The following is a 61497-nucleotide window of genomic DNA, read 5'->3' on the forward strand; positions in this document are numbered from 1 at the left end:
AACTTTAACCTCTATGTACATTTTTATTTATTTATTTAATCTCTCATACTCTCGTGTTAGGTATTTTATTTAATACTCTAGAGGGACATGTGGGGGTCGAAGTTAAAGTTTGAACGATAATGAGCGAGTAATTGGGGATCGCAGTTGCATTTGTCGCTAGTAAGATTGTGCAGGTTTATTAGACTCACAGTTGATACGACTACTTTTCTGCAATGCTAGCAATACTAATGAGGTTACTAATATATACTACTTAGAGAACATGTGCAGTGATGGTGGCATACCCATCAGGCACGGTAGTAAGGAAGTTATTGATTTCTTTATAATATAGTTGTCAAACTATTGTTATTCATATATGTTTTATTTGTGCCCCTCTTATGCATATCGTTTATTTTTGGTATATAGGTGTGCAATGTGGGTGTGAACTAGTGTTTGAGACTAACAAATACGTTATTTGCAAACTTGGTTATTGTGAGTATGTTTGTAAAGCTACGAAAGGACGTTACAAGCACCTAAGTACACAAGTGATATGAGAAGTTTTATTAAATACTACTCTTTTTCTTGACTTATAACGTTTGAAACTTATTACATGTGTGTACCCTAAACTATTAGCTTTGATTGTGTCAATATGAATTGTGGTAATCATATGTTTTTTGTTCTCACACGCTATAGTGATGTTAGTGAGACTAATATTTCTAATGTCTTAAGCCAAGATGAAGGTTCGAGGTCAATTATATGGTACTTGATGACTTGGTAAGGCAAACGAGTTGATATGCACATTTAATCTTATTCTCATTGCATGAAGAATGTTTGGTAATTTTTAATTACCTAATATATACTTGTTGTAGTTCTTGAATACTATATTATTGATAGTTTTGAGAAAGTACTCTCAAAATATTATGCTAATGAGTTTGTAAGTACAATGCGGTGATCACTTACTCTTGACTTGATGTTGCTTTGCAGTTGGGACGATCACACCATTACTGGTAAATATATTTTTCACTAGTTGGTAATGTAATGAAAAGATGCAAATCATAAATATGTTGCACTTTACACTATGAAGTTGATTTCATAGGATTGGATCTCAAGTGTCAAGAGAACAAGCTTTTTAAAATTGGTTAAGTCGTTGAAGTATTTAAGCAAGCTTCTAAATATCGAGATGGCAAGTTTAACAAGACTATGTTTGGTAATGGTTTTTATGTCATAAGCATGATTCTCTTGGATATGTGATCGTTTATGTTTATGTGGATGATATGATATTTTTTGACGCTAACTTGGATTGAGTAAATGAGATAAAAGAATTTCTACATTCAGATTTTTGAAATGAAACATGGATGAGGCAAATGTGATTTTGGGTGTAAATTATAATAACTCCAAATGCCATTTGTCTTAGTCTGTCTCACTAAGATGAAAAGTTGTTTAAAACGTTTTTCTCATTTAATGTCGATCAAGTTAGGACTATTTTTGGGTTCAAACATCCATATAAAGATAAATAATGGTGATCTAGTTTGTTAATATGAATATGTTAAGAATTTTGGTAGTGTTATATTTCATATGAACTACACTACGCTTGACATTGATTATTCTATGAGTGGATTGAGCAGGTACAATCATAGCCCAAGTAATTATTTTTGGGTTGCTATAAGGTGATTGTTTCGGTACCATGTGGGTACCATGGAATGGAGTTTGCACTACTTCAAATTTTCAGGAGTGTTGGAGGGATCATGTGATGCCTATTTGGTATCTGACAATTATAAAGTTCACTCCAATAGTTGTTATGTCTTCACCCTATGGGGTGGAGCTGTATCTTGGAAATCTTGCAAGCAATCTTGTACTAACTGCTATGACTAATAATGTAACACCCCGACCTCTAAATCACTTATTAAAGAATACTTAGCAGCGGAATTAACCTAATTCGGTCGGGACATTACTGCCGTAACTCCCTCTTGGGAATTACAAGGCAACCATCATATTAAATACTATTAAACTCCACAATTAGCATAATAATCCATTTTAATTCCTTAATAAAAGTACGTAACTTAATCAAGAATATTTACTTAAACTTGTACAACTTAACATTAACTTAGGTGAACTTTGTAATAGTGAAATCCTCGCCACTACTTGTTTCCGTGGTCCCCAGCAGTACCTAAAACGGAAAACAAAACGGTGAGCCGAAGTAACGAGTTACCCTAGCATCATAACATCATTTCAATTCATTTTATTTAATAAACAGGGAGAATAGAATATAGTAAAACATTTAATAAATCATCATTTCAGAAGCATCATCATTTCAGAAACATAATTTTAGAAACGTCATTTCAGAAACATCATTTCAGGAACATCATTTCAGGAACATTATTTCAGGAACACCATTTCATTAATCTTTTTCCTTTTAACAGTATTATTCAGGTCGTCAGGACTTTACAGGAAACATGGTAGGACGTCTCCTACGAACTGGGGAAACCAGTGCTTCATAACAGGGGGAGCCAGTGCTCCATAACAGGGGAAGCCAGTGCTTCTTATCAGGGGGAACCTTGGTTCCATATCAGGGGAAGCTAGTGCTTCTTATCAGGGGGAATCTTGGTTCCATATCAGGGGAAGCCAGTGCTTCTTATCAGGGGGAACCTTGGTTCCATATCAGGGGAAGCCAGTGCTTCTTATCAGGGGGAGCCTGGGCTCCATAACAGGGGAACTTGACCAGTTCTTACACTTTCAATTATCATGTTTACATTTCTTTTGCGGGAACATTAATCAGGAAGAATCTCATTCATTCAGGATATTTCAGTAAAACCATTAAATCTCGTTATTTCATAAAATCAATTCTTTCAGGAATAATAATTCATTAAATCAATACTTTGCATAAAAGCTGCATTATCATAAAACAATTCATTTAAATCATACTTGTAATCCCGCAAATCATAAAATATCATTATAAAATATCAATCATTCATAACATCATTCATAAATACATTTCGAATGGATTGCGGGTACTAGCAATAACCGTTACCTCAACCGTAGTTTTTTATACTTCATGTCTGATGGATCGTCCTTCCTGAGCTCCAAGTCCGATTTCTTTCAGAATATTAAATTATTGAATTAGTACTACAACGGTAAATAATCTAAAATTGATATTTTATAAATAATAAATTTTATAAGTAATGAATTTATAGTTAAAGAATTTTAATAAAAAGTATAATTCCGAAATTTAATGAAAATATTATTATTAAACGAAAATTTATATATATATATATATATATATATATATATATATATATATATATATATATATATATATATATATATATTTATATTTCTTAAAACCGGTTTTCATGAAAATATTATCTAAACTCCATTTTTATAAATAAAACCAGTAACTTATTTTAGGAAAATCAATAATTAAACCTGAAAATAATAAATAATTTATTAGTAAATAATCATAATTATATCATAAAAAAAATTATTAAAACATGGAGATTAATAAGTTATAAAATCTGAAATAGCAAACTAGTTTCTTACCAAAAGCCCAAATTAGAGTGGCCCAATTAAAATATGGGTTTGGTTAAAGCAATAAAACAAAGTCTGTATTTGGTTTTTGGTTTCTGGAAGTCGACCAAAAGAGAGAGAGGAGGGTGAGAAACAGGGGAAGCACGAAGAAACAGGGGAAAGCAGGGCACGAGGGAGGAGGAAAGGACGGCGGCGACTGGGTGGACCGGAGCTGCCGGATTTCGCCGGCTAGGTCGACGGTATTGGGGGGGGTTCGCGGCGGCAGAGCCACGAGGAAGGTGAGGGAGGTCGAACGGAAAAGAAGGGGAGGGGTATTTCTGGTCGAGCCCGGGGCGGCGCAGCAGCCTCACGCCGGGGATTGTGAGGTGGAGGTAGGTTTAGAAGGTGATGCGGTGGCCGGAGTGTGGTGATTGCGGTTTGGTGGTGCGGCAGAAGGGGAGATGAGGGAAGGCAGGGGAGTGCGGCCCGGTTCTGGTCGAAGGAAATGGAGGGGGTTGCGGTGGTGGTGGTCGACTGAAACAGCCGGAGGTAAAGTGGGTGGTGGAAGTGGTGGTTTACGGTGGTGGTCAAGGTGGTCACGGTGGTGGTTGATGGTGGTGGGAGATGGTTCAAATCAAAAAAAAACAGAGAGGAATGAAATTGAAATTTCATTTTGTTTTTGGTTGGATTTTAGTTGAAATTGTGTCTGATTTGTAGAGTCAAGTAGAGTGAATGAGAAGGAAAATGGCTTGGAGATCAAGGCATGAATCAAGACTGAATTGAGGGAAGGAGAGGAACGAATAGTTTTCTTCATTCTTGCTTTGTGCGTGGAGAGTAAAGAGAAGAAGAAAAATGGCATTTTGGCTTTGTAAGGGCATTTTTGTAATTTCAATTACTTAGGCAAGAATTCAGAAAATTGATCTCTATTTTTAGGAAATTAATTGGAATAGAAAAGTTTAATTAAAACTAAGTTTCGAAATAATCTTTTATAAAAAAAAATCGTTAACGAAAATAAATTAAGTTTTTTGAATAAAATGAGAACGTTTCGAAATTATTAAAAATCCGAAATAAATCAAGGAATAATTTAGATTTTTAAAAAGTAGCTTAAGCTCGTAAATTTGAAATTAAATCATAGAATCTGAAAAATAATAAATCGTGTAATAATATTAAAATTTCAAGCGAAATAAAACTTCGCTAATTAAAATAAAGTTCAAAATAATAACTAAAACGATTTTAGGCTAAATAAAAATAATTAAGCATGATTAATCAAATTTAAAAACTTCGGGGTATTACAAATAAAGAATATGAATTTACTGTTCTTGAATTTCCAGGTTGTGAGGGAAAATGGTTGAGGAATGTGCTTACAGATATTCCATTGTGGGGGAAGCCAACCCCTTCTGTGGCAATTAACCATGCCTGCAATGGAAAGAAAGACACATCGTTTGAGGCATAAGGTCGTCAAAGAAATGTTGTCAAATAGAGTGATATCACTAGACTATGGAAAGTCTGAAATGAATAAAGCGGATCCATAAACGAAAGGCCTGTAATGAAAACTAGTTTTGGAAACATTGGAAGGGATGGGCTTAAGGCCCATTGGATGAATTGTAAAGTAATGAACTCCTACTCTCATAGTTCAAAGGACGACATTATGACTTAATAAGGGAGCACAAAATTTTTATTTTTGTCCATCCCCTAGATGTTATCATGTGCTTGCTACAATCGGAAAGAGGTTGAGCATACGGCTCTTAATGAACCTATATCCATATTTTTGGTGGTGTGAATGTAGCTCACACTTGATGGGATTCACCTACGTAGGTGTGGAAGTGTGGCCTCTTCCTATGAGGATTGCGGAGCTATTCTCTAGAGCACCTATGAGCATATCCAGGTCGGACGTATGGCCAGTATAAGGCGTCACTTTTATTCGCGAAGTCAGAATATCATACATATTCAGTTGTGTGCTTGGAGTGACGGGTTTCTAACTCCATATCAAGTTCAATACGAAAGTCACTTGGTAGGAAAGAAATCATAGCTTAAATGTCACTAAGTGTTAATTCAAGTCGAAAGACATTGACCCCTATTCAATTGTTTTGTTTTGCCCAAAATCAATACCCTTCTCTTCTTTCTTTCTTTTTCACATCTTCGAACCTGTGGAGGATTGTTGGAAATTCTTGTTGGGAAATGCAAAAGAAAAGAGTGTAAATATGTGAATAGTGTTTATTTTGTCTCACATTGAAAGAATTCCTCATTTCCTCCTATATATTGGGTCGTGAGTATAACTCTTGTTTGAGAAAGCATGAGAGTGGGATAGGTGGACACATAACACACAATTGCGCGCGCCGACCGTCCGGATTGGGCTCGGGCCTTGCGATGCGCGGGTGGGTTTTGTGGGCCTTACTCATTCTTTTTGGTCAAGGTTTTTGTTTAGTTGAAACCTTGTTACGGGAATCTGTAATTGATTATGTAACCGTTGGTTTAATTAAACTTAATGGCGGACGTTACATCTTCATTATGTTTATGCTCGTTTTTTTTGGCATTCCCGGAGATTGATTATATCTCTTCCTCATACGTTCAAGACACCTTATTATACACAGTTCCAGAAAAATATAAAACACATTATTTCTATCTCAAATTGCTCTCGGTTTTGGGCAAATGTCCTGACTTCATTCGGGTTTGTGAGTGCACACAAATTCGGAGCTGTGTTAATCTTGGAAGGTGACCGCTTTTGATCTACTGCACCAGGAGATAGTACGGAATCTTCTTTTAGGACAGTGATATCCACGGCGCAACAATTGTTCAACATACCACCCTACTCCCTAAAAAAACATTAAAAGATTCAAAGTTTGACACACATTCCACTACCTATATATATTAAAAAAAAAACTCACTTTCAACTACTGTCTAATTAAATAATAAGTCAATTATGCATTAAACAGTGAGGCAATCAAACCGTTTAGAATATTACGAAACGTAGAGTGATTAACAATATATACTCGTAAACTCCGTATATACTATCGTAACATACATAAATGGTAACCAAATAGGTGAAATTTGGATGGGATGAATTATAAGTAAATGAGTGAGATTTGGGTCCGAATATAGAAGTATAAAAGCATGAAGTCGGCAGGTGGTGTAACAATGTTAGAGCATCGATCAGGAGACAGAACATCCTCGGATATCCCACACGTGTCCAACTGAGTTACACAGAAAACGTCAAAATATGACGTGCGAAAAACTCAGCTCCAATACTACGTGTCACTCATTCCACGCCACTTAGCAAAGTCCACTCAGCGACATGTACATTTAAAAACACCAAACCCACTTATGTAAGTCTACGAATAATTACGAACCAAACCCAATAAATATTTGGTAAGTCCATATAATCTCTTACATGCAAAAAAAAAAAAAAAAAAAACTATAGCTCAAAATGACAACCATGGTAAGATCAATCGACCCGTTGGTGGTCGGACGGGTAATCGGAGATGTGCTCGACATGTTTGTTCCGATGGTCGATTTTCGGGTTCAGTATGGTACTAAACACATTTTTAATGGTTGCGAAATCAAACCTTCACTTGCTACTGATAGACCTCTTGTTCATATTTCGGGTCTTCCTTCCACGGACAATCTTTATACCATTGTATGTACAATATATCATCCATGCATGCATGTATATATCTTTTATTAATGTTTTTGTTTTTACGTGTTCTTTATACCATATACTCGAGAGCATTGGTTCAGCCACTGGGTGTTAACGAGACGAGTCTGCTCGCGAACTATTAGATGCTCGGATCGAGATTTTATCATCAAATATTTAATTATAAGGAAAAATATTTATCTAATTAAGTTTAATTATACAAAAAAATATTTTATAAAAAATACATTACTAATAAATGTATTAAAGAGCTCTAATACATTTATTAGTAGTGTATTTTTTATAAAATATTTTTTGTATAATTAAACTTGATTAGATAAATATTTCTCCTTATAATTAAATATTTGATGATCAATCTCGAACGAGGATATTGAGCTGAGATCGGTTTTAATATTTCATGCTCGATCTCGAACTCAATTTCCCAGGCTAGACGAGTTTGAGTCGAGCCTAAAAAAGGCTCAGTCTCGGCTCGACTCATTAACCCTCCGGGTTCAGGAAATCAGGATCATGCAATAATTAACTGGCCAGTCCATTTGCAACTACTTTATGATCAAATAAAATGCATGGACATTTTTATGTGCAATATATCCGTTTTGATATGATTTGAATTTGTTTTGTGTAGATCATGATAGATCCGGATGCTCCAAGTCCTAGTGAGCCCAAGATGAAAGAATGGCTTCATTGGTTAGACACATGCATGTTTATTTAAGCATTTTAATTTAACAGTGTGTTATTTGTGGAGTACTTTGTTTATTTGTTGTTATATTTTTTTTTTTTATTTGAAGGGTATTTGTTGTTATATTATATTATTAATTAATTGTTAAAATTATTGATTTGAGGTTGTTTTTGACTAATTCATTAGGATTGTTGTTGATATTCCTCAAGGAATGGATGCTTCCAAAGGTTTGTCCTCTATAATTAAATTTATAAACTAAACCTTATAATAATAAATCTATAAACTAAAACTTTTACTAGTCTTACCTATAACTCATTAAGCAGCTAGACATACTTTCTTTTATATAACAAAGTTAAATTACACATATTACACATTTGATTTTGTTTGTCTTTTTTTGTGTGCAGTAAATTTACTAATTCCTCTGTTCCTTTTTGTTACTTGACCGTATATTTTTTAATGTACAACTTAAACTATTAATATCTTTAATTTTTTTATAACTTTGACTATTACTATCTTTAATTTTTATTAGTTAAAATTATACGAGTAGATTTCCTTAATTGTAAGGATAAATTGTTTTTAATTTATCATCCATAAAAATCAAAAAATTATTTTAACCACCTAAAAAATAAAGCTTGTATTTACCATAAAAAATATTAAAACTTATTATTTACCACCTAAGATGAAAAAATAGATCAAACCAACGTGGGATCTACTAATCTAAAAATGGAACAAAGTAAAGTATAAAAAAAATTATAAAACAGACTAAAAGAGAAAGTGAATGATTTTGGTATAAGATTACCAATTGTGTGGTATGAAATGCATGCAGGAAGAGAGTTGGTAGAGTACATGGGCCCGAAACCGCCAACCGGAATACACCGGTATGTATTTGTGTTGTTCAGACAGAAAGGAGCAATCGCAAAGCAGTGGCAACTGCCAAGTGCACGTAACAACTTCAGCACCCGGAGTTTTGCTGCGTATAACGGGCTTGGTTTACCGGTTGCTGCCGTTTATTTCAACTCCCAGAAAGAGGCTGCCAATAAAAAACTTAGGACTTGATTCTGCGTTTTGCTAGGGATAATTATGTAATTGTAGTATGTGAGCGGTGTGAATATTATTGTTTTTAGTTTGCTTTTATTTCCTGTCTGTGTTTAAAGTCTTTCTCAATTATTGCAATACACGAAGTAATAATTAGTAGTGTTACTGTGTTAGTGTGATGTATAATATGGTTTTGTACCACGCACGCTGCACGTACGTAATTAAGTAAATTGTAGATATATTGTGGTAGTGGTTGTAACCGAATATCAGCGATGATAGTTTTGTGTACAGATCCTCTGTCTCACTTTTGTATAATTTTGTATTCGTTTTTAACTTCATAAGTTGTAAAAATATTAATGTAAAGGGAAAAGCTTGACCTTTGTTTATTGATAATTGACATTATATATAATACAATGAATACGAATATGCCTATTGCCAGTATCCTTAGAGAATTAGGAATTAGTATTTTACCTAAACTTGAATATTGCACATAATAGGAATTGAATACGAGATATAGTCCAAGACTTAATAATATATGGGCTTTAGAATTATTGTCAAATTCTAATTCCGTAACACCTCTTCAAGTTGGAGCATGGTGTGGATTATGAATGCCCAACTTGGATAACAAGTAATCAAACTGCCGCTTTCCTAGGGCCTTAGTGAAGATGTCTGCCAGTTGAGATGTAGTCGTGACATAAGATGGTGCAATAATCCCTTCTGTAACAAAAACGGGATTTTTCGCGATATGTAAGGCTGACTGACTATCGCAGAAAAGTGGAATAGCCTTAGGATGATGAACTCCGATCCTCAAGAGTAGCCCCTGAGAGCTGCCATATAACGATATTCGGCTTCTGCGGACGAACGAGAGACTGTATGTTGTTTCTTTGTTTTCCATGAAATGGAAGATTGACCTAAGAAAACAAGCCAACCAGATAAGGAACGATGAGTAACAGGGCAAGCTGCCAGTCTGAATCACACTAACCTTGAAGACGGAGCTCATTATCCGCACGAAGCAGAATGCCTTGACCCGGAGTGCCTTTGAGATAGCGAACAACCCGAAGAGCTGCTTCCCAATGGGCGGCCCGGGGTTCCTGTAAAAATTGTGACAGAACATGCACAGAGTAAGCCAGATCAGGGCGCGTAACGGCCAAATAAACTAGACGCCCTACGAGACGACGATAAGCTTCGAGATTCGTGAGAATTGGGCCATCATCAAGGCCCAGACGATGGTTTTTCTCAATTGGGAACCCACTAGGTATAGCTCCGAACCCACTAGGTTTAGCTCCAGACAGTCCTGCTTCAGTTATAATATCCAGAGTATATTTGCGTTGGCACAAAAATAAGCCTGTTGCGCTACGGGCCACCTCAATGCCAAGAAAGTACCGCAATAAGCCCAAATTTTTCATTTTGAAACAGTCACTCATATATGCTTTGAAAGTAGCAATTGCAGCGAAAGTATTCCATGAAATAATAAGATCATCAACATAAACCGATACATTTATTTGGGTTGTACCGTGCGTGTACGTAAATAAAGAGTAATCGGAATATGACTGGTTGAAGCCAAATGTCTTAAGGGCATGAACCAATTTTACAAACCAACACCGAGGAGCCTGTTTTAATCCATACAACGATTTGCGAAGAAGACATACCATTTTTGGATTAGAGCACTCGAACCCAGGGGGTAATGTCATATATATCTCTTCTTCAAGGTCACCATGGAGAAAAGCGTTGTGAACATCCATTTGATGAAGTTTCCAATTTTTAGAGGCAGCTATAGCAAGAAAGGCACGAACAGTAGTTATTTTAGCAACTGGAGCAAATGTTTCATTATAATCAATACCTTCCTTTTGATGATTTCCCAGAACAACCAATCTAGACTTGAGACGTTCAATATCACCACTGGAGAGAAATTTGGTTCTGTATACCCATTGGCTTCCCAAAGCACGTTTTCCTGGAAGAAGTTCCTCTAGAGTCCAAGTCCCATTATCCTCCAAGGCTCGAATTTCTTCCTGCATTGATTTCTTCCACCCATAATCCCTCATTGTTTCTCTGTAAGACTTAGGATCTTTTCCAGAAATAATAGCTGCGAGAAACTTACAATAATTTACAGAGAAATTGCTACAATTAATGTAATGTGTTATAGGATAAGGAGTACCTGAGGAGTGAAGCAGAGACGAAAAAGACGGAGATGGACCTTCAGCAATTGTTGTGTGAGTGACATAATCTTTTAACCAAGAGGGTGGTGCCTTGTCCCGCAGGCCGCGGCCCAAATCAGAAGTGATGCTAATAGGAACAGACGTGGGTATGGATTGGTCAGTAATTGGTTCAGTTGGAGTGTTTTGAGAATTTTGGGTTGTTGGGTGAATTTGGGCTTGGTGATTTTGGGGTTCTGGAGATGATGTGGTTGTAGTTGGAGTATGGGTTGTAGTTGGAGTGTGGGTTGCTGTAGGAGACAAAGGTTCATTTGGTGAGGCTAATGATGAAGAAGATTGCTCATGGGAATTGAGTGGACGTGGGTACTCGTGTTGGTCCACGGGAGGCAAGTGGGACGTGTCATTGGGCCTTTGTGTAATGGGCTCTTCATTGGAAGGAATATAATGATTAAAATCGAAATCAATATCATTTTCATTAACATAAGGCACAATTGCACTTGGGTCAATGTTAACGTCCTCCGGGTCAACAAATGGGAAAATGTCCTCAAAAAACTTCACATCACGGGATACTAGAAATTCCTTTCTGTCAAGATCGTAGACCAACCAACCCTTCTTGCCAAATGGGTACCCCACAAAAATACATTTTCTACTCCTACTTTGAAATTTGTCCCCTTTAGTTTTTTGATTGTGAACGAAACATAAACACCCAAAAGTACGGATAGTATTATAAGAAGGTGGGACACCATACAAGATTTCATAAGGGGTTTTATTGTTCAACAAAGGTGAGGGAGTTCGATTAATTAAATGTGCGGAAGCGAGAACACACTCCCCCCAAAAATAAATAGGTAAATTTTCTTGAAATCTTAATACCCGGGCAACATTTAGGATGTGTTTATGCTTTCTCTCAATCCGACCATTTTGTTGTGGAGTTCCGACACATGAGGAGAAAAAGAAAATGCCAGAAGCAGAAAAATACTCACGCAAACAATTAAATTCCGGCCGTTATCACTTTGCACAATTTTAATGGTTTGAGAAAATTGGCAATCAATCATGGCAATAAAATTCATAAAAATGCGAAAAACTTCTGTTTTATCATCCAACAAATAAACCCAAACGGATCTAGAAAAGTCATCAACTATAGTTAAAAAATAGCGAGCACCACAAGAAGAAGAATGTCTATATGATCCCCATAAATCACAACGAATTTTCTAAAAAATGCGAGTAGCTTTATTTTCACTAATAGGAAATCTGTCCCTAGGATGCTTTGCACGAAAAAAAACTTCGCAAGCTTTATTTAAACTACCCTTAATGTCAATAATGGGAGAAAGTAACTTTACTACTTTTTCTGAGGGGTGCCCCATCCTGTTATGCCACAAATCCAATGTCGATGTGGCTCCATTCACCAAAATATGTTGCACCGAGTCAGCTTCTCCATCTCGTCTAACTCCCGTTCCAATCACCTCCCCCGTTTGGTCCTGTATAGCACACATAGAGGAATTAAATTTAACAATACTCTGTAAATCATCATTTAATTGAGAAACCAAAAGTAAATTGCAACTAAATTGGGGGACATAAAGAACATTTTTGAGAACAATATTCTTTGATAATCGGACCGAGCCTCCGTGAGTGGCATTCTCCTTTTTGCCGTTAGGAAGTCCAACGGGGCAATCGTAAATATCTGAAATATCAAATAATAAATTTTTATCACCTGTAACATGATGGGTTGCTCTAGTGTCAATTATCCAAAATTTGGTATTAAACTTACCATTAAGTCAGTTTTCCGGAACAGAAGTGCTGTCAAACAAGCCTGCAATGGCCTTCCATTGATCTGGAGTAAATAGAGTTTGGGCCTAGTCCAATTGTGTGGCCTGATCAGAATAATTGGGTGTGGCCTGCTGAACCTGTTGTGTGCCTGCAATGTATTAGCGCTGATTGGGCCTGGGCCGCGAGATGCAGGCCGACTGCTACGTCCACTACCTCCACGCAATCGTGAATTGCTCCTGCCTCCACGCCCACGTGATGGGCCAGAATGCTTGGGCTCATCAGGCCAACCCAATATTTCATAGCAGTTTTCACTTGCATGACTTGACTTTTTGCAATGAATACAAGGATTTAAGGCCCAACAAGTTGTAATATCATGGCCTTGTTTTTGACATGTTGTGTAATAGGGAACCTCGTCAGTACTGGCTCGTTCCTTGAACTTGCTAGAAATTGCACGTACAGAGAAACCCGTAACCTCGGGTGGGTTGTCCTCCACCGTGGGTCTGGCTTGCCGGACACGTTCGTCTTGTGTGACCAATTGATATGCCCGGTCAAGAGAAGGCAAGGGATCTTGAGATAAAATATTAGTACGTTGTTGAGCATAATATGGAGTATACAACCCCATCAAAAATTCATGTAACTTGGTCGTTTCACGCCTTTGGACGTGTTGATCTGCAGTAGAACAATTTGAACAACATGCACAAGTAATAATAGGTTCAAGATTGCTTAAGTCCTCCCACAAAGCATTAAGTTTACCATAATATTGAGAGACCGTCATAGACTTTGTTTGTTCACAACGGGCAATTAAAGATTTTATTTGTTGAATTCTAGGACCATTAACCACAGAAAAGCGATGTTTAAGATGATCCCATAAGCGCTTAGGTTCTCTATATTTTGTTAATTGAGATTTTACCTCCGGATCAATAGTGTTGGTAATCCAAGATACGAGCATGGCGTTGATGGCAGTCCAATCCGATTGTGTGCATGGTGGAATTGGAGCTGTGATAGTACCGTCCAAGAACCCCGAATTTTCGCCGTGCTTCTAATGCGGTTTGAATATCGCTAGCCCGTTCATCATAATTATGATTACGGAGTCTGGTGGGGGTGATAAAATCACCCGGTCGATCTTGACTGCCTAGATAAAACGAGGAATCGGGTTCGATTTTCTTAGGTGGGGGAGGCGGTGTGGCTTCATCGCCTGCCATTGTGTTTGAAAATAAAAAAAGAGGGTTTATAGGAACCTTGCTCTTGATACCATGTAAAAATATTAATGTAAAGGGAAAAGCTTGACCTTTGTTTATTGATAATTGACGTTATATATAATACAATAAATACGGAATATGCCTATTGCCAGTATCCTTAGAGAATTAGGAATTAGTATTTTACCAAAACTTGAATAATACACATAATGGGAATACGAGATATAGTCTAAGACTTAATAATATATGGGCTTTAGAATTATTGTCAAATTCTAATTCCGTAACATAAGTGTATGAGTATGATGGTATGAATTCTGCAAAAGTTGTGTTACAACTTACAAGCCTGGAAACGGTATCCTTAAAATGCTTTGTACTTAGAACTGACTGCTGACCATGCTAAGTAAGATTAAGTTGGAACATATTCTATCCGTCTCATTTTACTTGTCTTATTTGATCAATTATTGTAATAGATTTTTTTATCATAACGGGTCAAGTGAAATGAGAAGGATCGAGAGAGTGATGTATTAGTTTAACTACTATTATGAGGAAGTTTCAAAAGGAAAAATTAAAAAATTAAAAGGAAAAAAAAAAGGAAAAATGCCTAAGAGCAACTCCAATAGTTGCATTTAGGGACTTGCTTGCAATTTCCAAAACTTTCAAGCAAGTAGCTAAACCATTGGAGCAATTTTGTTAAATTAGCTAGACAAAGCTAATTAGCTCTACCAAGCTAATTAGCTTGGAAAAAATAATAACTTTTTTTTTTCCTAATTATTAGGAACTAGCTTTTGGCCTGTTCTACGCACGGGATATATTTTAGGAAACTCAATTAAAAAAATGGTAAATTGACATACCAAAATGATAAAGGTATAAATAATGTATAATACTTCACTAAAAAATTTCACTAATAATTTTGATAGTACGTAGACATACTAAAATTTCCAAGATATATTGGGTGGAAGCATTACTTTTATGGAATATATTATGAGCTCCCCAAGACCACAAATACATTCTTAGTTTAGGAGTATACGGAATATCTTTTTATCCAAGTGGTTTTAAAAAAATGAGAATAAGAGAAATATGCTAGTACGGAGTAACTAAATTAAGCATATGTATTCTTTGAATTAAACCAAAGAAACCAACAAATCTTCAATATGCTAAGAAATTCACCATTGTTGTTTGTTGGATTAAAAACTATGTTTCAGTTGCCAAGTATACATGAAGTTTCGCACCCTATCCTTTGCATCACAATCAAGAAAAATACCCAAAAGGAAAATGACCTAAGAATTAAGAGTTGTAATCAAGAACGACACGTGATATGTCAAAATTCTGGAAAATATCAAAGACTAAACCATTTTTTTTAAACTCGAAATTATGCTTATAGAGTTGGGGTGTGGTAGTAGTAGATGCCATACAGATTTCAAAACAAAAATGCATCCATGTTTGTCGGTTTTAAGTCGTTTATAAAAGAACTTGAAATATGATGACGCTTGAGGCAAGTCAGGCAACGGGATGCAAAGAAGATGCACCGTTGATTTAAATGAGCTAAAAAAATGAATATAATGATAGATTTAACTAATACCAACCTCATTAGAAGAAATATTTTTCCAAAAAACAATGGGGTGGACATGAATTAGAAGTTCATAACATAATTTTAACTTCCACCCACCTATAGAAAAATAATAAAATTCTTCAAAATGAAGAAATTTAGCAAAATAAGTGAGGGAGGAATATTGGTCTATAAAAAATTGTAAACATGTAGGTTTAATAAATAGTCAAATTCATTAACCAGGGAATTATAACCATCTCAAACGTTTCTCATTCTTGATTCACCCTAACCGCCAATGTATTAATCAATGTCTCTAATTAAATTGTTCTAAACGGTGGTAAACTAAAATTGGAAAGGGAATGATGAAATGTTGAGGTGACTTATTATGTTTAAAATAAAGAATTGATTATGTATTCTTGGCCACATGTCTTCTAAGTGGTCATGATTATGTGTCCGCCACGTGTCTTCAAAATGGTGTTGCTTACGTGTCATAAAAAAGAAGTTGGTTTTCTTTTTTAAATACTAGGTATTGATGTAATTATGTAAACGTAAGAATAATTTATTTATTTTAGAAAAGAAGTTAAACAAAAATCAAGCTACTTGCTAACCATTGAAGCATGTTGTAGCTAGAAAACGTTATTGCTTGAAAAATTGATGCGGCATACAAAATTACAATGATATTAGCTAACCATTAAAGATAATCTAATTGTACCGGGCTTTGGAATGCCGTTACATTTTGCAGTCCAGATGGAACTGGGCCTCTTGTGTTTTCCTATGTAACTATATTTCACCTTTTGGGAGAAAATATCAATACTGTGGCCCGTGATAATTATTGTCCACAAGCATTGAGGATGACTTGAATTAGCACCCTCTTTTTAGGGCTATAAAATCTGATCATCTATCGATAACGGATTGTGTTTAATCAGTTTGGGTATAATAGGATAACGTTTTGTATAAGGTCATTGTCCATCGTGCCCATATCGATTGATTAAATAAACTTTCATTTCGGTTTTTGTCGAATATTGGTCAGATCAGGTCAGATTTTGAACTGGTTTGGACCACAACCGGAATCAAGAAATTTTTCGGACCGGAGAGCGAACTGAAACGGGTTTTTCCAGTCCGGTTCAAATTTAGACCGGATTGGACCGAAATTATTGAACATGCCTTTGTACAATTTTCGAGGTTATTTATTTCCAAACAAAATACATTTAGGAGATTTTTCAAACATTAATTCTTCAATTTTAAGGGATATAGAAAACTAAACAGTTGGAAAATAAAATAAAATAACACATGATTTTAATGCACTAAAGAAAATTAATGATTTATTTAATATAAACTTGGTCAACCAGTTCGGGCATGAAAATTTTGATTTTGGACCGGACCGGGGAAACCCAAAAACAAAAATTTAAATGAACGAAGACTTGACCAAATTAAATCAACTGATCGAGTTCGGTTTAGACTAAAATCGGTTCGATTCCGGTCTATTTTCTGGTCCGAACCGAATTTTAAACACTCCTAGATATAGTAACTCGGTGTACATATTGGCTATTGTTTTTCACCAGAGATAAGGTCCTTTGGTCCGAAGTTTATAAGTTGTGATTGATCTAATTTAATTAATGTACTAGTTTTTCTAAAATTTAACTGTTTTTGTACGTGGTTCTCCTTTCAATCTTTACGTTTTTCATATGTATTGGAAATATAATACGGAGTATATGTTTTCAAGGCAACACAACTAAGAAAATAAGAATAAGAAACTCTCCAAGGATATCTGAACAAAGATTTGGTGTGTCGTGGCTATTAGGAACCACTGACTTGAAAACGATAATTAAACGCAGGTGGGGAGCCAATTGTATTCGCTGATTCGTTCCCTGAGGTTCACACACTGCTCTCACACTAAGGCACTTTAGGGTGAGAGATTGGAGTCACATGAACTTATGCCCAAAAGAACCTCTCCCTAGCCATTTCGGTTTAAGAAGATGTGAAAGCGCGTTTCTCTGTATAAGAATTAGAACGGTTCATTCCGAGGTGTGAAGTGGAAGAGAAGGGATGTCATGATTGGGTTTTTGAATAAGACGACATTTTCATTCTTATTACTTTTTCCATATGAAAAAGTAATAAGAATGAGAGGTGTTAAGATTTTTATCATCCTGGCGTCGAGCTAATTTTCCGCAGGACCTCCCTTACAGTATAGTCGCCGCAGTAGAGTTTACCCACCAAGTTCGGGATGGATTGGTGTGATTAAATAATTCGATTGGGGTAGTTGCGGAACCATACCACATATTTCCCACAACAACAAAAGCTGCAAAAAAGACAACAACAATACTACTAGAAAGAACGGCTTCAATGTTACCCATACGTAATCCTTTGTATATATAGACGTTGAGGCGGAAGGACACTAAGATGGAATAGACCGGGTAATATACCTAATGTTCCTGCTGCAATATGATGAGAGGCTATTCCTCCTGGAACAAAAGGATTAAAACCTTCGAAGCCTAATGATGTAAGTTACAGGTTGTACTTTTCCTGTTAGTCCATAAGGATCGGATACCCATATTTCGGGCCCGTACAAGCCTTGCAAGCTGATCGATAATTAAATAAGAAATAGGGGTTAACAATAAATTTTGTTGGTACCAACAAAAAAAGGACTCCAATTCAATTGTTTACTTTTTTGAATTGAATTATTCTATTTCTATTAAATTTGAAATTGCAATCCGCCTATTTTCAAAATATCAAACAGATGACCAAAAATCCCGAGAAAGTATTTTATTTGCCTTCTTTTGCGAATTATTGGAATTCAAGTTATCTGAACTATAGATCTAAGAATGACGATACTTATAATTGTCATTCCAGGTATTATACTAACAATAGTTGGAATAATCACATTAATAATTGCATTGACAGTTATCTTCATTCTCAAATCCGTAGTGACAGTTCCATCCTAAGTGGTAATGACTGTTACATTTTGAGTTACATTTTTAATGAAAGTGGAAATAAGAGTGAAAGTTTCAGTAAAAGAAGTATCACGAATGACAGTAATTTAACTAGAAGAGAAAGTTCTCATAATCTTGATGTAACTACAAAATATAGAAATTTGTGGGTTCAATATTGTTATGCATTAAATTGCTGAAGTAAAAAATGGGTATTTGTGAACATTGTGGATATCATTTGAAAATAAGTAGTTCAGATAAAATTGAACTTCTAATTGATCCCTGTACTTGAAATCTAATGGATGACGATATGGTCTCTATGGATCCTATCGGATTTCATTTGGAGGAGGAAGCTATAAAGATCATATTGATTTGTATCAAATAAAGACGGGTTTACCTGAAGTTGTTCAAACCGGTATAGGTCAACTAAAAGGTATTCCTGTAGCAATTTGTAACACCCTAATAATTCCTTGCTTTTATAAAACCATTTTCCAACTTAAAATAAAGGAATTACTAAAGCATTACCGCCACCGTGATAACGGTTAAGGCTATTACCAGAATTACGCAGCGGAATTAAATGTCAACTAACTTTTAAAAACATAATTAATGAAATATTGAGGCCTCCTACAATTTGGAACCATAATGGCCCAAAACCCGAAGTATAAATAATTCAAACGTTTCAAACATAATTAAAGTAAAGTTAAATAGTTCAAAATACGAAAACATGCAACTCTCTCGATCATCCCAAGCCACATGATTCCGATCTACCAACCTGCTATTTTATTCTACTCCCCATCAATGCAAGTGCAAATGATAGATCATCATAGGGTCATTAAGGCAAAGGCCATGACCAAAACACACAAAGCACGTAGTCAGCAAAAGCTGAGTACTTACAAGCATAGAATGAATGAAACTAAAACATGCATCACTCACTAAGTACTAATCAACATGCAAAAGCCATATAATAATGAACAACCAATCATCATTACAGGACTCGACGCTTGACTCGACTCTTGACTCACAATTTAATTAGAATAAGCTTCGAACGGGCCAAAAGAATAATCCACAAAGGGAAAAAGGTGATGGGAGCCAACCATACACCAAATATATAATAATAAAATCGGGCCATACCGAGTGCCAGGCCATACCGACGGAATTCCTGCGCATATATAATATAAATGAAACAACGTCTTGTATCATTAGTAGGAGTACGAGCTTTCCGGCAAGACTCCCCCCATTGTTCATACTCAAGGTATATACGTTCCAAGAGTTTTGAAGCTTGTTCTGGTTGCACTTTACGTTTATTAATATTTTATTAAAGGCGAACTCAAGACTCGACAATGTACACACATACAATTAATAAACAACAACCAAAACAATCTTATTTTAATGCTTTAAGACTTGTGATCAACCAAGCAAGACACTTGTGATATTACTACCATGTTCCTCCTCACCAAAGTGAGATTCCACATCATGCACATTAACATGAGGGTTGTGCCCTTGCACGACAAATCCTAATTCATTTCATACATAATATTCCCAACTGAACCCTAAATGTGCGGTGGCTTACGTCAGCTAACCCTTCACATGTGGTAAAATAAATATAGTACAACGAAGTACGAATAATTGGCTCAAAGTATGCTAGACATCCCGTACAATAGCATACAAATAAATAATCCATCCCTTGCATGTGAAATAAACCATACATGCATAAATATTGAACAACATGATTGACAATGAAATCCATACTCATAATAATTTCAACATGCTTGTTCAACAATTAATCCAATAAATCCAACATCACAAATCACATGCTCGTACCAAAATAAACATGATTCCACATAATGTAATTCACATCATCAACAATCATGTAATGTCATTGACAAAAAGGTGTGATCGCCCTAAACTTGTACGTACCTTGAAACCTAAGCGTAGGGGCCACTTTGCAATAACGAGCACTCAACTAGAAATCACCTCCTATCATCAAAATAATGAAACTTAAATTATTTCCATGTTCATTAAATTTCCAGCAACTTTATAAAATTCAAAACCTCCTTTAAACTTTAGAATTCAATCGTTTTTCAATAATAAAAACGTCTCAATTTGCAAAATCAATCCCTAGTACGAAAACATACTTTTTCCGCCTTTAAAATCAAAAAAAATCGACACTTTAAACCTTTATTCAAATCTGAAAATATAATTGCTTATCATAATTAAAATTATCACCTAATTATGCTAATCAATTGACTCATTAGGTCTAGGTTAAAACCCTAACTTGAAAATCCCAATAACACTAGTTTATTATCATAAAAATCAATGCTTTATTCAATAAACAAATCTGAAAATTCATCCTTTAATAATTAAAACAAACCTAATGAATCACAACACGCAAATCCTCAAACCACGGTATTCATAACCGGTTCCCAGCATTTTAATTACTCAAAATAATATTAATATAATAATTTAAAATACGGAATTTAAATAGAATAGGTAAGGAAGAAGAGAATTATACCAATCCGGCCTATAGCACGGAACAATCACGAATTAATGTGATTGGGCGAAAAGAGATTGGAAAACGAACACGAACAACACACACACACACACACACACACACACACACACACACACGTCCGTGTGTGTGCGCGCAGCAAGGGGCGACGAGCAGCAACAGGCGCGAGTGAGAGGGGGCGCGCGCGCGCTGGGCGCGAAGGAGAGAGCGAGAGTGTGGGTGCAGCGCTGTGCGCGAGAGAACGAGCGAGAGAGAGCGAGGGTGTGGGTGTGCGATGCACACGAAGCAACAACACAGCAGCACAGCACCAGCAGCTATGCGCGCTGGCTGGGCGGGCTGCGAGAGAAAAGGGAGGGCGAGAGTGTGTGTGGGCGAGAGGCGGGCACGAGGGCACGAGGCCGTGCGGGCGTGCGGGTGCTGCACGAGGGCACGAAGCCTTGAGGGCGTGGGGGTGCCGAGCAAAGAGAGAGGAGGGGAGAGATGGAGTGAGGGGCAAGAAAAACAAAAGAGGGTTTATGAATTTTAGGGGCTCATTTAATGATGGGGGAGTCTTATTTATAAGCTCCCTAATCCCTTGATGGGTTAGGCTTAGGGGATTTGAGTTGGGCTTAGGAAATAAATAATTTGGGCTAGCTTAGGATTTAAATTAAACTCTTTTGATTGGGCTCGTTTAGTAAAACGAATTGGACTTTTTATTTAAAACCCGAAGCTTTAAAAATCATTTGCAACTCATTTAATTTCCCGACTCAAGAATTAAATTCGTTTCGTAATTAATTAAAATAATAAATATTCTAATTAATTAAAATACATTAAATAAAATGCATTTAAATATTATTTAAATGTTAATAAATCGTAAAATGCTTTATAAATATAATCAAATATACTTATAAATATTATAAAAATACGAGGTATTACAAATTGGGCTTATGGGTTTTCAGTTTATGGGAGGTAGTATGGGGTCTGTAGTAGGGGGGGAAATAACCCGATTAATTGAGCGTGAATATGCTTCCAATAAATCCATATCCCTTATTATATATAGTATGTGCTTCTAGAGGGGCACATATACAAGAAGGAAGCTTGAGCTTAATGCAAATGGCAAAAATCTCGTCTGTTTTATATGATTATCAATCAAATAAAAAGTTATTTTATGTATCAATCCTTACATCTCCTACTCTTGGTGGGGTGACAGCTAGCTTGGTAAGTTGGGGGATATCATTATTGCCGAATCTAACGCCTACATTGCATTTGCGGGTAAAAGGGTAATTGGACAAACATTGAATAAGACAGTACCTGAAGGTTCACAAGCAGCCAAATTTTATTCCATAAGGGTTTATTTGATACAATCGTACCGCGTAATATTTTAAAAGGTGTTCTAAGCGAGTTATTTGAGCTGCATGTTTTTTTTCCTTTGAATCAAAATAAAGGCGAGGATTAAGATCAATTTTCTTATTTGTCTCAAAAAGTCTTTGTTTTTATTGGAATCTAAAGTAAAAACCAGAAGAATGGGTTTTTTTGTTGGCGACATCCTAAGTTTGGAATAAAAAAAAACTTCAAAAAAAAGGTGAATTATTAGAAATATTTTTTATATTTCCGATTCCTAATTAGGAAAACTCGATCAATAAGATAAAAGAACGACTTGTTCTTTTTCCTTCTGTGAAATTAGTGAAATAAAAAATATTATGCCATTTTTCACAAATTGGACGAACATACGCTCTTATTTTCATATTTATTATTCCTTAGTTTTCATTTTAAATCTATTTCTTGGGAGTAAAAAGCCATCTCCTGTTTTTGAATTGTCGAAACAAGAGCTTTATGTAAGAGTCGATGCCCCAAATGGAGAATTAGGAATATTTTTAATAAGAAATCGGACTGTTTTTCCTTGGAGATGGAAAATTCGCCCCCCGGGTTTTATCAATTTGCAAATTCTTCCTCAATTAGTTAAAAAAAAAAATTGGTTGATATTATGATAATACTATGTAGCATAGATATCATTACGGGAGAAGTTGATCGTTGAAATGATAATTGATACAATGACAACAAAAGTACAAGCTATCAATTCTTTTTCCAAATTGGAATCCTTAAAAGAGGTTTATGAGACTATATGGATGTTTTTCCATATCTTGATTTGAATTAGTAAGAAAGCTTAGGGAAAAGTATCAATCCAATAAATTATGAAATGATACTATATTTTCAACATTTCATGAGAACTGAATAAATAGTGAGCAACAACCAAGATTGTAACAACTAGAATATCAAGGGATTGAGAGTTTCAATGCCTTCATTGAACAGATAGAATTAAGTCAAGAATATAAAGTGATGTAACCTCCAAAAAGCAACATCAAGAGGCACCTAAATACTGCTAAAAAAAATCAGATTTTATGCTCATAACCATTAAAAGAGTTGTTACATGAACTGAAGGGAAAAAAAACAAATTACATCAAGGGGATTTCAGAAGACAAAATAGTTTAAGATTAGAATAGACAGCCTACTCCGCAACCACACCACGACCTTGCTGCAATGCCACAACCAACCCGTGGCAAAGTAAAACAAAAAGCATTACTCCAACAATATGTTCCCTCTAAGGGAATTCAAAGAACCCCACCACAATCACCCCTTTTCTTATCTATATCCCATCAAAAACTAAATTTAATCAAGTATTTTCCAAACTTTATCACCATATAATAAATTCAAACAAAACTGCCCAAATACCCTTTGAAGACAATTAAAGATCAAACCTCAAAAAAGGAAAGGTCAACAATGAAGACATTGTCAAATGCACAATGAACTCAAAACTCAATAGAGGTGATCAATTATTCAATTTTGCTAACAAAAGTAAAAATAATTAAATATAAAAAAAAAAAAATAAAAAAAAAAAAAATATGAAATATGAAATAAATAATGAAGATATTTAAAAATTGAAGATATTTGGTATTGAACCCAGAGTTGCGAAATCTTGCGGCCCAAGCTTCAAACAAAAGAACCATAGAAGCCCACGACCACCCCGTAACACACAAACACAACCAAGAACCAACAGTGCGCCTCCCTCCCTTCCTCCCTCTCACGCACCGACCCACTTTCTCTCTCCTCTTTTGCCGTCGACCAAACAACCAACCCGGGCCGTGCTACAACCTGAGATTTTCTCTTCAACAAGCTATTCGACATGAGAAAATGCGCTTTCCTAAATCTTCCCACCAATTTTTTCTCATAGTTTTCCTACACTTCTTCGGTAATTTGCTTCCCCAATGTCAAGGTAATTTCTTCTCATCTTCTTCAGCTTTTTTTTTTTGCAATTTTCCCCCTTTTATGATCGTAATTATTGTGCCCTGATGTCGGATTTGGGTTTGGGTAATTGGGTATAGATTAGAAATTTTAAATCTTTGTGGGATTTTGTTTTCTGGGTAACTTTGTTTGATCAATTGAAGTTTGTGGTTGTGATGTTGTGGGCTTTTTTTCTGGGTGTACTGAAATAATGTAGCCAAATTTTAAGATCTCTTACATTTGAGTAACTGAGTTTCTATACTTGGTTATTTGCTCAAACTTCAGCTTAATTGATTTGTACATAATGGGAAGTAGCATTGAATATTTGAATTCAGTCATCTATATGATTGAGAAACTGAAGGGATTGAGATTAAGGAATGCTATGCATTATCAGTGCATTAATGAAGGAAAAGTAAAGTGGGGTTTTTTAGTTTCTAGCATGTAGTAGATTTGGCCTTTTTCCATTCCTGAATTCTTTCTGCTTTAAGTGTCTGCTAGGATGTCTTTGATGAGTGACGATTGTTGATTTTTACTCTTGTAAGTTGTAAGCCAAACTATGTTCTCATATAATGGTGCTCGAATGCGAGTTTAGAAAGTTCTGGTCTTGTGTACTTCTTATTACATGTTGAGTGTCTGCCTGCTAAAATGGTGAAGCAGTTTAATGTTGGCTCTTTAGTTTAGTTTAATTTACAAGGATTTCGACCTCCTGCTTTGGAGCTTTGAGGGTTTCCTCATGGGTGCTAGTCATGTTTATGCTTGGAGTTATGTTATTATTTGTTGGTGGTTGTCAACTTTAAATTGGCTAACCACCTTACTCATTACCATTATCATTACCCCATTGCCTCAAAGAGGCTCCCACAAGAAGCGGGGTCTGCAATTGCAGGGAGGTTGTTTCCAATTGACCCAAAAGCTATAACAGGACAAACATCTTCTACTTCATGAAAAGGAAGCGAAGAGGCTCTAAGAGCTAACCACCTTACTGTTTTACCATAATGTTTTGCATGAAACGACGATGCACCTCACTTGTTGATACAATTTTCGCATTTGGGGAGGCTTCATTTGGATTTGAGAATAGAGATGAATATTCCATTATTGCAATATTTGGATATTGAATAGTTTGTCTTCCTTTCCCTTTCCATTTTTGACATGTTCCTTCTTTCTATCATTTGGAGACTTATGTTTCTTTTGTCCACAAAAATCGCATTATGTTTAATTGTTTTAGCCGGTATAATTTTATGAGATGTCCTTATGATGTTAAAAAGAATTTATGTGGTCAGCTGGTCACACTTACTTAGGTCCAACTTGTTTGGTTGCAGACTTTTGATGTTTGGAAAAATAAGGAGGGCTGCACATTCCATATTAAAATCCCGTGGAAGCAGCAATTTGGGATTAAAAAAGGATGGAACATGTCCCCTCTTCCAGCCATGTGTGCCACAATATAGAGTGTATTCACAATTCAGACACAATTATGGAGGATACATGCCTAAGCCTAATAGTTTGTATAAACATCCACGATTTTCTCACAAGAGTGGCTCTCCAAGGAACTATTCTTCCACATATGCAAGTAACACTATGGCACATCATGCTCAAAATGCTTGGAAACGAATTTCAAAAATGCGCTCTTCAAATGGTTCAACACTTCCCGCCATAAGTAGAGCTGCTGGCATATTCAGCATAGCTTCAACCAAGTCTCACCTTTTGGTGCCGGGTATTTTCACCTTAATATTTGGGGAGCTAGCGTTAACCCGAACAGCATCTGCTGAATCAGACTATCTTTCCTCTAGTAATGCTGTTGTTACGCGTGCACAAGATGGGCATGCCTACATGAGCAGGTTGATTCTGAACTTACTAGAGGTCCTAATTTTGCTGCTAAGAGCTGTTTTTCTGGCATTATTATTTTCACCCAGCATAGCCATGGCTCCATTTGCAGATAGTTTTGGACCTAATTTCAGACGTATTTGGCTCCACACTGTGCATCGTACCCTGGAAAAAGCTGGCCCTGCATTTATAAAATGGGGTCAGTGGGCAGCTACACGACCTGATCTATTCGCAAGAGATTTATGTTCTGAGCTTTCAAAGCTTCACTCAAAAGCTCCAGAGCACAGCTATGCTTATACAAAAAGAACTGTTGAAAAGGCCTTTGGTCGTAAACTTACTGAGATTTTTGAAAGTTTTGATGAGAAGCCTGTTGCATCTGGAAGTATTGCACAGGTGCACCGAGCTGTGCTACGCTTCCGACACCCTGGTCAAAAGACCAAGCCCACTGAAGTTGCAGTGAAGGTTAGGCATCCAGGAGTTGGTGATTCTATTAGGAGAGACTTTGTTATTATTAATGCAGTAGCAAAAGTTTCAACACTTATCCCTACACTGAAGTGGTTGAGACTAGATGAAAGTGTCCAGCAATTTGCAGTTTTTATGATGTCACAAGTTGATCTTTCCAGGGAAGCTGCTAATCTTAATCGGTTTATATACAACTTTCGGAGATGGAAGGATGTATCTTTCCCAAAACCTCTCTATCCACTCGTGCATCCTGCAGTTTTGGTTGAAACTTTTGAGCATGGGGAAAGTGTGGCACATTATGTTGATGGGTTCGATGGGCATGAACGCTTTAAAACTGCTCTGGCTCACATTGGCACCCATGCTCTTCTGAAGATGCTATTGGTAAACAAAACTATTCGTTATGCAGTTTCCATTTTCATTGATCTTATGTCTTCTTTATTTTATTTTATTTTTAATGTGTCAGTTACTTAAAGAATCTCTTCACATGTGATTGGTATTCATAAGATGTGATTGAGGTTGTTTTGTATGTTATTTGATGCACATTAGGTTTAAAACTCTTCAGTGGTAAATTTTTACGTATCCATTTGCTTAACAAAGACTATCAATCTTTTGACATGTACTGGAAATATTCGTTTGCGGTGTCTGTTAGACTGATACCTTACTGAATTCTATTATTCAGGGAAGTCCTCTAAGGCTAATGTTTCTTGTTGCAGGTGGATAATTTCATTCATGCCGACATGCATCCTGGAAATATTCTTGTCCGACTAAAACATAAGCGTAAGGGGGAGGCAAAATCAAAGCCACATCTCGTTTTCATTGATGTAGGCATGACCGCTGAGCTTGCAAAAAATGACCGTGTAATTCTGCTGGAGTTTTTCAAGGCTGTTGCTCACCGGGATGGACGTACTGTAGCTGAGCGCGCACTCCAACTATCAAAACAGCAGAGTTGTCCAAACCCAGAGGCGTTCATACAGGTTCTGTATATATTTCTTTAATTCTTACATCCAGAATGTGGCTAATGTTAATTACTTCGTGTTATGTTTTTTGGTTGCTCCTGAAAGTTATATATCTTTATGTAGTACTTTACTTTTGCTGTTGCCTACTTGCCTGTTGGTTAAAGTTAGACTATTTATGCAAGTAGCTCTGTAGATATGATGTCTAGCTTACAAGGTTATCTTTTTCGGTTCTGTTGCTCAATTACTAACTCTGTTGGCCTGAAAACTTCAATCTTTTACACACCTTCTGGACTATGCTAAAGGGAATGACCAAATTTTCTTTCTGATAAAGCTGAATTGGACAACTCAATTTTGTTTTTTCATGATAGATATTCAGATAGTGGTGCTTGGTTACTCAACTTCTTTCTGGGATATTTGTCTAACTTTAGCTAGTTTCAGTTTTCCATGTTTAGATAAGCAATTTTTTTTTCAGAAACGGAATGCACTAAGACTTATGTAACATAGTTTCAACAATAATTAGTTTGGATCAGTAAAAATTAAATTTGACAAGCAAACACTAGTTTGGATCCGTGAAAATTAGTTCAGCCATGACAAGAACACTAGTAAAACAAGTAAAAGTCAATTTTGATCAATAAAAATCAGTTTTTTTATACCAGCACAACATATTTTGATTAGGAAAGAAATCGATTTCATCGCCAGAAATTCGCACACATAAGCAAAAAGTAGAGTTCAGTTAAAATTAACAAAAGAAAACAGAGCCTTAATTCCTTTATTTAGGAGCTTTTTTGGGGGTATAGTGAGCTTTCCTTCAAAAAGATACTCTCTACCAGAGGTGTGTTGTCTTCCTATTTATTTTTTTTCCCGGGCTGGTGTTTAGTTTGGTACTTTGATAGTTCGAGTTTCATCCACAGCTGTCAGTTCTTTGTGGGTTTCTGACTTTTTGGTGAATAGCTTAAGATTTCCCTGTGTTTCTTTTATTCCTCCGAATTGATAACTATGATAACAGTGGATTGAATCTCTAGTTTGCATATTTTACAGGAGGTAAAGAAGTCTTTTGATTTCTGGGCTACTCCAGAAGGTGACCTGGTTCATCCAGCAGATGCCATGCAACAGTTACTTGAGCAAGTTAGACGTCACAAGGTGAACATTGATGGCGACGTGTGCACTGTAATTGTCACTACTTTGGTCCTTGAGGTAACCGCTTAATCTTTGCTGTTTGTGTAGAACAAACAAGATATCTTACATTGATGCCATCTTTGTCTGAAAATAGCTTATTTTCTTTTTAATTCTTGTAAGCTGCTTTATGCATCTTCATCTCTTCATTGTAGGGTTGGCAGCGGAAACTCGATCCAGATTATAATGTGATGCGTACGCTTCAAACTTTGTTGTTCAAAGCTGATTGGGCAAAATCTCTTTCGTACACTATTGAGGGGCTTATGGCCCCGTAGAAATTTGCCTCCTGCTACTATACTACTAGCTGCTGCTAAAACACAATTTTGACGGATCATATACTTCTATACATAGTTTCCCCCATTAAATAAGCTTAATTTAGCTTAGGTCACGTTTGATCATCTTTCTTCTACCTTCTCCAGTTGGTCACATATATAATTTTCGTTTCAACTTTGTTCTGATTTTTGATGTTCATCAAGTGATATAGAGAGTAGCACTGTAATAGTTTCCCGGGAAAAGGGTTTCTAGTTTAACATTTATTTGGCCTGTATATAATCAGATACATTATGCATTCATTTTGACCCTCTCTTCGCATCAGAATTTTGAACAGGAAGTTGTGAATCAAAGCTTTCGATTCTTGGTTTTTTTCCGATCAGAAGTCGTCAGTCTGTGTATTTTAATTTCCGTTTTTCAAGAATTCCTGGGATTGGAATCAATAATGATATTTAGGTGACATGGGTTTTGAGACAGATTCGTACTCTGTATATGGATGGAGTTGCTTTTTGCAATAGTACGACGCAGAGTTGGCAGCCTGTGTAAGTTGGAGAATCTCAAACAAATAACGCGACCAATCTAATTAAATAGATTGGGGAGCCTTGACACTAACTCGCCCTTTTGTTTGTTTCGTGTTGTCGTAATCTAGTGGGCGATAGGTCAGATAGTTAGAGCTTCCCTCCCGGTTCCAGGTGATCCTGGAATCGATTCTCATCCCCGCCGTTGTGGCTCATTTGCACAAAAAAACTAGGCACATTATGTCATGTTGATTTTGTTTAATTAAAATGCGTCATAATCTCTTAGCACTAACCCAAACTCTTTTTTGGGTATCCATCGGGTCTGGGTGAGGTTGTCATTGTTGCTTAAGTCAAATTTAACTCCATAAACACCCTTAGAAAAATGAAGATGGAGAACTGAATGTTAATGCTTTGCTTTGGATTTATTACATGTAAAATCCAAAGCAATGATGGCAACCTCACCCTGACCCGATGAATACCCCATCCATCGGGTCAGGGTGAGGTTGTCGTCGTTGCTCTATTCTCACTTCTCAGGCATATATTTTGGTCGGGGATGCTGAATCACCACCGTCGGAATAGAAACCGGCGGAGATTGTTTCATCCTGTGGCCAGATCTTTATTTCCAGTTTTCCTTGTGTTTATTATAGGAAGACAATAGGCCTTGTGTAACTGTCATTTACCCAAACTTGAAACCCTTCATCAACTGTTGCCATTTCTTCACTTGTTACGTTTCAGACGTCATCTTACTCGATAGCCAAAACAATGAGAATTAGTCTCTAGCATACAAGCAATGGATCATACTAAAACACAGGCACAAAAGTACCAGAAAGAGCACCAATATGAACACCTAGAGATTATTTACACTACCAAGAAGAATGATACATCCTGCAAAAAGCAGTTCTCAAGATTTTCAATAGAACCTGCAGAAACAACAAGCAGGCTAATAACAGTGCCTCAAATAACAAGGTACTACTACTGCTTGTTATCATCAGATCAATAACCTAATTACCAAAAACCTACTCCTAATCCTACACAACAAAAGGGCAGCCAAGGGAACAAAAATAACACTACCTTCATCCCTTTGCTTTCCCACCTACTTCTACCTCGTTTTTATTATTGACATCACCGGTTTCCTTCTTCACTCCGTAGTCTGTATATTTCCTTTATTGCTTCATCTATGCTGCATATTGTCATTTTTTCCACCTGATCCAATTCTCATATTCAGTAACTAACTTCTCTCCACAAGAAAGTAGGATTATCAACAAACAATTAAAAAAAAGATTACCTCTAACTTCACTTTTTTCGCCCTGTGATTATTGGGAAGAACACGGATTTCTTTGGTCAACTTGACGCATTCTGATGCGTTTTCAGGTGAAATGAAGCCGACGGCAATGTTGACACAGGACTTCAAGGGAGAAAACATGGCACGTCAATAAATGAAAATATAATGAAAACATGGCATGTCACTTGAGCTTTAAGAGCTCTTCATAAAAGTTCTTAAATCCACAATCCAAAACACCTTGAAACATGAATTTTTGGAAGGTGTAATTTTTTTTAATCAAGACCCGCAAAAGCAAATTACCTTGACGTTTCTTATTTGATATGGACATCCAACAGGAATAAACACAGCTTCTCCAAGGCATTGCTTGAAGGTCCAGGGTTCAATCTCTGCAAAAAGAAGTTCAAAAAATGAAGTCAGATCACCAAATGAAGAATACTAAGCCAAACGAAATGGCAGTAAAATGGATAATTACCAAACTCTTCTTTGAGCTGAAGTTTATGAGCTGCATCAAGATAGAAACTTCCATCAAAAATTGGATGTACAACCTGCAAGGAAGTTGCAAAGATCAGGACAAAAAAAAAGGATGAACCACCGCAACAAAATAAAAATTAATAAGCAGATTTTACTGATATGAGACAGGAAAGAAAAAGTTCATGGAGTTAACGCACATTATCTGAAGTGAACCTTAATTCATCTACGTGCTTGTTAATGTACTCCAGGAGCTTTGGAATGTCTTCCCGCCGGAAAATATCCCACTGGGCCCCACAAGGCCCCGGAGGAGTTTGTTGGTCTGCAACAATGGGATCCCCCAAACGATCCAGATAAGGAATTTGACTTACTGCTTTGTCGGGACTATGACTAGTCCTGGAGCAAATCATCGAAGCATCAGAATCAGTATCAGAACTGTTAACTAGTTTGGGAGGTGAAGATTTATTATCCGTGAGATTATTGACAGCAGAAACACCAATTGTGGCTGCTGAGCAAAAAGAAGCACCCGTTATTCTATGTAGCTCTTCTGCTTCAACTGAAATCTCACCATTTGTTACTCTTGTCTCTTCATCTTCCACATCTTTATTAGAAGCATCGTTGTCCTTTTTGTTACTATTTCGTTTTGTTAACTTCTTAATCTTATTGAGCTGCTCTGTGGAACATGGTGCATCACCCACATGAACTAAGATGTTCACCTGCAAAAGAGCACCAAGGAGAATGAGTTTGAAATCAGTGCCTATTTACCAAAGAATTATCTAACATACTGTGAAAACACATTGTTATTACGGTGAGAGATTAACTGATATAAGTTAAAGACGAACAAACACTCATGCAGTCATATGAGTCAGGGCTGATTAAGCCATCAAAGTTTCAAACAATAAGCACTTGTTAATAAGAACTTGACCCACCATATCATAAGAGTTACAGCTCAGTTTAGTCATCAATTCACCCCGTGCAACTTCCTCCCTGCTCCCACATGAGATGCATACATGTGGACCAAGTTTAGTATCCGGAAAATCCTCTGGTAGCTTCCCAGCAATATTCAGGAGGCCCATTCTAGGGTTCGTGTATTCTTGAAGGGGTAGGGCATGAATAATCTCACTATAATACCCGTCCAACAGTTTCCGGGAAAAAGCTGAAGAAATCCTTGCTTTCACTTTAAGTGTTTCACGACGTATGTGCATATATCCCTCCCCTGTGGATCCGCTGAACAACTCCCTCATACAAATTTCAACATCATATGAGTCTGAGCAACTCACAGCTTCAATAGCATCTTTCGAGGTTTTACAATTACTAAAGTCATTTTCTAGATAACCACAAAACATAGCTAGCGGGTCCCAACTTAAGGCCCATACACTCTGAAGCACATTTCGGACCTTTATAGGTTGTCCCTTTTGCCAATGTTTCTGGAAGCGAGAAAGCACACAATCGTGATCATCAGAAGTACTAGGACAGTAAAGGAAGTTGTCATCAGGCTCTTTCAATCTAAAAGCTGCTTGCAATTCTTTACTTTTATCATTTGCCTGAGAGATGCCGACACATGATGAACAACCCACATTATCATTTATATATTGTAGGAAGTCATGTTCAGAAGCCGTTTCTTTTGCACTAATTTCCAGTTCTTTGGTCCAATTTAATGGGAAAATACATCTCAAATCAAGGAGGCTATTATCACAACCACCAAGCTCCATAGGTGGACATGATATATGGAGACGAGATGCTGAGTCCAGTGAAGGGGAAGAAGAAGCAGGGTCAGCGTTATTGTCTACGCAGTTCTTCAAACGAGGAGAAAATGTTTTCGTTCTGTTAGGGTATGTACCCCCAAGAGACCCACCCTGAGAGTATTCTTGACAGCAACTGAAGCAAAGGTTGTATGAACAATTAGGGCAGCTTCTGTGAATATCCAATATTGGGCTTTTGCAGTTATTACTGATCCAAAGGTAAGACAGTGAAGAAGCAATTAAAAGACTGGATTACACATTAGTGATAATGTATGCATTTCAAAATTAAAGCTTGACCAATAAGTTACATACCAGCAGCATTGATCCCTGCAGCCAACATCAGCTTGTCGAATCTCAACATCAGAAAAGTTCTGCCCTGTCACACATTTATTGCTTCAGAGAGGAGAAACACTCCTGAAAGAACTACAGAATTTGAGAAGCATAGACCAAATGTTAACATTCATGATTTACCATACCTTTGAATTTCGCCTCCATCTCCACTTCAACGCTCTGCTCCTGGTTGATTTTTACAAGAATTGGAAGAAGGAAATTGACCAAGTACTGTAAGTGTTGGAATTTGCTTCGCTTACATTTTACCTTCATGACCTCCTACAACAGAGTGTGAGTAAATGTCAACACCCATCTCAAGATTTGATCAAACACACTACACACCAAAAAGTTCATAGTCACCTTGGCACCCATGTCTTTTGATTGAGTAGTACAACAGGCCTTGCAATCGCAACTTCCATGACAAACTGGGCATTTCAATTTCACTTCTTCTGTATCAGCAGACCTGAAGCATATAGCCAGAAAATATAGATGCCGACAGATAAATCATAGTATCTATGTATTATAAGCTGATTCATAAGTACGGAGTAGAAAATAAGGCCATAGTCACACAGTTAAGTAGTATCATTGTTGTCAACTGCACATGTCGCAGGGTTGCAGAATGATGTCCTACAAAAACCATTTTTCTAGTGCATTAACAGTTTGATTCTCCATGTACAATAGACCATTAGACCCATCATACTGCCTTTCTCTTTACCACCACTATCTATGAGTTTTTCCTGGTTGTTCAGTTTAAATCCTCCCTGAATGCGCGTTTTTCCACTAAAATAGATTGCAAAATACATCCACGGTTTCAGAAAGTCTGGAAACTTCTCAAGTTATTATCAACCCTCGAGTCATAATTCATTCGAATTTTCAACAATGTTGGAAATATGAACATGGAAAGTACTCAAAGAAAAGATCTTTGGTAGGTTGGAAAATACAAACAAAGGCCAAATCATACATTTAAGTAGTATTATTGTTATCAACTGCACATGTCACAGGGTTGCAGAAATGCTATGTCCTACAGAAAATCATATTTCTAGTGCATCAACAGTTTGATTATCCAAATACAATAGATCATTAGACTCATCATACTTCCTTTTTCTTTACCACCACCTATCTATCAGTTTTTCCTGGTTGTTCTGTTCAAATCCTCCTTGGATACGCATTTTTCCACTAAAATAGATTGCAAAATCCATCCATGGTTTCAGAAAGTATGGATACTTCTCAAGTTATTAACAAATAATTCATATTCAAATATTCAATAATGTTAGAAGTATGAGCATTGAAGGTACTCAAAGAAAAGATCTTTGGTAAGTCGGATAATTAAGTTTCAGCCTTTATTGTAGAAATTATAAGTAGCAAGCATTAGAGATAAGGAAATCTCAGCATTTCTCAACCATGGCAATAAGATCATTGAATCCCCAATTTCCATAACAAAACAGTTTTAATCTCCCTCTGTTCCATAATCCGTATCATCTGTCACTTAAATGCAATATCACTTTTCACTTTGTAATAATACTAATTTACCATTGATTGTCTATTCTAAATATTACTTATATGATACAACTAGAAAGATAATTAAGTCAAAAAAGAAAAAGAAAATAAGCCAAAATTTCATCAGAAGGTGAAAATTCAACAGAAAGTACCTCTCTTTTATGCAATTAGAACAAAAGTACCGCTTCTTACAGCTCGAACACTTGATTAAACACAACTTATCAAACTTCCGACACCAATGGCATTTCTTCCTTCCACTATTCCTTACTTTCTCAACTTTGCCAGGATAAGGCACAACCTAATAAATTTACAAAAGCACAAAATATGAAACCAATAAACAAAAAGAAAAAAAAAAATTAGAATTTAGAACCAATATAAACAAAAAAAAAACTTACCTTCAAAGTGCCAATAGGAGGGGGCTCAATGTTCTTGGACCGAAAACGCCTAGTAACTAAAGAATTCGAACAATGAGCCCCAATTTTGATCCCCAAAGAGTCAGCATTGTCAAGAAATTGTGTTGCAGGAGCAGGAGGGATTGCCATTAACCCAAAAGGCAAATCCCTTGTAACTTCCCCTGAATCCCCAGGCCGTTTTTCACTCTTCTTTGTACTCTCAAGAATCTCCCTTCTCAAGAACACTCGAATCAATTCCGCCTTCATTCTCTTCATCCCTTTATCTGAATTGTTCTCCAGAATCTCTAATTCCCTCTTTCTCTTCAACTTTTTCTCAGCTTTCTCCCCTCCATCACCCCTCTGTAACTTCAATTCTTCAGGAACTGTAATCTTCATCTGCCGTAACCTCCCTTGCTCATGATGTATTTCACACAATGTCTTCCCTTCTAATGCCATCCTCTTACACCACCACCCCCGCCCATCCGTCCTCTTACACCTCACCTCCTCCACCGCTGCTTCCACCACCGCCGCCATTCGCTTTGAATTCTCTTTCTCCACCACCACCCCCTCCTCAGCCACCACCTCATCCTGCTGCTCCACTTTGATCACAACCTTGGCACCTTCCTCCGCCCCTCTTCCCAAACAATCATTCTTAGCTCCCTTCTTCCTCTTAGTAGTCTTAGTAGTCTTCTTGTTCTTCTTCTCCTCCCCAACCACATCACTAATTTTAATCCCCATAAAATGCTCCTCACAGAGATTCTGCCCTTCCACCACCTTACTCTTACACCGCCACTCACCGCCGTCGTTTTGCGTACACCGTAAACTCTCCGGGACTGCAACTGTCACCACAGCCCCACCCACATTTTTTCTCTTATTACTTTTTACCACTTTCATTTTACAATTCCCCTGTTTCTTCACCACCGGCACAATTTCTTTCTCCTCCTTCTCCTTATTCTTCTTCCGCATTGCAGGCCTTCTCAGATTCTGGGTCTTAGCCTTATTGAAGTGAATCTCACAGAGGGTCTGCCCATCCAAAACCTGCTTCTTGCACCGCCAGCTCCGCCCGTCATTTCTATTACACCGTAAGTGGTCCGGCACCGGACCCGGAGTCGCATTAACCGGGTCCAGTAGTGTCGGGGGACCCAGTTCAGATGGTAGCGGGAGAGCCAGTTCAGGTGGTGGCGGGGGAGCCAGTTCAGGTGGTGGCAGAGAAGCCGGTTCAGGTGGTGGCAGAGGAGCCGGTTCAGGTGGGGGCGGGTTGAAAACGTACTCGTCTACCGGTTCGGGTTTGACTGGAAGGCGGATCCGAATCCTGGGTTTTGGTTTTGGTTTGGGATTAGGGTTGGGAGTGGGGGTGGGAGTAGGATTGGGAGTGCGTTTCTTTTGGCCGCGGTAGATGTGAGAGAGGCAGAAGGATTTTCCGTCGACAACACGGCGTTTGCAGCGCCAATCACGGCCGTCGGTTCTCTTGCATCTAAGATCATCCGGTGGTAAAGGCTCCTCCAGAACCCCTTCCATTGTAAATTCCTAGGAAAAGATAGAGATGGAGATGGAGAGAGAAAGAAAAAAATAGGGGAATTGAGGAGAGAGAAAGCGGTAGGAAAAAGTGAAGATAATAGATTGATTGGTGTTTATGAAAAAAAGATTATTGTGTTGTTTTTCGAAAAGAAATTAATTTTGGGTTTCCTTTACTGGGTCTCTGTTCGGGAAACAGAGATTCAGAGTACAGATTACTACATGGATATCTGAGACTGTTATGAATACAGTTTATGCTTATTACCAGTACAGTAGTTATAGTTAATACGAGTACTGGTAACACTTTCGTGTTTTTGAGGGTGTTATGTGCCTAGAGTCTTATAAAGATCAGGATATATCAACGATATGAAAGATATTAGTAACACTTTCGTGTTTCAGGGATGTTACGTTGAAAGATTTTAGTAACGGTTGAATTTAAGAGAATTTCATGAAGAAAGCTTAGAAGGAACACACCAATAATGGACCTTAACAACTATAAACTGAGTTGCTGAGGGGAGAGAATTCTTGTATTAAGAAGTTGCTTATTACACAAGTAATTAGGATAAAACGTAATAAATGAAAATATACAAGAGATAAGCTTATATAGGAAAGATATGCCTTGCTGTCCTAACCAATCAGAAAGCAGCAGCATTACTAACAGCCAATCATATGCAACTGCTCTAACAACCAAGCTGCTGCATTGCCACGTCAGCTGAAGTAGTTACAAGGGTGATTATCATGTGTGAGAAGGTGTATGTATGTTGTGGTGAGCCTGCAGTGCACATGCAGCTTAACTGACCACTATCAGACTGCAATATGCTATATTAACCAACACCCCCCCCCTCAAGCTAGGGGTTGCAGAAGAAAGACCTAGCTTGGAGAGCAAGTCTGAAAACTGTGGAGAGGGCAAAGCTTTAGTGAACACATCAGCAAGTTGAGAGTGAGTAGGCAAATAAGTTAGTTGGATAAGGCCTTCTAAAACCTTGTCCCTGGTGAAGTGACAGTCAATTTCAATGTGTTTTGTACGCTCATGGAAAACTGGATTCTTGCCAATGTAGATGGCTGACTGGTTGTCACAGTGCAGTGTGACTGGTTTGAGATCAGTGATGCCAAGTTATTCAAGAAGCCTAACTAGCCAAGTGATCTCAGAGGCTGCTGCAGCCATTGCTCTGTATTCAGCTTCAGAAGAACTCTTAGAAACAGTAGATTGCTTCTTAGATTTCCAAGAAATAGGAGAGTTACCAAACAGCAAAACATAACCTGTGATGGATTTTCTGGTGTTAGGGCAAGCTGCCCAATCACTATCAGAAAAAGCCTGCAAAGTGAGAGAATCTGCAGCATGAAGAACAATCCCTTGTCCTGCAGTGTGTGCCACATATCGAAGAACATGATGCAAAGCAGTAACATGAGGAACTCTAGGCATGTGCATAAACTGACTTAATAGCTGAACTGCAAAGCATAAGTCTGGTCTGGTGTGAGTAAGAAATTTAAGCTTCCCAACCAGTGTTCTATAATGTTCAGGTGCATCATAAAGAGCTCCTTCTTCTGCATACAACTTGGTGTTGATAGAAAGAGAAGTAGCAGCTGATTTGTGTAAGTCAAAACCACAATCAGATAACAAAGACTTAGTAAATTTCTTCTGTGTGAGGACCACTCCATCAGGTAAATAGCCAACTTCTATACCAAGAAAGAAGTGCATAATGCCTAGATCCTTGATGTTAAACACTGCATCCAAGTGAGCTTTAAGTGTGATGATAGTAGGAAGATGATTGCCTGTCAGCAAGATATCATCAACATAGATAGCAGCTATGGTTATGTGATCATCATGCTTCTTAATGAACAAAGAGTAATCTTTCTTAGACTTAATGAACCCTTGATACTGCAATTCTCCATGTAGCTTTGCAAACCATTGTCTAGATGCCTGTTTGAGGCCATACAATGACTTCTTTAATCTGCAGACCTTGTTATCTGGATTAGGAATACCCTCAGGCATTCTCATGTAAACTTCTTCATGGAGATCACCATGAAGAAAGGCATTATTCACATCTAGTTGGTATATGTCCCATCTCATGCTGGCTGCAAGTGCAATGATACACCTCACAGTGCCCATCTTGACTACAGGAGAGAATGTCTCCTCATAGTCAATGCCATATTTCTGTGTGAAGCCCTTTGCAACTAATATGGCTTTACACCTTTCAAGTGAGCCATCAGATTTGAGCTTGACTTTGAATACCCATTTGCAACCAATGGGTTTCTTGCCAAGAGGTAAAGCAACAACCTCTCATGTGTCATTCTGCAACAAAACTGTAATCTCTTTCTCCATTGCTTGCACCCATTTAGGTTTCTGTGCAGCTTCTGTATAAGAACTAGGCTCAGTGATATTGTCAAGCAACACCACCATTTCATGGTGATTAGGGGGCAAACTCTTGTAAGAAACCATGTTGCACCAGTGTGTGGTAGTAAAACAATGATAATCTGTCAAATAAGAAGGAGGTTTGTGTGTCCTGCCAGAAGTTCTATTAGATGGTGGTGGTGGGGGAATAATGAGAGGAGATTGAAGAACAGGTGGAGTGGAAGAAGCAGAGGGAGAAATGAGAGAAGAAGTAGAGTCAGGAGTGGAAAGAGGTGAAGAATTAGAGAAAGATAGAGGAGTAGAAGGGGTAGTAGATGGTTCTGAAGATGTGGCAGAAGTATGAGAGTGTGTGGGAGTAGTTTGTGGGAGAATAGGAAAAGGTAGGACAGTGTTTGGATCAGGGAGGAGAGGTGTATGGACAGGTAAGAAAAGATAAGGTGGGAACTCAGAAAGAGAAGAAGAAGTGGTAGCATTGTCATGGTCAGAATGATGAAAAGGAAAATGTGTTTCATGGAAAACAACATCTCTGGACACAAAGATTTTGCCTGTGGTTTTGTCTAACACTTTATATCCCTTCTGAGTTGGAGAGTAGCCAATGAAAACACAAGGTGTGGCCCTGGGATCAAACTTAGTTCTGTGTGCTTTGGTGGTGGACACATACACCAAACACCCAAAAGCTTTTAACTTTTTAAGTGATCATAAAGAGGCTTATGACCATGGAGCTTTTCATAAGGTGTGAGGTTATCAATGCTCTTCAATGGCATCCTGTTTATGAGATATGTAGCACAAAGAACACATTCTCCCCAGTATCTCATTGGTAGTTTAGATTAGAAGTGTAAAGCTCGAGCTGTTTCAAGTAAATGCCTATGTTTTCTCTCCACCACACCATTTTGTTGGGGAGTCCCACTACAACTGGTTTGCTGGACAATCCCTCTTTGCATTAACACTTGTTTCATGTTACCTTCTGTCAATTCCAGAGCATTATCTGATCTGATGCACATAACTTTAGAATTGAATTGAGTCTCCACCATGTTCAGAAAAGAAATAATAACAGGAATTGCATCTGTTTTAGACTTTAAAAGATGAGTCCAGGTTGTTCTTGTAAAATCATCCACTGTGGTAAGAAACATAGTACATCCAGTATGAGTTTTATGCTTATATGGCCCCCAAGTATCTAAATGTATCAACTGGAACATCTTTGTACTCTTTATACTACTAACTGGAAATGAACTTCTAGGTTGTTTAGCTACAGGACATATTTGACAAATACTGTCATGTGTCAGTGGAATGTCTAAACTATCAATCACTAGCTTCATCTTATTGTAAGGAATGTGTCCTAGCCTCAAATGCCAAATCTGTACAGCAGTCTTGTTGTCATGGGAAGCTTTGAAACAGGTAGCAGAAGCAGATGTAGCATCTGTTTGTAACTTGTCATCATCAATGTTGTACAACCCTGACTTCACACTACCAAGAACCTGTGGCCCTTTCATTGAATGGCCCTGAACATAGCATTTATCAGCAGTGAATGAAATTGTACAGCTCTGGTCATTGCACAATTTATTGATGGATAGCAGGTTGTAATGAAAATCAGGCACATGTAATACATCTTTCAGCTGTATATGATCATTTATAGTAACTGTTCCCTTATGATGAACTGCAACTTTTCTTCCATCAGGTATGGTTATAAAGTCATTGTCACTAATAACAGCCTCATAAGAATCAAACATGTTCAAATTGGCACACATATGATCTGATGCACCACTATCTAGCAACCAACTGGATTTTGAACATGTAAGAAAACAGAAAGTGTTACCTGCCATAAAAGCATGAGCTGGAGATTCTCCTTCCTCATGTTGAGTCTCTGGTGTGCAAGATTTATCATTCTGTTGTTTACTCAGGAGATTCAATAACTGTGTGCATTGCTCTGCAGTGAGAAAACCTGGTTGAGACTGTGACTGCACTGGACAATCTCTTTCTGTAGGATAGAATGATTGTTTTTGTTGATACTCTGTCATATCTTCATCAGTATATCCCTCATCTGTATAAGCAGCTGCTGCAGCTCTTTTATCAGACTTAAAACCAGTAAAACCAGGTGGAAATCCATGCAACTTAAAGCATCTCTCAGTACTATGTCCACTGACTTTACAGTGATCACAGAAGTAGATAGAAGGTTTTTTGTAAACAGCTGACTTGTTTGCACCAGTGTAATTGTTTCTTGTGTTATGATAGGGTTGCTGAGGTTTGTAAGAATTTCCTCTATTATAGTTGTCACTGAACCTTCTTCTGTCAGCTCCAAAAGCATGGCTCTCATGCTGTTGTGAATGTGAACCAATCTCTCTTTGCCTCTCCTCTTGTGCTAGCATTCTGTATGCATGTGAAATTGTAGGCAATGGTTGCATCATTAGAAGACTACCTCTAGTTACAGCCAAGTGTTCTCCCAACTTCATAAGAAATTGCATAAGTCTTTGCTCCTGTTGCATCTTGAAAATTCTTTGTGTCACATTACATATGCAAAGATTGCAAGTACATGTTGGCAAGGGATTTGCTGCACTAATCTTATCCCATATAGACTTTATTTCTGTAAAGAACTCTGCCACATTATGACTTCCCTGTGAGATTTCTGCTGCTTGTTGTTCTAAGGAGAAGAGTTGTGGTCCAGATACAAAACCAAATCTATCCTCTAAATCTAACCAGATTTCTCTAGCAGTATGGAAGTATAGAACACTCTTAGATATAGAACCATCAAGATTGAACAATAACCAAGATATCATCATATCATTGCACCTCATCCATGCCTGGTAAGTGTCATGTGTAGGATCTGGTTTTGTTATTGTGCCATCAACAAACCCTAGCTTGTTCTTAGATGACATAGAGATCATCATACTTCTCCTCCAATCACCATAACCTTCACCTTTGAACTTAATTGAAACTAACTGACTAGCTGTGTTATCAGTTGAATGAAGATAAAAAGGACTAGCAGGATCTTGATTTGGAGCCAAAAATGGTGTAGTCATTTTGTTATAGGGGAAAATGAATTCCAGATAGAAATTCTAGGTATATGTAGCAAATATCAGGAAGAATGATATCAAATAATCGATCAACAAATTGAGTTGCAGTAGAAACAATTTAGCAAGAATCAGCAAGAATCAATAACAGGAATTCCTAATCAATCAGCAATTAGGAGAAATACTAGAAATTGAGATGAGGATGAACAGACCTCAAAGAACACAGAACTCAGAAACTTGATTGAATCATACCAGCAACAAGATGATAGAAAAACGAAGCAGAATCTTGACCTTTTGCTCTGATACCATGTTGAATTTAAGAGAATTTCATGAAGAAAGCTTAGAAGGAACACACCAACAATGGACCTTAGCAACTATAAACTGAGTTGCTGAGGGGAGAGAATTCTTGTATTAAGAAGTTGCTTATTACACAAGCAATTAGGATAAAACGTAATAAAATGAAAATAATACAAGAGATAAGCTTATATAGGAAAGATATGCCTTGCTGTCCTAACCAATCAGAAAGCAGCAGCATTACTAACAGCCAATCATATGCAACTGCTCTAACAACCAAGCTGCTGCATTGCCACGTCAGCTGAAGTAGTTACAAGGGTGATTATCATGTGTGAGAAGGTGTATGTATGTTGTGGTGAGCCTGCAGTGCACATGCAGCTTAACTGACAACTATCAGACTGCAATATGCTATATTAACCAACAGTAACACTTTCGTGTTTCAGGGATGTTACATTGCAGAGTCTTGTGAATATCGACATTTAAATGGATAGATCAACGATATGATATTTTTGTTTTTTTTTGTATTTCAAATTTTGTGAGGATTATTGATTAAAAGATGTGGATGTTGGGTTGTTTTGGGGATTGAAAATGATTTCATGTGAAGTGTGATTTATGATTCTGTATCAATTTATTTGGTGCAGCTGAGCAATTGATGCAGCCTGCAAGTGAATTGTATGTTGTGTTGTGCAATGTTGAACTACTTGAATCGGTACCCATGAGATGGGAACCACAAAGTTTTATGTATATGCTTCTCTAGTTCACTTTAGTATATATTGTACTCGACTACTTGTACTTGTTAGTTGTTACTTTATACTACTCAACCCTGGACTTCTGTTTACATCCAACGAATGTGTTGTATGTACCTTACTCAGAATGTGATGCAAGAAAAGTATAATGTTATGTTAAAGAGAGTAAACTTGCAAAATTCGAAACGTGAAGGTGATGGTAGTGATTAGTGAGACACGAAAAACAGTGAACAAGAAATCATGTTTTAAAGAAGATGTTAAAAGAACTGTTAAAAGAAAAGAAGTTTGCAAAGTAAAATACATTAAAGACACCTTATGTTCACCTGGAATTATCTGAACTTATTAGACTTGATTGAATCTGATTGGATTATATTGAACCTAATTAGAACTGATTTATCAGACTATTTTTTTGTTTTGTAGTAGGTTAAAAGAGGATCTTAATGAACCAACACCTATCACGCTATCACAACTTAGTGACTTAGTCAGCGTAATTACACAGATCTATACTTGAAACACTCCCAAACCTCTAATTAAACTTGAGAATATACTTTATTAAAAGTTTTTAGATCTAATTAAAACATACGATATCTTGAATGTAAAAAAAACGTATTCTAATGGATTAGTGATGAATATTTAATTTGTTTTTAATTGAGCTAAATTAAGTTATTGGGTAGGCAAATTGACCAATGGGTTCAAAAGTAGTTTGATGAGATCATTGAGAGAAGACGAATGCTGTCAATTCCAATCAAACTATCACTCTATCAGAGGCACAGAATGCCCACAGTTAATGTCATGTGAGTTTAGGATTAGATTTTCAGACTTCCTTATCAATCTCTATGGTGGGCCTCCAGTTGGGCCTCACAAAGCAATCAAAGTAGTCCAGCCCAATAATTCTGCGTTGCCTTTTTTCCATACCATACCAAACAGATTTTCCTTGACGAATTGGGAACCAAACGAAACACTAGCAGATTAATGGTATTCCTTCTAAATTTTATTAGGAGTAACAATTACTACTTTCAACTGTATTTATTTTAAGAGTCACAATTTAATTTTAGGGTAATTTTTACACCCACTCCTCCACTATTTTATTATTTTTAATCTCTCATTACCTCCACTTAAATTATAAATAATTTTATTTTTGATTTATTATTTTTAATCTCTTATTACCCCAACTTGAATTATAAATAATTTTATTTTTTATAACTTTTGAATATGAATATAAGGGAATATTCTAATCGGAATAGTAGGTAATAATTTTGAAATCAATAAAGTTAAGTAAAATTACTTTGTAACTAATTTAATTTTTTATTAAATTTTAGCAAAATCAATGTCGGCTAGTTAATCTACAATTTTGAGTAGCTATAAGTTTAATTTTTGTTATTTAATTAACCTTTTGGTTGTACTTTAATAGATTTTTTTTTTTATAAAAAAAATTGATTAGCGCTTTCCGATCTAGTTCGTGAGAACACTTATTTTTATCTTTATTATTATATCAAATTCAATTATGCTTCTTTAATACTTATATCGGTCAACAAGTGACTCCTACAAAAATACAGAGGGAGTAACACATTACCTAAATCAAATGTTCAATGCCATAATTTTAAAAAGAGTGGTTAGGCATGGCCCAAGCTTATATGATATTGTGTTATATTATTATTGTCACATTTTTTACTTACTTTGACGTGTCTTGTCATATTTTGCCTTTTTGGACTTTTCTAACAAGAATCTGGTCCATGCGTTAGCTCACATTGGCCACACAACTTTACATGTCATGTCTCGATCTGACTTGACCTAATGGCGTCTTTACCATCTCTTAAGTTAGTGTGCCTCATGGCGTCATAGGATGTTGCTGATAGCTTTGATAGATCCTAGATGCGAAGACCAAGTAGTACGAGGAAGTATTTTCGGATATCTGATATACACATATATCAGAGCAAAAGACAAATAGCTAAAAGACAAAATAGGAAAAAAAGAAATAGCATTCTTGTTAAAAAAAAAGTACCCTTCTGTAAAAAAAAAAAAAAAAAAAAAAAGAAGTCTCATTCAATTTCTTTTTTTTATCTTTTTCCTATTTTGTCTTTTGCTATGATATGCATTTGTAAGCCAATATCATATATGAAAAAATACTTCCTCCAAGTAGTACAAATATAAGAATAATGTATACTCCTTCCGTCCCTTAATATTCGACATGTTTTGACCGGACATGTTTGCCAATACACAACTTTGACCATCCGTTTCTTTAACTAAATATTATAAAAACTTATAAAAATATTAATATTTGAAAATATATATTAAGATGAAGCCAACAATATATTATATACTAACATTTTTTTTCATATACTATAAATGAAATATGGTCAAAGTGAATTTTGTGAATAGTGCAAAAAGTCAAAATAGGCCGAGTATTAAGGGACGGAGAGAGTACATATTTCGAAAATACATACATATTATGAAAACAAAAGTAGTACTCCGTACTCCATAATCCGTATTCTGAAAATATTTATCAAGAATTTATTTACCTTTAGAAAAATTCTTAGAGATGGATCGGAGGAGAAATTGCTAAATCAATCTATTTGATTGGCGAAATATGTTGGCCAGACAAGGAGATTCACTAACGGGCCTCAAATCGGAGGTAGAAACTTGAAAACTAATCCGTTATCCGGGATGCCAAAAACATAATTGGATGCAGTGTTGACGAAAACCGGCTAAAAAAAATAAAGAGGCGAATTTCATCAATGCTGCACTCAATGATGTTTTCACAACCAGGTGATCGAATGAATGTCTCGTTAGGTTGTTGAGCCAATAATGAGGCATATACTTATATGCAGTGGCGGCACCAGTAAGGATTCAGTGGGTTCAACTGAACCCTTACTGGACCGGACAAACAACATAAATAACAACAAACGCGGCATTACAATGGAAATAACGTGAGTGCTTCAGTGGTTTTGCTTCAACTTGCTACACCAGCGACCTGAGTTCGATTCCCATCAGACTGCTCATTTATTCTTTTTCCCTTTCCTCCCTCTTTTAAACAGTTTCTTTTCATTTATTCTTTTCCCTTTCCTCCTCTTTTAAACAGTTTCTTTTCCCTTTCGTCTCTCTTTTATAGATTTCATTCAATTATAATAAAAAAAACTACAACAGATGTCAGTCCACCGGGCGGTAATTTTTGTACTTCTCTCAAAGATATATTTTATTTCTTGTCGAGAACGATGCACGTAATACTGTAATAGTAATACAACATTTTCAAAACATGGAAAATTATCGATGTGTATTTTTTTTAGTTGTTATTATAATAGAAACTGTGTATTTGTACCACCGAATTCTTAGTTGTAACTAGTATTTGGCCCCAGATGATACCCCGGATTATAATGTGAATAACAATTAATTATATTTCTTAATGAAATTATGTTTGGATATTTTTACAAAATACTTTTTTTTTTTGTAATATTATTAACATTATTTTTGCAAAGAAAATATGTAAAAAGGTTATAGCTTAATTGGATAATGGTCTAGTGTTGATTGTTGAAATATGAGGTCACGCGTTTGAATCTTATGCAAACCACATCTCATAGTTTGAGGGAGAGAGCGCGCTACGCGCGTGGCATATAAACGTTTGTAACAAAAAAAAATTATGATGTTTGACTTTATTACGTAACTAAAAATTTCGAACCCTTAAGCAAAGAATCCCGACGCCGCCACTGCTTATATGAAGTTTAAGTCTTCTTTTATAGTACTGATGTACTAACAAGTTAATTTTCATTTGTCAAGTACATGCACTTTGCCTTTGTACTGCTAATATTGTCAATTCATCTTAGGGAGTACTCCCTTCTTCCCAAAATTATAGTTATGTTTGACTTAAAAACACGTATTTTAAGAAAAGTGGAATTAAGTGGGTGAGAAATTGAAATATAGTACATTGATGATGAAAAAGTAGAATATAATACATGTAAAAAAATAAAGTACATGGAGAAGAGAAAATAGTACTCCGTACATGTTAAAAGGAATAAAGTACATTTTCTTTTTGTTTTGTGGTCCCAAATGAGGGTAACATGGGAAATTTTTTGTGTTTAAATAAGGAAATAAAACTATAATTATGGGACGCCCGATTTGGAAAACAAGACTATAATTTTGGGACGGAGGGAGTATGATTTATGATAAAAACAACTTGATAGTTTTGCAAACAAATTACTCCATCCGTCCTAGATTAGTCGTTACATTTACCTTTGCATAAAGTTTTAGGTGATAAGTGCTTTTTTTTTTTTTTGGTTGAAAACGAGTCACTTCATTTAAATATAAACATCAAAAGGTTGTAACGGTTTGTTCATGACGCCCCACTCCTTTCGGAGGCAAAAATACAGCCACTTATGGCATAATTATGAAGCAAGCATGCTCCCAAAAAATAAGTTTCATTGTTACTAGAGATATCATTAGCTAAGATGGGTGGGGGGGAAATTTTAACTCCTTGATCCAACAGACTCAACCGGGCCTTGGCCTTCTTTGCCACGTAGTCCACCTCCAAGAGTTGCTCTCTTCTTTGGAACTTCACACATAGGCTCCCGTGGCTTCTTTGCAATGCCCTGCATTTTCCATACAAGTTAGTGAGGTTTGTAGTTGGTGCTTGGTCATCATTTAGCTCTTGTACTGCAGCTTTACAATCTGAGTAGATTGTTGTGTTTTGCCAGTTGTTGCTGACACTCCAGGAGACTGCAAGAAGGATTGCTTGTGCTTCTGCAGTCTTTGCTGAGTTTGTTGTGAAAGTACCAGCTACACCTGCTATGAATATGTGATTTGGGTCCCTGCATACAATAGCATAGGAAGCAAAGAGTGTGGTACTGCAAAAGGTGGCATCACATTTTATAAAAAACTGAGATTGGGGTTTGGGTTCTATATGCATTGGCTTGGGTTGATTAACTTGGGTGGTGTGGAACTGTTCAAACTCATTTGAGAGCCACATGGTTTGCTGACACCAGGGGGTGATGTTTTTATTTTCCTTTTAAAAATCCCACATGTTTCTCCTGATCCATATCCTCCACAAGCAAAAGGCAAACAGAGTTTGGGGGAGGGGTGTGTTAGGATTTGGATCAGTACTGTTGGTTTTTAAATTTTCAAGAACCCAGTATTCAAAATCAACATTGACATGGTTAATCATTGGTTTAAAAGCAACTTCACTCCAGAATTCCTGAGCTCTAGGACAATGTAGGAAAATATGTGCCATGTCTTCTTGGGCAGTGGGACAAAAGATGCAGTGGGGGTTAGGGATGATGTGCCTGCTGGCTAAATGGCAAGCTGTTGGGAGCCTTTTCCATAGGATGAGCCAGAGAAAGAATTGTATCGTGGGTGGGCATCTGGCTTTCCAGATATAACTCCATTTGTCATTTGGTAAAAGTTCAGGGAAGAGGTTCCTCCAAATGGTGTTATATGCAGTTTTTGAGTCAAACTTTAAGCCTAAGGTAAGGGAGCAGTAGGGGCCTGTGAGGGGGTCGAAAAAGCGCGAGGCAAATGCGTGACCTTGTCCCTCGTGGGTGTGACGATTCTTTTTATTCAATCAAGTGTAATTGGATTTCCTGTGAGTATACACCCAATTGACTAGTAATATAGGAGTCGCCATTCAGTTTTTAACGACAATGAGAAAAAATGACAAAACCCGGTTATCGTGACATAAAGGGAGTGCAATTATGTTTGACCACGACGGCCGTAGGTTCCCTTGTGATCCCTGGTGTGGGGATCTCTCAATATACACCCGCAAGGTAGAGATTGAGGGTTCGGGGGACTGTAACTACCGAGAGGAGTAATTCGCTCGTCGATAACTCCAGAGGCAGGATATCCTTACTAGCTCAGCATAAACAATTGAAGGGACATGCGTTAACTATTAAACTAATCTGTGTTGATTTTAGCAATATGCAACATATAATACTAATTCGATCGTGATTATCTGATTTAAATAGCATTAAGGGACCTAGCATGATAATCCGATTTCCCAAAAATATTATATTTCTTAGGCGTGATAGAACAATCAGATTAGGTTAGTTTAACAGTTCATAAAAAGGGCGAGGAAAGCAGTTAAATCATCAAAAAGGGACACATTACGACGCACCCTTGAGAGGTGCGTCACGGTTCTCAGAAAACTAACCACTTTGACTTTGCTATTTCTCCTTTTTATTTAACGAATCTCAATTATGGGACAGGATACGTTCTGTTCGATTTATGGATCGATTGCGACAGAATGCGTGGACAGTTTCGCAGCGAGAGGCTTAGGCTGAGGGTTGGAGTCAATACTCAGAATATATGTGTTGTTGTGTGTTTTTTCACGTCGGTTTTAGGGGTCTATTTATAGGAAAAAGTGGCGTAGAAAGATAGTTTTTAGGAATTTGAATACGAAACGGATTAGGAAAAGAATCCGTCCCAGGTATTTTCGGCGCCCAGCTCTGTGCGCTGGAATTTTCGGCGCCCAGGGCTGGGCGTTGAAAATAGGGTCTGGCAGAATTCTTTGGTCAGATTCGGATTCCTGAAATCCGTAGAGTTTGAGATTAATTCGAGTCTTTTAGCGCGTATCAATTTTATGACGGAATGCATCTGGGCCCGTTACGAACTCTAGGCTCGTTAGGATTTTAATTAATACGTAACTCTTATTTCCGAATCCTATTAGGAATAAGATTCTCGCGGCTTTCTATCTCATTTAGGATTTATGTTGGAATGCAACACCTAATTCTGACAGGTTTCTATCCTTTATGTTTTTCCACTTTTAGAAGCTACCTTTTACGGCAATTACTATTTTTAGCAGGTTTCCATAAATAGCAGGTTTCGGGTGAAATGAAATGGGGAATCGAGATTCGTTTATTTTATAGGAGATGCGTTGTCAAGTGGAGTTTTTATGCTTTCATCATCGAACCTTTCCCTTGCGGGAACGGGGACAAAAGTAGGTGTCTACAGTTAGCCCCCACTTTGACCGAGTCTTGGAGTAAGACGATGGTCAAAGTATTAGACGGAGTGCGTCACACAAGCCATGGTGTATGTGACATGTTTTGCGAGGGTCTCACGAGCCCCCGAGTGATAACATTTGACTTAAGGGTCATCACTTGAAGTGTCGACATATCCCTCACGTGCCATTGGGATTTGTCAACTGATAGTATAGAAACTTCCTCACTTTGTCATCGGAAGGATCTAAAGGTGCGTAGAAACTCCCTCACTTTGTCATTGGGAGTAGCTACAGATGTTTTCGAAATTAAAGCTGTAAAGTGTAATTGGGCCTGGCCAAGCCCAATCACGAGGTAAAATGTTTTTAAAGATTCTCATTTTCAGGGCTAGCTAAACGAGAAAACCCCCTTGTTTTTATAGGACGTAAAACGAAGGAAAATCCAACACATCGTTCTTTTTTGGAAAAACGAAAAACCAATCCTTTAATTTTTGGAAAAAGGGAAAACCAATCCTTTAATTTTTGGAAAAAGGGAAAACCAATCCTTTAATTTTGGGAAAAAGGGAAAACCGATAAAAGTTATCGCTGCAGCGACTAAGGACCTGCGTTGTTAGTGACGCAGACCCCGCCCGCTGAAGGTGGACGAGCCTGTCCGCTGAGGGTGGACCCCCCGTCCGATAGAAGTGGACGAATCTGTTTTGATGTTTTTGAAAATAAGGACCTACGCGGTTTGTGACGAAGACCCCGCCGGCTGAAGATGGCGAACCTGTCCGCTGAGGGTGGACGCCCCGTCCGATAGAAGTGGACGAATCTGTTTTGAAATTTTATTTTGTTTTTTTCTTTTTTTTTTTTTTTTTTTTTTGAAAATAAGGACCTACGAGCCTATTTTAAATTTGAAGACTTTATTTTTCGAAAACTGAGGACCTGCGCGGCTAGTGACGCAGACCCCGCCCGCTGAGGGTGGGCGAGCCCATTTTGAATTTCTTATTTTGCCTATGTAGAAGAGCTTTTGGTGATTACAACCTGTTGGTGGGTCGTAATATTTCCTGATTAGATGTGTCCTATAAGTGGGTCCACACTGTGTATATTTTTGTTTAACAATATATTTTTTGAGATATCCAAACATGATATGGTGCGTGGCGCAGTCTGGGAATGTGATTTTGATTGCGCGCTCCTTGTTGGAGTCCACTTTTTGCGAGCCCCCAAGCGTTGGGGCTCGTCGGTTGTTTTTCGCGTCTTGTAATCATGTTTGGGGTCACGCTCGTATGTGCGAGCGACCTCCTATAGTAGTGTGCTATTTTAGTGAAGCCGTGGAGTGCGACTTTCGGTGAAGAAATCGGCAATTTTCAAGCCGAATGAATATGGCAGGGCCCAACAGAAGTTAGGGCCTTTTTGAGCATGTGTTCATTTTCGGCGCCCAGGCCCGGGCGTTGAAATAATTCACGCCCAGGTGGGGCGTTGAAAGTGTTGTTTGGGCTGGTCTTTTGATGACAAAGTTGGCCTCTTGTTCATTCGTTTATTTCACTTGGAAGTTCTATGTATTCTCTTTTCTTTTGTTTTTTCTTTGTTTTTAGAACGTGATGATTTTCTTGAGAAGCCGTAGCCGATTGGTGGACTACGGTGCTTGTCGCTTTGGGACGATTATTTTAAGGAACTGTTGCTCTTAAGGTGTACAGTTATTGCAATAGTCGGGCGAGTCTATATGGCCCGAGGAACATACCTTGAGGTGTAAGACTTTGATCGCTCTTATATTTTTTGAACGTGTTCGTGAATGATGATATGTATGTTCGAACGAGCGTTCATAGAATGGCCGTTGTGTGTGGTCCATTAATCAGTTTTCTTGAATCATTTTTTTGAGCAATGACTGATTTTGAATAGTTTTCTTAGAAGCTTGATAGGGCACTACTACAAAAATAGGCAAAGAGATCTTCAATAAAAGACCCTTTAGTCGAGATGACGGGTCTCTTTCATATAAGAGATCTAATTTTAAAGTTAACAGGTCTCTAATGAAACTAAGGTCCCATCATTTTTCCGCTGAAAATAGAATGAGAGAAACCAGAGATCCGTTATTTGATTTAACGGGTCTCTTTTATGTCAAAGGGCCCACCATTCATTTTCGAAAAATAAAGAGAAATAAACTAAAGACCCGTTAAAAACAACAGGTCGCTTCCATTAAATGGGCCCATGTACATACAAATGCGGAAAAGGGAAAGACCCTTATTTGTGTTACCGGGTCTCTTTCCCAACTATTTTTCATTAAAAAAAACCTCTCTCTTCTCTCCATCTCTCTTCCTCTCCCAATTTCCCCACCGCCCCTCTCAATCAGAGAAACAAGAGAGTGAACTCGTCGATGTAGGCTCTTCAGTACTGGATAAACTCAAAGATCTGTACCTGAAGAAGTTATGGCATCAACCTTCTCGAGCTACAAAAGTTCATTGCTCTCATAAGTTCCAGGTTGGTAATTTTTTAGATTCAATCATTGATTTTTGTTATTCTTTTTGTTTATTTCGTGTGAACATTTTGTTGATTTTTCCGCATTTGTGTTGCTTTTTTCTTATATGTTCTGTATTTCGCGGAATTTAGGGTTTGTTTTACCACCTCCGCCGCCGCCCAACACCGCCCTACCCAGGTAATCCACCTCCTTTGTCGCCGCCATACCGATTTGTCCACTCTCGTTAATAATACTCAATCGACAATTAAGGTTGTAGAAGACTAATTCAGAGTCTACTCTCACCGCCTCTCACCGCCTCCAAGGAAGCTCAGGTATCCCGATCTCATCTCTTTAATATAATGTTTTAATTTTTTTTACATTTTTTTGTAGAAATGTTAATTAGGGTTCGAATTTGGTTATGTTTGTTTTGATTTGACATGATCTATGTGTTTAGATTGCTTAAATTGATGCTCTTAGGACAATTTTCACTATTTGTGAAATCCTTTGGATCTTTTTGGATCAAACTGGTAACTTTTGGCATATTTTACTGGAATTCGGTAAATTTCAGAATAATCAAGGTACTAAAGGTGTTCCTTTGTTTGTTACGATTTTCTCATTTTGAAGAAATTTGGAATGTAGACATTGAATTAGGATATTATGCTTTGGATATTTGTAGATGTTAATAGACTAAGGCATTGAAGGCTTCAGTTTTTGTAATTTTCTCAATTAGGTTTAAATGGACTTTTAGAAATCTTGAGTTATTTGGTTTTCTATGACAGTAGAACCCAGATATGCGCTAGTACTTCCTTATTGATGACATTAACATTCTTGACGTAGGATGTACTCAAGGGTAAATGCTGGATTGAAATTTTGAATTTTGGTTGTATTTTTGGGGTTGAGTTAGCCTGAAACTGTGATCTACAGTTAGGTAAAGGTGAATGTATGATGAAATTAAGCTCTTGAGTCTTGAGGATATTTAGGTTAATGTGATAATCAAGCTGGAACTCAAAATGTTTGGAAGAGTTTCACTTGGTCTTCAGCTTGTAGATGTGTTTTATAGTCATTCTCAGGCGTCGGAGAGCTAATTCTTTAACATATTTTAGCCCCTGTCCTTTTCTTCAGTCAGATTATCTCTTCATCGATAACAATGCTTTCTTGATTTTGGTGACAGGTTCAATCAGACATTGCACTCCTGTGCAAGTAGAGGTGCAGGTACACGACTAAAGAAACTTAGGGAAGCCATCAGTATATGAGGATGAGGAGTAATGATCTGTATTTATGGCTAGTCTACTTTCTAGAAGACGTCTGATGGTAAGAAGTATCCAGTATCTGTATTTTTAACATAGATCTGAAAGCCATTTGGTGTACCCCCCAAAACCAAGATAACAGATTTTTCAATTTGCTTACATTGGTGCTGAATTCCGCTGTGAGCTCAAGACTGGTTTTATTTGTTGGGTTGATATAACTTCTGCAGCCTGATATATCTGTAGCGTGACTAGCGTCTTTCTGTTGTTATAAATGGATGTGTATTTAGGAAATCTCGTAGAAAACTCGACTTATTATGGATAGTAATATTGTTCAAGTTTGTGTTTGAATACCTGGTTGAATGTATGTTCCTCCTATAGGATTACAAGTTTTGTCGTAACATCATAACTTTTGTCACTCTTGTTTTTGGATAATCTATTACTAAAAGCAGATGAAATGTTAGTTTAGCTATGGTTTATTGTCCACTTGATCTTTAATGGAATAAACAACAGAAAAAGGTGCAATTTTGCTAATTTGCTTCAATCAGACGCGGTTCTTGGTCATTCGGATAATTATTGCTGGTTTATATTGCTGATTGCTTGGTTTCAAACTCCAGACCTCCATTTATATGTTGACTAATCTTGTTGTTGGTTAACTGCCCGGAAGTTATTGTGAATATAATTATAGAAGGTGGGGAAGTTTTGTATCTATTTTCTGTATTTTTTTTAGCAATAGGTGCCAATGGTATTTCACTTATTTTGTTGATGTCCACCACTTATAGAGAATATAATAGAGCTGATCCATCTTGCACATTTAATTTGAAGATTTGCCTATGAACTTTCTAATAATTTCTTTTTATTTGGTATTCTTACAGTAATGAAGAACCCATTAAATATGTCCAAGTATCAAGAAAATTTCAAGTGAAGCTAGGTACTAACCTTTGGCTCTGATATTCTTTTTAGTTCTTGTGTACATTCCAACATTTGTCAAGCTTAATTTATATATTGCATTCAAATAGCTAGTTGAATATCATACATTGATTTACACAAATCTTGTATCTTTAGGTAGAGCATATTTCATAGGATGGTTATATAGAATAATGTTGTTAATGTTGCATATTGTCAGCATGAGTTTTATGATTTTTTATCGAACTCCCCAAAGTTGTGCGGTTGTTTCACTTTATTTTCTTTATAGTGGAGCTCCAAATACTGGTATTTTTATTGCACATATTGTTCTAGTTTTTCTAGGAGAACTCTGCATACTGTTTTGCAGTTCTCGGGATGAGCATTTCCCTGAAGTTCTCTTCTCCCCCTGTACTTGCGCCAATAAGTCTATTGGCCACTGAAAGTAAACTTGATTGTTTGGATATCTATTAGAGAATCATATGTTAAAGGTGCTCATTTTCTCTTTTAGATTCATTTATATGACAGGAGTTATGTGATCATTACTCTGAAGTTTGCTTGTATTCGAAGAAAAATTCAAGCTTGATTTTATGGCTCCCCATTTGTTCATTTTTCTGAAATAAAAAGTAGTTTGTTTGAATGAACTCTTACAGTATCTAGCTTGTAACATGCTCAAATCAGAAATCAGTATAACTACTAATCCCTTATTGTTTCTAGAAGCTCATTTTGCGACATATGATTTTGTGCGTCTCCAGCCTATTGGATTCTAATATTGCATGAATACCTGAATATGACCCCGGAGAAAACTATCGACTAAAAAATGAGTATAATATAGGAATACCTGACAGAATATCAGGTCAAATTAAGTCCATTTTTATTAGACCTTAGTTGTACTATACTAGTATTATATCAGTCCTACAGTTACAGCTGAAAAACTAGCCAAATCCTGTTTAGCATTTCAATTTTCTCTTGTAGTACTTCCGTGCACTTTCAGATAGTGCTTCTTATAAAATTTTCTTTGATTCCTAAGTTCAACCACGCTGAATCTTTTCTATACTGGAGACCATCATTTGATTCCCGGTTAAATCATCATCTAATCAAAGTCTTGATTGTAAACAACATAAAATTTCTAGTAAACATTGTTGGTGGACTTCCTGATTCTCTTTCATTTGCGCGCATTCCTGTGTGATTTTTTGTTTCTTTGAACTCTTCTAATTTGGCGAGTTGACAAACTGTTTGACTTCTTGGGTGTGGGTTTGTAGAAGTTTTACCAATATTCGGATGTGCTCCTACTTAGTCCTAGTACTATAGAAGCTTGATTCTTGTGCTGAAAGTGGGATTAATTTGTGTAGAAGATTAAGAATTTCCAATGTTTCAAAATATATTGACTCATTCTACATAATTTGGATTAGACAGTGACAAATCTACCTAGTTTCTACCCCACCAACGAGTCAAATACCATGACTTTGACTTGCCTAAGCATCGCAAATTTTCATTTTGCAACCACAGTCCACAACCAGAGCTTATGGTCTTTGTAGCTTTACTTTGCTTCAGAATACTAGTATGTGTGTATGGCAACTGTGTCAGTCGTGTGTGGCTCGGTTTTTCTTAATCATCATTATGACCTTCATTTGTTGATATTAGTGGCTTAGTATACGGACAGAGTGAGTATTTTTTAGGAAAATAATAATCCACAGTCAATGAGTCATATCGCTTTCTGCATGTTTCTTGATTCTCTAGCTATTTTCATCCTCCAAAGTCCAAACATGCCTTTATTGCATTTTATACAAGAAAAACAATTTATGTCTTTTCTCTTATTACCTCTTATGACATTGTCTGCTGCTTTTAACTCAGGTGCATAGAGATGGATATAGAAGCTCTTCTTTAAATACAACCCAACTGCAAAACCTAATAGTGCCGGATGACCCTGATTACTTCCTTGACTGCTGCAAATGGTCCGATGTCTACTGCAATAACTCCACAGGTCGAATTCACAGGCTTGATTTTGATGAATTTATGTCTGGTTGTGAAGACAGTGATAGGTTTTTGATGCAGCGGTTCCATTTATGCCCTTCACTGCTTGTCCTGGAGGACTTGCTCTACCTACTTACCTAGACCTCAGTGAGATATCCGTCGATCACTCCTCAGCTTGGCGTATCCCTGTCTTCCTAGGGTCCTTCTCCCACTTAAGGTACCTGTATAACGAGCCAGTTAATAATTCATTAGTGAGGTATTATTCATATGCTTGTTATTAATTAAGGAATATTAGATTTGGCTTAAAGAAACTTTTACTGCTTATGTAAAATAAGAGTAGTGAATCATGTCGTAGTTTAAATGTCATCTACTAATCACTTGGGCACTTAACGACCAAGACAATAATAAATCTTTTTGGTATGTTCAGTGAAAAGGATAGGTGTAAGAGGGAGGGAGGGAGAGGTGTTAAGAAATGAGAGTAGAGAGGTAAGAGAAAGAACAACTGTGTGGCAATAAAACATGGTCCTTTTCATCATTCATGTTGTCGTAAATCGGTAAATGAGTTGATTTTCTTAAATTTTCCTTTGTTTAACTACTAAATATGCTACTTATTACAGTTTTCTGAAGAAACTTCGTCGGGAAATGTGGATGAGGTTAGAGACATGTGGGTCGCGTATTTGCTCAAGCAAGAAGCGGATGAAGAAAACCAAGTTGATGGTATGAAAATAACTCCATGAGTTTTGGTTCCAAATGTTGGTAAATTGACATGAATGATTATATTTTGAATTGATTTTTGTTTTACGTTTTTGGAAATTGCGATGTAAAGCTTTAACGTTTATGCAAATTACAATTTATGTAAAGTTTGTGTTTTGAGCAGTACTTGTGGGAAATATATTTTTTTGGTAATGTATGGATTATGGAATTGTTCTCGAATTATTACAAATTATGTATTATAGCAGGTGTAATATGTATGTTAATTCTGAATTGGCGCAGTTGACCTGAATTCTGCTATTATCGATTTTTTTTTTAAATAAAAGGGTTGCAAAGAGACCCGTCAGGTGTAATAAAGGCTCTCTAGTTATAATAATAAAAAATTCAAAGAGACCTCATATCTAAGATACTAGCTCTTAGTTTGTTAAAAAAAAAAAAAAAATAACAAAGAGACCCCCTATCTATATATGAGGTCTTAACTGCTTTAATAATAAAAAAAAAAATATTCAAAGAGACCTCCTATCCTACTTATGGGGTCTGAACAATTTAAAAAACAAATCTCCCATCTCTAATAAGGGGTCTCTTTCCCTTCTAAATTATTTTCACCAGCTTTTACATAAGAGACCTTCTTTCTTACGTGGGAGGTCTCTAGATTTAACAAACAGACCCCCTCTCGATGAGGGGGTCTCTTTATCAAAGAGACCTGTGAGATAGAGACCCCCTTGAAAGGAGATCTCTTAAGCCATTTTGGAAGGGTCTCTTTGCCCTTTTTTGTAGTAGTGGGGGTCAGGTCCATTCATGAGGTGGGCTCAAACATCATGCCCTTTCGATTGTTCAAACATTTGCTTCGAGATTTTTTATTTTGTTATGGTTGTTTCGTAGCTTGGAGCCCCCAAGTATGCATGTTGGGATGCTTTCTTTGGCGTACGATTTTGTAGGTTCTTTCGAGAAAGATGCCTTGGGGTTTCGCTCGTGTAGGTGCGAGCTATCCCTTCCGTGGTAGGTAATGTTTTGCTACCTTTAATCCTTAATGTAGAAGTCGTGTGGCTTGCATTTGGGCGATAAGTAGTCTTTGCCTCTTAGTCTTGGTCGTGCTTGCATTAGTGCAATGTGCCTTACCTTTTTTTAGACTTGTACTGTGGGATTATGGTGCAACGCAGGCTTGTGTGGTCTAACGGCGTGTCTTAGAACATTCCTCAAGTGTTGGGATATCATTATTTGGAGTACTTCATCGTGCTGAATCGTTCAGGTGCTCGAACAAGTGTAGCACCTTCTGCGTGGGTTTGCACGGCTTATTACTTCGTTCGATGCGAGGATTCATAGGTGTTTCTTTCTTATTTTTATATCTGGGCAAAACTTGGCTAGCAGAAAGATTCAGCGCCCAGGCTGGGGCGTTGAAGATATCGGCGCCCAGCTCTGGGCGTTGTAATTGATTTCTGGGCAGAATTTTGACGGTTTTTTCTTTCTTGCTTTTTTCCTTTCGCTTTTGCTTTGGAACGAGGTAGACCGTGTAACGGGCGCTTATAGGGCGAGCGTTAGGTGCAGTAGTTTAATCGGAGTTTTGGTGACTCGCGATTTTCAGTTACCCTTGTTAGTGGGGTGATTTTATATATTCTAAGTAGTGCTTAGAATTTGGGAGGGGTTGTAGCCATTCAAAGGTTCGTTTTACACGATTAAAGCTTTAGGATTGTGCCCCTATGACATATGTATAGCATTAGCGTCGAGAATTTGTGATGAAATCGTCATTTCGAGCATTTTTAGAGTGTTTTTCTCAAGCCCTCAATTGTAGCTACGGGATTGGCTTGGTGCTATAATGCTTTGCATACGTTTTTATGCATTCATGGTGACATGGATCATGAATAGTTTGAACCAGACTCGTTTAGTGCGAGCTACGTTCGAGTAGTGATTTTGCTGCTTCTCTTGTAAATGTCGTATTGTGCGACATTGCCATGGTCAAGGTAGTCACATGTTGAAGTGTGCCTTGTCCAAAAGCTAGGTGCCTTTCTTTACCCATAATCATATTTGGAAATCTTTTGACTCACTTGCAAAATTGAGATAAACGCATACTTAGCTTAAACCAACGACACTTTATTATGTTCGAAAAAGTCTTTGAAAATTATTTGAAAATTATTTAAAATCCGAATCCTACTGTGTACAATCCGAGGTGTCTTAAGTAAGTTGACTTATAGAAGGGTTATATGAGTGAATCAAAATACTGTTACTTTTTTTGGAATGTTGTCTAAGGATTTGCTGGAAGCCAGGGTGCAGGCGTCAAGATATACTTGTGCCTGTTTGGCATATGCTTTCAGGCTTTTAAGGCCATCTTTTCCAGAATTGCGGGAATATAAACCGTTTTCAAATCGACTTAGATTTACTTGGTGTATGTCCGTACAAAAGGTTAAGGTATACTTAGTTCTTTCCCTAGCTCTTTCATTTCAATTTTTAGCCCCCAGTTGCTATTATGTCTTCTCTTTAATGATACTTTTAGATTTCTATTTTAGATGCCCGTGTCATATGTCTGAGTAGGGTGAGCCTTGGTTAAGTGCCAAGTCCTATTGACAATGTCTGATTTTTTTTCAAAGGAGATTAGCAAGCATTCGAATTACCATGAACGGGTGCCCTGAGTTCGAAGGAACGATGGGGCGATGCCGTAGAACAATCTTTTTCATTGCAAGCTTACTGCATTTACTACTTGTTGGCGATCATGACTGTGTCTAGTGGTGAAAGAAGGTCTCTAAGCGAACGACTATGTCTAGTGGTGAAAGAAAGTCTTTAAGTGAGTTAGTTCGCTTTAGGGAGGGTCAAGTCGAGTACTTTAGAGGTCATGGACGCTTGCGCTAGCACCCATTCAATTGAGGCAAAGCGATTTTTTTTGAGTCTTGGCTAAGTGCCTAGGAGTGTGAGTGCTCCTTCTGGCAAGGGTACGTGCCCTTATTATTTTTCGATGTGTGCTCATTAATTTTGGCATCTTGATGACTTGGATTCTTCCTTTGACTTAAATTTTTCTTTCAACTTGGATTGCGAGTAATTAAATTTCAATAAGGGACTCTATTTCTTATTCTTGTTTTTCTATAGGCTTTAATATTTTTGCAAATTGGTTGGACCGAATCATGGATTGCCTACGTATCCGCCTTAAATAGATTTAATTTGGAATCAGGTCTTGCGTAGTTCTTAGCCTAGAAAATGGTTTCATAGAATGCCGATTTTAAACAAGTATGTTCTGAGGTGGAAACATATTATTTGAAACGGTAGAATTAGTGAGGTTTATTATTATTTAAATCTGCTGCCTTGCCGTAAGCCAAAAAAATTGTTTTATATTTTTGAGTACATGTATTTTCTTTTCATGTGTTTTTTTTGGTACGTATACCTGAATACGTGTTGTACCCCTCCAAGTGTTCGTTATTTTTCCGTGTATGTGCGGATAAAATGACGAGCACTTCTGGACAAATTTTTCAGCAAGCAGAGAGAGTCGGCGCCCAGGCTTGGGCGCTAAAGATTTCGGCGCCCAGCTCTGGGCGCTGAAAATGGTTTCTGGGCGGATATTTTTTGGTGCACTAAATGCTTCTTTATTTTTCTTTTTAGACTAACTTTAGAGGCGCTTTTGCAAAGTTTCTTTTTTATTATTCACATATTATTATTATTTTTTGCACTTTTCATTTGTTTCCCTTTTTTTTGTTTGTGACTCAAGACGGCTTGAAAGATGGGTTGAATGAGATAGGAGAATTTGTATAGGTGTTTGGTCAAGCATGAGGATTATATCTGCTAGGACTCATAATTTGCAGCCTCAAGCTAGTGTCATGAGCTTACATCAACCAAGGACAATGAGTAGCATGGGGACGGCTCAAGGGTATATCAACAGGATGTGTCTGAACAAGGTATATGGTTATTATGCTAACGGTGGTGTAATAATGGGTTTTGGGCTTTGGAAATGATGGGTATGACGCACGTGTCAATGGCCGTGCGTGGTTTGCGTTTGACAACAAGTTCAAGAACAAGAGTCGAGGTAATGGTTTCTTGGGTTATGACAATGAGAACATGGATGGGTTAAATGAGCTGAACAGGGGCCCCAGAGCGAAAGCGTCTAAGAACATAAGGATTGGAAAGGGTAGACATCGTAGAATTTTATGATTTGGATTGGTCGACTCAATTCTTTTCCTTCGTTTATTTGGGTAGATTTCGCACTTTGGGAGGTACGGGCTAAGTATTTCACGGCTCTTCTTTTCGCTCTCCCTTTTCTCTCTCTATTTTTTTCTTTTTTGCTCGGGATTTCCCCTTCAACATAAAACTTTTTTATTTGGGCTAAA

General features: G+C 37.2%; 5 protein-coding genes and 1 pseudogene across 6 annotated transcripts; 4 read left to right on the forward strand and 2 right to left on the reverse strand.

Moving 5' to 3' along the window:
• Window positions 1-6420: 6420 nt before the first annotated feature.
• LOC110791307 (protein MOTHER of FT and TFL1-like) lies at window positions 6421-9118 on the forward strand. Its single transcript, XM_021996063.2, has 4 exons — window positions 6421-7114; window positions 7752-7813; window positions 7992-8032; window positions 8632-9118. The coding sequence occupies exons 1-4, from the start codon at window positions 6905-6907 to the stop codon at window positions 8859-8861; spliced, it is 543 nt and encodes a 180-aa protein (XP_021851755.1). The 5' UTR covers window positions 6421-6904; the 3' UTR covers window positions 8862-9118.
• Window positions 9119-18236: 9118 nt separating this feature from the next.
• On the forward strand, window positions 18237-22370 carry LOC130463200 (acetyl-coenzyme A carboxylase carboxyl transferase subunit beta, chloroplastic-like; annotated as a pseudogene).
• A 1501-nt stretch (window positions 22371-23871) lies between these two features.
• On the forward strand, window positions 23872-29193 carry LOC110791309 (uncharacterized). Its single transcript, XM_021996065.2, has 5 exons — window positions 23872-24185; window positions 25510-26854; window positions 27187-27447; window positions 28468-28623; window positions 28758-29193. Exons 1-5 carry the CDS (start codon window positions 24178-24180, stop codon window positions 28875-28877), a joined length of 1890 nt encoding a protein of 629 aa, XP_021851757.1. The 5' UTR covers window positions 23872-24177; the 3' UTR covers window positions 28878-29193.
• A 1037-nt stretch (window positions 29194-30230) lies between these two features.
• Window positions 30231-36918, reverse strand: LOC110791310 (lysine-specific demethylase JMJ28). Its single transcript, XM_021996067.2, has 11 exons — window positions 35105-36918; window positions 34862-35007; window positions 33573-33675; window positions 33359-33491; window positions 33195-33258; window positions 32070-33090; window positions 31341-31856; window positions 31145-31217; window positions 30973-31058; window positions 30676-30795; window positions 30231-30593 (listed from the first exon to the last, which is right to left on the reverse strand). Exons 1-11 carry the CDS (start codon window positions 36617-36619, stop codon window positions 30513-30515), a joined length of 3858 nt encoding a protein of 1285 aa, XP_021851759.1. The 5' UTR covers window positions 36620-36918; the 3' UTR covers window positions 30231-30512.
• A 378-nt stretch (window positions 36919-37296) lies between these two features.
• On the reverse strand, window positions 37297-38726 carry LOC130463201 (uncharacterized mitochondrial protein AtMg00810-like). Its single transcript, XM_056832258.1, has 3 exons — window positions 37749-38726; window positions 37487-37682; window positions 37297-37388 (listed from the first exon to the last, which is right to left on the reverse strand). Exons 1-3 carry the CDS (start codon window positions 38724-38726, stop codon window positions 37297-37299), a joined length of 1266 nt encoding a protein of 421 aa, XP_056688236.1.
• A 13204-nt stretch (window positions 38727-51930) lies between these two features.
• On the forward strand, window positions 51931-57355 carry LOC110780366 (uncharacterized). Of its 2 annotated transcripts, XR_008924647.1 has the most exons (7): window positions 51939-52384; window positions 52514-52559; window positions 52632-52693; window positions 53533-53672; window positions 54481-54536; window positions 56363-56699; window positions 57100-57355. XR_008924647.1 is itself a non-coding variant. In XM_056833750.1 (6 exons), exons 1-4 carry the CDS (start codon window positions 52115-52117, stop codon window positions 53563-53565), a joined length of 411 nt encoding a protein of 136 aa, XP_056689728.1. In that variant the 5' UTR covers window positions 51931-52114; the 3' UTR covers window positions 53566-53672; window positions 54481-54536; window positions 56363-56849. The 2 variants fall into 2 exon arrangements, 1 of the variants encoding a protein (XP_056689728.1); XM_056833750.1 differs by lacking the exon at window positions 57100-57355 and having other exon boundaries at window positions 51931-52384; window positions 56363-56849.
• The last annotated feature ends 4142 nt before the right edge of the window (window positions 57356-61497 follow it).

Source organism: Spinacia oleracea, chromosome 6, assembly GCF_020520425.1.
Source record: "Spinacia oleracea cultivar Varoflay chromosome 6, BTI_SOV_V1, whole genome shotgun sequence".
NCBI lineage: Eukaryota > Viridiplantae > Streptophyta > Magnoliopsida > Caryophyllales > Amaranthaceae > Spinacia > Spinacia oleracea.

Bases quoted from the DNA above. Each gene is read 5' to 3' on its own strand.
- LOC110791307 (XM_021996063.2), top strand. From the start codon at position 6,905: ATGACAACCATGGTAAGATCAATCGACCCGTTGGTGGTCGGACGGGTA. The intron at 7,115-7,751 runs GTATGTACAATA...TGTTTTGTGTAG, and splicing joins CGGACAATCTTTATACCATT to ATCATGATAGATCCGGATGC. The intron at 8,033-8,631 runs GTTTGTCCTCTA...AAATGCATGCAG, and splicing joins AGGAATGGATGCTTCCAAAG to GAAGAGAGTTGGTAGAGTAC.
- LOC110791309 (XM_021996065.2), top strand. The intron at 26,855-27,186 runs GTAAACAAAACT...TTCTTGTTGCAG, and splicing joins CTCTTCTGAAGATGCTATTG to GTGGATAATTTCATTCATGC. The intron at 28,624-28,757 runs GTAACCGCTTAA...TCTTCATTGTAG, and splicing joins TCACTACTTTGGTCCTTGAG to GGTTGGCAGCGGAAACTCGA.
- LOC110791310 (XM_021996067.2), bottom strand. From the start codon at position 36,619: ATGGAAGGGGTTCTGGAGGAGCCTTTACCACCGGATGATCTTAGATGC. The intron at 35,008-35,104 runs GTAAGTTTTTTT...TAAATTTATTAG, and splicing joins CTCCTATTGGCACTTTGAAG to GTTGTGCCTTATCCTGGCAA. The intron at 31,857-32,069 runs GTGGGTCAAGTT...GCTCTTTTGCAG, and splicing joins GCTGTAACTCTTATGATATG to GTGAACATCTTAGTTCATGT.
- LOC130463201 (XM_056832258.1), bottom strand. From the start codon at position 38,726: ATGGGCACTGTGAGGTGTATCATTGCACTTGCAGCCAGCATGAGATGG. The intron at 37,683-37,748 runs GTTAGGCTTCTT...TGTGACAACCAG, and splicing joins CCTCTGAGATCACTTGGCTA to TCAGCCATCTACATTGGCAA. The intron at 37,389-37,486 runs GTCTTTCTTCTG...TGTGCACTGCAG, and splicing joins AGACTTGCTCTCCAAGCTAG to GCTCACCACAACATACATAC.
- LOC110780366 (XM_056833750.1), top strand. From the start codon at position 52,115: ATGTACATACAAATGCGGAAAAGGGAAAGACCCTTATTTGTGTTACCG. The intron at 52,560-52,631 runs GTAATCCACCTC...TCGACAATTAAG, and splicing joins CCCAACACCGCCCTACCCAG to GTTGTAGAAGACTAATTCAG. The intron at 52,694-53,532 runs GTATCCCGATCT...TTTTGGTGACAG, and splicing joins CCGCCTCCAAGGAAGCTCAG to GTTCAATCAGACATTGCACT.